A 72,089-nucleotide genomic window follows, 5' to 3' on the forward strand; every position below is an offset into this window, starting at 1 on the left:
CCAGCACGTGCTCTTCCGGCGCAACCACATGTAGTAACGCCAGGCATTAATCCTGCGACTGTACATTCAAACATGGGTAAGGTACCCGCCAAACAAGAAGAGATTCTGTTTTTGTTAGCTCTAAAGATAAATGCACTGAAAGCACTGTTTCCCCATACGGGACCTCAGTATAAGCATAGGATATTAACTATGTGATTGCCATTTGGGATGGTTCCCACAATAGATAACTGCAATAATTGGGGCACGGTAGTTGCCACGCACTATACTACCACACATGGTACACCAACACTTGCCAATTTACCAAAGTGTTGAAACAAATTCAAGATGAATACGGGGCTGCACCGGCCCTGAACTTGGGGATGCAACTAATGGGCAATTTCGCCACAGTATCCTCAATTTTATTAAGTAAACTTAAAGGGGAATAAGTTGCACTAGCATGCAGCTCTGGGAAGTTCCTCAAAAAGATGAAGAACTTGAGCTGCCAAAGATTATCGCGGAGTCCTACTCTAGTATTGGTTGAGATAGTCTGGGAGCCAGACCCACAAAACCACAGTTAAAGGGTAAATCTAACAAAGATTCTACCAAGCAATCTCCTGAGGGTGCTAAGAAATGCTGCAATAAAAAACAACAAACACCTAACAGAGAAAGGGAACAATCTCCGCATCCAGAGACCCCACAGAATAGATATAATCTCAGAATTAGAGATAATACAAAAACGCCTGACAGATATCAATATACTGATACATGTCAATCTTGTTTTTTTCAGGTCTCACAGGAAAAATGCAGTGAGAGAGGTGGGTGTGGAGAGCTGAGTACGTGAAACTGAGACACGAATCACAACGCTCAACAGAAGTTTCTGTAAAAAAAGAAGAGAATCTTCCCAAACAAAAATCCCAATTCAAAAAGAAAAAGGTGGCAGCAGTTGCAGTCCGACATGCCACACAAGAAGAGGGCTCTATTGAAGAACAAGAAGTGGGCATTAGCGCTATTAAACAGCTCAGCAGAGGTTACAATAGTTTGCTGTAATCTTCGTGAGCATCTGGAGGTGAAAGCAACTGATGACTTCCTACTCCACACACTCCTGACGACCTATGGTGGGTGATTTTGGAGGCACCTAGAGTTCGACTTAATGACCCAGGGTCCTTATTTAGGACTGAACAAAAATGGGTCTTTAAATTAGGGACCAGTGTACTGGGTTTGAACGATGAGATACCTTGGACCTTACTTTCATCATAAGATCATCACCAGATTGTAAACTGGGTACCCTTTCATCTATCACCCACTGGTGTCATGATAATCATTTTTTGACCTTCCACTTACAAGGAATTAATATATATGAATCAACTACACCAATCTTTTATATTTACTACACCTGTTTGGTTAATTATGTATTATTTTGTACGATTAGGAGGAATTCCCTGACTTTTATTTCAATCATGACTTTTTGTCCCCTTCAGCGTGACTTGGGACTTTGTTGTCCTTGCCCCGTGAGTTCACACTGCTCTTCACTTTAAATGTTCAGTGCTGTGCTCCTCTTTTTATTTCTATTCCTTGGGCCGTTACGATGGGCTCTGTAGTTGTTTTTTCAGATTGAGTCCCTTTTCTATTTTTAGGACCACCGCTACATGCAAGCCGGAAGACATTCTACTTCCATGTCTCGCGGCGTATATTTTGAAACTCCAACAGGGCCCGCCTGTCATTTTACGGGGACGCTGACCGGAGGGTAGGTCCATTATAAAGGACCTTCGGCACAATTGTGAGTACATATTGTGCCCTGCATGCCGAATTTATAGCGTACTTTGTTTTTGACGGAGGGCTCATTAATCTCTTTCTTTACGGCAAAATTTGTTCTGCTAAATCTTCTGCATGTCTGTTACTCAGGTCGTATCTTTTATAATTTGAAATCTTTTGACAAATACAGACGGAGTTAATTATCACAGGGGAATACTACTTCTATGTTTGACCATATCTCAGGGTCTTGGTCTATATTATCAATATATTACTGTTTAACCATTCATCGGATGATTATTGATTTGTTTACAATGTGATTTTGTGATAACATCTTACTTGTTTTATTATCATTATGAACAGTGCCTTCTTTAGTCCTTGGCATGCGCTTCCCATGGAGCTACATCTCATAGCTGGGGATGGTATGCATATCTTCCAACAAGGCTTTTTTATGATCACTTACTGCACACTTGTTTCACTAGTGCACTTTTATCTCCACTCATTATTGGTGCAATTTACATTATCTATGTTTTCTAGGGCGACCTTTTCTTGACAATACCAGTTGACTTAACGTAAGTGACTGTTTTTTCAATTTGATTTGAGTTTGTTGTTTGGAGAAGCTACAAACTTTTCTTTGGTCCTGAAGAAGCGTCAACGGATCGGGTTGGACCACTAGACACGAAACATGTTGACCCTGTATTAGAGGTACTATAATAGTTGTAGTCCTCTTATTGTGTTTTGACTTTGAAAGTTATTGAGCATTGTAACTCAATTTTTCACTTTCATTTTTTGTTTTTAATCTTGGTCTTCATCTATTACGCACTGATTAAACTTATGATGAATAACCAATTTTACATTTCCTTTTGCTCTCCTACTTGTACTAGTGCCTGGATTTAGGTATCTCTCCTTTTATAGTTTGAACCCACCAGTCACTATAAGAGTAGCATGGCCTAGAGCCCCCATTCGGGGAGCCCGTCAGGCATTGCAGGGCCAGCCTGGCGAGGAGCATTTCCCGATGATGATGCCAGTCGTCCATTGCAATGCTTGAGGGCTCTTGCTCCTGTAGCACTAGGTCCCCTGGATCTTTTTGTTAAACTTGGAACAGTGTACCCTTGCTTTTTCTGTTGCTACAAGTAGAAACTGCGGACATAGGTGTCTCCACACCTGATAAGGTGTACAAAGTAACATTACAGTTAGAAGGAGACATTGAGCGCATGATCAACGCAATCTTTTGGGACCGCATCGTAGACATATATGATATTCTACTGGCCAAAAGGGATTGGCCACCTGAATTTGTCTGTACTTGCCCACATGGGGAAGATGTTATCAAACCTTCTTTCCCGCCTCTTGTTCCCGATGAGCTCGCAGAATCCTACGCCATCGATTGGGCATTGGCGCAGGCACCCGCATTATATCGCAACCACGTAGGATGCGATAAAAATTCCCCCTATCATGTAATCCCTATTAAAAATCAACCCCAATATCCAATAAAACACGATGCAGAAGCACCTGTGAGGGAAATCCTCACACAACTGGAGTACCAGGGCTTAATCGAACCCTATGTCTCACCAATGAATAATCCCATATTCCCAGTAGCTAAACCAGACCATTCGTACAGAATAGTCTTAGACTACAGACATTTAAACAGTCATACATGCACATATGCTATACAAAACTCGCATAGCACAGCACTCATGAAAAACATAGTGTGTAAAAAATACAAAATAACACTGGACATTTCCAATGATATTTTATTCCAAAATATAGCGCCTGAGAGTAGAGGCCTAACAAGTTTCAGTGCACTAGGCTCCCAGAAAAAAATCTGTAGTTTACCTCAGGGATACAAGAACAGTCCAGGACTGTTCGCGGCTCGTTTGATTTTATGCAATATTGCACGACATGGACCCTGAAGCATTTGTCCTATGTAGATATCTACCTCACGGATAATGAATTACTGCGACATCTAAGATGGGTAGCCCACATTGTTGTGAGATTTGCCGAGTTCTGCTACAAATTTAATTTAAAAAAAAAGCAAAAATAGCCTTCCTTAGCGTCCTGTTTCTGGGATATGACCTATCAAGTGAAGGAAAGAGCCTAAAGCCACAATTCTTGGAAAATGCGCACAGTTACGACCTCGAAATACTATTAAAAAACTCCAATCCCTATTGGGTTTCCTAAATTTTGGCAGAACTTACGTTCCTGATTACGGATTGCGCATAAATCCTTTATATGAGTTAATATGTCCTGACTTTTCCAATAAATTTTGAACAGTCGAACACACACATTCTCAGAGCTTTGCAAACAGACATGCTTGCAGCACAACACTTACACACAAGGTACAACAAAAAACATCTGGTCATCAGAGTAATTGCTGGTGCCATTGGTTTCACCTATGTAACGTTCAATAAGGGTGATAAAGTCACAATTGCATATAAATCAGATTTGTATTCAGCAGCAGAACACTTTGCTCCCACTGAGAAAATTCTCACTACTGTTCAGATGGCCGTCATTAAAGAAAGACCACTAGCCCAGGAGAAACGCATTATTGTCGTCGCTCCAATTCCAGCCCTTGAGGCTGTTACCAAAGTGAGCATTCCAAACGCTAAAGCATTACATCCTTGTTGGATTTAATGGGCAACAGCTTTGACAGCCACTGATGTTGACTACATTTTTGACCCAAAATTACAAACTCAAAAATGTTTGCAATATGAACTAGAATATCCAGTTCCAGAAAATACACTGCCTATTGATCAATATCAAAGAGTCAGGTACACCGATGGCTCAACACAACCTGCAATTGGCACAAAGCATCAATACTCCGCTGCTTGCGCAGTTGTAAGTGGCTACATGGAGGAAAACAAATGTTGTCCCCAACATACATACACGCAAACCTTTGGGGATTGCACAGCACAACTAGCAGAGCTAAAGGCTCTGTTAATGCCACTGGAACATACGGATTCTGCACAGCTAACACTGATTGCTTGTTATTCGTATTATTGTGTCCAGTCTTTCAAAGAATACATGCATTACTGGTGCCAGAATGGGTTCAGAGATTCTAAAGGCAACACCATCAAACACAGACTTCTGTGGGGGAAGTAGCAGATCTGAAGGAAATGCTACCAAACATCCATATTGTGCATACAATTGAACACCAGCACTTTTGAATACATGTTGTTGGAAATACAATGGCTGATGAAGCAGCCAAATCAGCAATAGGTACGGCTGCTGTTGCTACAGTAACCCGTTCTGGAACGAAACTGGATGATGACATGGCTGAAGGCATGCCCTATCCAAAAACATTTCCTGCTAAATATTCCTACCGAATAGGAGGCTGCCTTGAAGCCTAAGTAAAGATACCAGACGTAGGAGTTTGAGTAATTCCCGACAAAAATAGAAGATCAGAGTTGATTAAAGAAGCGCATAAGTGGGTAGCATCTGCCCATGCTGGTGTAGCGGCTACAATAGCATTATTGTAAGCACCTTATTTGTGGCCAGGTTTATACAAACAGACCAAGTAGTATGTCCTTTGTTGTGACATCTGCCAACAAATAAAGAGCTCCACCGTCAAACGCCCACAACAGACACCCCTCCTAGTTTCCAACAAACCTTTACAATGTGTGTACTTGGATCATTGTGGTCCCCTAATACCGGACAGTGCAGAAAAATACATTTTAGTCGCTGTTGGCTCTTGCTCCAGATTTCTATGGGTGTGGCCACACCGCCTAGCTGACGCTCGGACTGTTATTTAAGATTTGCAAGTCTTTATCGGCACATATGCAGCTGTGGCTTTCCAATCGGACCAAGGCCCTGCTTTCGCCTCAAAGGCATTCAGGGACTCCCTGGCTTCGTTAGGGGTCCAACTCCATTACTCGTCTCCATTTTATTCCCAGGAGCGACAAAACCGTGATTAAAAGTAGTCCTTAACAGCCAGAGTCTTAGGTATGGGTCGTAGTTGGCCTAATCACCAGGTGGAGTCCAGAGAGCACTTAACAATCTGCCTAGAAGGCCCCCGGGGGGGTCATACTTCATACAAGTGCCTGTTTGAAACTCAAATGTATGTTTCAGATATTGATGGTCATGGCTTGGAGGCGGCAAAAACACCTTTTGACATAAATGACGTGTCACTGTCTTGCAGGAATAACACCAGTTTTATAACTACAACACGTCTGCTAGTGCTGCCTCCACAGGAATTAAGTATGTACCAATAACACCCAGTGGCTGGATTCCTAAAGTTGGGGATCTAGTAAGTGTAAAAGTTGCAGTGAAAAAGGACTTTGGTCCTTCTTATCGTGCACCGGTCCCAGTCTTGTGAATACACGGTACCAGAACTGTCATTCTACCACCGTCTGGTGCTAAAGAAAATCATTTCGTATCTATCGACAATGTCAAGTTAAACCATGTGGCCGATCCCGCACAGCAGACCAAGAGGAGCAGCCAGTAGTTCCTGAATCCCTCTCATTTCTGGTCAAGATGTCCCTCTACAAGTTTTGAGCAGCAACACTGACACCTCTCCGAGCGTGGGGAGGGTGGAAATGATCTTGCATTAGTTCCACTAACATCTGTTACAACGAACAATACAGAAATAACTGATCAATTTGACATGACCTCAACACAGATGAATAGCGTCGTTTACTATGAACCACAGCGGGAGACCCTCACTAGTTCTCCTCCTACATAAACGGCTCCAGTTTTTGCACAAACTGCTTCTGGATACTTTGCCGACATCAGCGACACTTTCTCAGACTCTTTTGCCTCTTCTAGATCTGAACTGCCAAAACATGCAAGCTGATAAACTGGCTTAAAACAAATTAATTTATTTTCCCATGGAACTATCTGTGGCTTTCCGTGACTGTACTAGCTTTCCTCCTTTGGGTAGGCTTTGTCATAACATTCTTTCTATTAACACATGGTCATTTTCTTCCAGAAATATCAACAGTTGAACTAGTGGATGAGGTCCTAAATCCTAATTTTTCTTCTCACAAGGTCTGCAGAGACTTGTCTTTCGTGAACATTTCTGCTATACCAATGCCTGATGGGATTGTTTGGGATAAAGTCACATTTGATGTATACGGCCCCACTGAGGTCATTCAAGTACCATATGTGTTTAAACTTTCAATGAACAATGTAATAATACCCAGAGTTGTTTCTGATGACTGGGATGTGAAAACAGTTGATTCTATGATGACTGAGTTATAGTATTTTACTGCATTTGAACGTGGAAATGTTTATCAATCTAAAGAGAATTATGGCGATATGTTTTGCTATGATTATTATGGCCACCATTTCATTCACAGAGCAAGTACCCCAAAGACTATTTTTAATTACACACAATGGGAACATTGTCCAACTCCACCACAAGGGAATTCTAAAACATATTCTGAAAAGTCTGCATATTTTTCTGGGCCCAATGTTAAAAATGCTGAGTCATATTATTTTAAATTGCCATTAATGGAAAATTTGTATATATATTTTGACAGATACGAAATTTGTTTATTCAAATTCCTTTGTTGGCTATAGAAGGCTATGAATATTGGTGGAATTCAACAGACTTAAAAAGTGTGTGGGGAACAAGAAATTGGCAAATAAGAAGGAAGGAAGCTTTGTTTAGAGAATGCCTGATACCTGTTCAAATGATATTTTTAAATGACACTGTACAACAGACACGTTGTTTGGGCTTAGCAAAAATTAAGGATTTAAATGCACCCAGTATTCCTGCCCCTGCAAAATTTTACAAATGGCAAAAGTATATAAATGCAACTGAAGATCAGCTCGATGAAAGGGTCCAGAATGGCACATTTAATGCTTCACTGTCACGTCCTGGCAGGTGGTTATTGTGGCCTATAGATACCAACGGGTGTCATAAACGTTTTATAAACTCCAGGGGGGTTTTAGAACAGGTAGGCTGGGCCCTCGTATGTGTCATCCGAACATGCAGGTATAGTAACAACATACAGTGTAGGGAAACTATGCTTGCAATGGTTGAAGAGTTCCTCACTAGATTCTGTTAAAGAACACCACAGTCTCCTGTCTAATAACACTGATTTACAGGACTTCCTGCTAGGCCCCAGAGAACAACACAGAAAGCTCTTCTTATACGCAGTATATAATTAAATTTGGAAGCTTTCCCAACAAGAAACGGCTGCCAAGGTAAGGCAAATAGACCAGAAAAACTTACAGAAGGCATTAGCTATTGTAGATAATGGGATTAATACCTGATCCGACCGGATATACACCTTAAACAACATTGTTTCTTCTGCAACAGACATAATACAAAGTGATATGTCTTCTTTACACCATGGACAGAGTCAACTAAAGTCCATAATGCAGTTGGGTTGGACACTCCAAACATTGAAGGCAGGACGCGTTCCCTGGCAAGACATTAGCGCAAGGGACATATTTTCCACATTTAATTAAACATGACAACAACAACTAATGGCTAAGAAAGAAGCGACTCATGTCATGTTAAATATTGAAAAGTTAGAAAAGTTGCCCTTTACAGTGGCTGAAATACCATCTGCTGAGTGGTTAATAAATGGGGTCATTAATCTGCCTATTTCGACACTTCAATTCACGTCCTGCTTAAAACACATTCCAGTAGGCAGGTATGAAAGGCTGGGAGATAGTTACATCGATGAGGTGTGGGAGCTGCCCTTCTCATACAAATGTCTCAGTGGCATGAAAGAGGTCTTTCTTAGCAGTAGTGAATGCAAGACTTCTGTCAGCCATTCAGTGGTTTGTAAACAGCTGTCCTTGCATGGGTTGTGTAACACTTCGGCAGTGTACTTGGCTTTTTATCTGAAGGGAGTTCCAGTCCCCTTAATTAGACCTGCATTCCAGGTGCTCTCAAATGGCAGCTATGTCCTCCTCCATAGTGAAAACTGTTGTGGGATGAAAGCCAGAATAGTTTATGTTGTTTTGGTATCTAAGATTGTTACATGCTGAGGGAATGTACTTTTTCCTCCCACAAGACAGAGGGAAGTAGCTGAGATTTGGCCCCATTTTGCTACTTCTAATATGAATTTTGACAAGTTAAGCAGACTCAAGGCTTTATTGTTCCAAAAACATGTGGCACTTACACCTGCACGCAAGACCTACGTGCTTCAGGTGGCTAGGTCGTCAGCAGAGATACAGTCCCTTTTAACTACTAACTTTCCGAGACACTTTGGTGAACTCATGGGACGAATATTTAATGCATCCAGTACTACTGGAATCTCAAATTTCTTTAAGGCTGTTGCCTCTGGTCTCATTCATACCTTCTCCTCTATATTCGGTTTAATACCATCAGCCATTCACTCAATATTCTCCAGTATTTTGGGGGATTTTTGATAACCTTGGCAATAGTAGGTAACATCTTGCTATTGCTACTTTTTCTGCGCAATGGCTGTCCCGCTGCAACAAGGAGGACAGAAAGCTCTCCCACTAGCGCAGCTAAGTCGTGAATGCATGATGCAGTACTTTGGAGCAACACTTCTGGAGCAATTGGAGTGTGACTGGTCGCTGTCATTCAGACCGGTTTTGCATTGTATGCAGTCCGTGTCTTGGTGCCTCTGGTGCTCGTTCGAACATGCACTGAAAGTTTGCCTTTCTATGCAGTGCTTGCTTTCATTGGACGTTGATCTATTGATGTTCTCGCTGAGGGCCCATTACCAGACATGAGAGGGTGCGCATGCTACAGGAAGCTGCTTATGAGTTGCCCTTCATGGAGGATGCAGGTCTAAACTAATTGTTGGGCACACCATGAAATGCTGCTGCCTTAGCTGGAGCTCCAGCTTTGGAACATGAATGCTCCTTGATTTTCCTTGGTGACGAACTTCCTACTTTACTACCTGCCGTAGTCGAAGATTACCCGTCTTCAATTATCCCAGATTCGATTGGCAACTTCCAAAATTACTCTGACTCTTGAATTTCAGCCTTTTTTATGCCACAAGTTAACATTTTGAATTGTCCTTTTACATATGCTCAAGTGTCTTTTTAACTTGTCATGATTGACATTTTTATATATGCTTTATGTTAGATTTTAATAGTTTTTATATATTATTAGGCTTTGAATCACCTTTGAACCGGCAAGGGGAGGGTGTTGTGTAGCCATTTTAGTTACAGCGTCATGCACGTTATTTTAGCAAACTAGGCCTGCAGCTGTGCACTTTAACCATGATATGTTTTATTCAGCTTCGTTAACAGTAGTCACATTTGTGGTCTTGTTTTATTTCTCTATAGCTGTTCTTTGCCTAGGTCAGCACTGCATTCTTAAACAGGACATTTCTTTCACTCTATCCTTTTTTCAAGGCTGCGGTAAAATAGGTTGCCAGTAAACGTGGGAACGGTTTGTCTCTGGTATTCATAGAAACATACACATCATTCTGTAGGGACATTTTCTCAGAAGAAACAGTACATGCTTTATTATCTAAGATGTAGTTGCTTCATTAAAACCTTATTGAAAGATATACTGCCTCTGATTGCCCTTGTATGTGTGAGACTAATGTAAATGAGAGAAACGGATGTGATCTGAGTGACCACGATTTCCCTGGGGAGTCAATTGTGTCATGCGCTCTGCTGCCCAATCATTCCTGCTCTTGTGTGGAGATGAGACACTGCTAGTTCGCCGGAGCAAAACCCAGATTAGTCCGACAGGTGTCACGTGTAGTGGGTTAGACCCAGTCCCCCACACCGCAGGCTATTCTGCCACTCAAATCCAGTAGTCACATTAGAATAATGAGAGCCTACGCGACAAGCCGTCTGCACCAGAGTCAAATCACTGCACAGCAAAGTACACCCCTGGAAACTCATCACCTGACAAAAAGAAGTCTGCCTCATCTTGTTCACAAATGGCCTTTAACGCCACCGGTGACCTCAGTCGATATGTGTGATCAAAGTAGCAGGATCCCAAGTCAAGATCCTTGGAGACACCGGTGCCTCAGTCAACAAGATGGGCGTGCAGCAGTACCAACGTCTATAGCCATTCCTGATCCTAGTACCCTCCAACAAAAAAATCTTCACATATGGAAGACTTACGCCCTTGCTGTTGAAAGGGCGCTTGACTGTCAGTGTCAAGTCTGAAGACAACTAGATCCAGACCACGTTCCACATTGTTGACAAGGAAGCGGACACTCTTCTCAGCAGCCACTCAGGGGAGGACTTAAGACTTGTATCATTCACCAAAAATGTGAAAATGTGCCAAATTGAAGAACTACTGAGCCAATTCCTTGAACTGTTTGTTGGTCTAGGGTGCCGGAAGGCATGGCCGATCAAATTGCTCATTGACAACTCAATAAAACCTACCACCCTACGACAATGGCGAATCACTTCCACTTCAGTCTCCTGGTTGAACAAGAACTAGACAAACTGGAGAGCCAGGGGGGTGATAGAAAAGGTGTCAGGGCCAACCCAGTGGGTCCCCTCCATGGTGATTGCAAAGAAGCTGAAACATCCAGGAAAGACAAGCCTGTGCATTGACATGTGATAAATAGAAAGAGAGACACATAACACCTAATATTGATGACAAAATCACTAACCTAAATGTATCCCGCAGGTTTCGAAGTCAGACCTAAAGGATGGATACCAGATACATAACTAAAGCAGTGTCAACACCAGGACAGTGCGCGCTCTACGGGCATCTAGAATGCAAAAACCCAACACTCGCAAGATAATGTAATTTATGCATTGTGATGATATGTTATTGTTTAACCTTTTGCATTGCAGAATTCCATCCAAAAGATTCATTTTTAAGGTGCTTATAAATACTGTACATTTGCAATGTATTGCTGCAGATATTCAGAGTGTGTTAGGGTGTGGTCCCTTTCCAGGGCCTTCTAGAGACTTTCCCTGCAACATGCCTGGGCGTGGTTCTATGCTGGGCCAAGACTCTATAAAAGAGAGTCAGCCCAACTTCCAGTGCTCACTATTCAGAGGTCCCGGTGCAGAGCAGCAGTTTCTTCCTGAGCTCCTGTCCCAGCGGCCTATTTGGATTTTCCAGTCTTCTGCGCTCATCTCTCATTGGTGATCACTGTTTCCAGGTGGTAAGACGGTGTTTGGACATTTCCCAACACCGTAATTGAGAATTTTCATATTCTTGATTTTAATTCTTAAATGAATAACAGATTACTTGTGTGCTGCCATTTTTTGACATTTGTATGGTGGTTTGCAAATAGGGAGGACGCGCAATTTATTCCATAAAGATTTGACTTCATTATTACATTGTTGTTCATTGCGCGCTGATATTTCTTGACACTTACATGATGTTTTACGAGTTGGCAAGATGATCAACTCGTTTCATGAGCATTTAACTTTGCTGTTCATTGCACGCTACCATTTTCTGGCATTTACATGGTGGCATTCGAATCGGCAACATGCGCGATTCTTTCCTTGAGTGTTTTTTCATGACATTCATCGTGCGCTACCATTTCTTGGCATTTGCATGGTGGCATTTGAATCGGCAAGACGCGCAATTCTTTCCCTGAGTGCTTTTCATGTTGTTCATTGTGCGCTACCATTTCCTGGCATTTGTATGGTGGCATTTGAATCGGCAAGACACGCAATTCTTTCCTCATGTATAAATAATGTAAATTACTGTGCGCTAATATTCTAAGACATTATCTTGGTAGCATTTCAAGTTGACACGTTGGATGATTTATTCCTTGAATCTACATTGTGTGATTTCATGGTGCACAATCCTTTATGGTGTTTAATACTCATATAAAAATCTGCAATGTGCGCAATTCACTTCCCAATGTTTTTTTCTGAGATGAACACAACAATACCAGAGTTCTAGATGTAATGCTGTGTGTTCCTGATCTTTATATATTCTTAAAAGGAGATTCATATGGTTCTTTAGAAATTGCTCAGAGTGTTTCCTGATTCTCATGCTAAAGAAAGTACTCGAATCTGAAAGTCCTATTAAACTTTTCCTGTATCCTCCTCAGGCATTCGGTCATCTAAAGCCTAGTCAGTTTTAGGACTATTCTGGGGTTGTTCATGTTTTTTCGGAAAAGACGAAGCTTAGAGTTGTAGCATGGTACTGATTTCATGAGATGTAATTTTGATGTTGTGTTTTAACCTTTTGCTTCCTACAGGTCTCCTTCCCAGCTGTTCCCGTCCTAATCCCCTTTTCCCCACTTGGACTCTGTGATAAATCTAATCAGAGTATTGGAGCTGTCTTGTGGTGGAAGTGTTGGGAACCTGCACAGACCCCGAGGATCTGGTGACTCTGACAAGCAGATACATGACCACCTTCTCTACACTCCTAAGATAAAGGCGATACAAGCATTTAAACTTCAGCATCTCCTCTGCAGCTGAGGTATTCCAAGATGCCAGAGAGATACTGTCAGGACACTAGGCGTCATGAATGTGAATGACCTCATCCTTATCCACTCAACCACTGAGGAGGAGCACCACCAACACCTGAGAGCCACCCTCAAGAATCTGTCAGAACATGGCCTAACGCTCCATAAAGAAAGTAGTAATGTTTCCATAAATCCATTGAATTCTTCTGATAATTCTTCTGCCAAGAAGGCATGCAAGTCTGTAGTAGTTTGTAAAGTAGGCATGTTCTAAACAGTTCATAGTGAATGTTATATTTATCCACGTTTGTTTTATTTCTTAACAGTTCATAGTGAATTTTATATTTATCCACGTTTGTTTAATTTCCTTTTGTTTTATTTCCTCGTGCGTGCGTCTGTGCACAAGAGCATTCCTTTGTATTCTATTTGGAATGCATTCTTTGATTTACGAGTCAGTTGCTTCTCCATGCTTGCTCCTGTCAACCAGCCTCTCCGTTGCTGGGAACTTTACTAAGAATAAACAAAACCTTTTACCACCTTGCTTTTGGAACTTCATTACAACATTTTGACGACGAGCGTTCCCAGCAGTGCCAGTCACATCAGAGGAAAATTACGAGTTGATTGAATTAACTACTATTTTTTTTTACTACAACTACGGGACTTTGGCTTCTCTTCGGTCAGTCGGTAGGAAATGGATGTTTGTTATCTTCAGCTATCTCCCTGATTTATTGACTTGCTCAGCGTGGGTCAGCAATTAAGGCTGTTCTCAGCTTGTAGCTTTCCTTCTAAGCTACTGTTTACATTTCAAATTCGGAGCCCTGGCAGCACCTATTTAACAGCCAGTCTTCAGCTGGAACTTAACTTATGTGACCCCATTTTGTTTTCTTTTCATTGTATTCTTCAAATTAGTCACACATAACCTGACTTGAGTTTCATTTTGCTCAAGATGTCAGCAACCTAATTTCATTATTAATCTGTCAAAAACTGAGTACCAGCTCCTATGTTTTTTTTTTGTTTTGTTTCTGATTTGATTATTTAAATATATATATATATATATATATATATATATATATATATTTATATACATTTATTTGTATTTAACAATGCAACAGTGTTGTAATCCACCTCTGCCACTACAACAAAATCCAGGGGATGTACCCATGAAGTGGAGCAAATGGCATGGTTTATTTAATAATTTTATGATTGCCATTGATGGAAATTCTTTTTCTGCGACTAGAAAAAAAGGGCTTCTATTAAACGTTATTGGCACAGAAGCTCAGGAAATATTTGATCATTTACCTCCACATAAACCACCTGAAGGAACTGATATAAATGATTATGATGTTTTTTTCTGAAGCTTTGGACAAATTACAATTACATTTCACAGTTGAACCAAATGTAGTTACAGAACGTTTTAACTTTTATTCATGGCACCAATTTTCCACAGAACCTGTTGAAGGATATGTGGCTGCTCTTCGCATTTTGGCTTCAACTTGTGATTTTGGTGTCATTACTGATCAATATATTCGGGATCAAGTTATTATGCACTGTTATAACAAAAAAATTCAAGAACAACTTCTGAGACACAAAAATCCATCACTCAAAGAAGTAATAGAAGTTGTTAAAGGTATTGAAAGGTCAATACGATTGTGTAAGACATTAAGGGGGTCATTCCAACCCTGGCGGTCGGTGTTAAAGCGGCGGCCAACCCGCAAACAGGCAGGCGGCCAAAAAAATGGACCCTAGCGGGAACCGCCAACACAGACCGCCACTTTAACACTCCGACCGCCACGGCGGGACAAACAAACAGTGCGGCGGTCACCGCCAACAGACAGGCGGGAGACAATGTACCGCCCACCCTATCACGACCCACCAATCCGCCACCTTTTCCGGGGCGGGAGCCCCGCCGATGAAAACACGGCGGAAACAGACATTTCAAACGGAAAACGCTCACCTCTAAACACTCCACGAGGAATCTGGACAGCATGGAACCCGAACTACACATCCTACCAGCTATTGTCTTCCTGCTCCTCTACCAAGAGCACGAACGCCGGCGCAGAAGACACCCGGTGAGTACTGCACCTACGACACAGGGGAGGGGGGAGGCAAAAAATTACGGGGACAGACATACACGACACACCCACCCTCACCCTCACCCACAACTACATACACATCAATGCAGAGCAACAACTCAGACTGACACCCCCCGAAGCCCCCCGAAGAATGCAAAGACAAAATAAAATGACCATGAAAAATGAAGTATATTGTACGTCTAAGTAAAAAAATATATATAACATCTTTAACAATATATACATATGTAAATTGTCCTGTCCAAATTGGCTATCAGCCATTGTTTGTGGGCCAATGGGCCTAAACACATGGGCAAAGCCCACACAGGAGACCCGAATCCATAGGAGAGAACACTGCAGGGGCATCAGATAGCAAAACTACAGGCACCTCAGGGGGAAGGGAAGGGGGGGCACCTCAGCCAGATGAGTCCACGACGCCAGATCCACGAGGGGCCTCCATGGCCACTGTACCATCCTGGGGAGTGCAAAGCCACAGTCTCACAAGTCTCTACAGTGGGTGGATTGCCCACTGTACCATCCTGGGGAGTGCAAAGCCACAGTCTCACAAGTCTCTACAGTGGGTGGATTGCCCACTGTACCATCCTGGGGAGTGCAAAGCCACAGTCTATCAAGTGGATTACAGACTCCACTGGTCCTGGAGGAGGCATGGTGCCCAGAGCGATTCGTGCAACCCTGCCCGACACAGATCCGGGCCTGCCCCTTCTGCCAATGGGCCAGCGGTGTAGAGACGGCGGTGCCCAGCGGAGCGGTGCAGAGACGGCGGTGCCCAGCGGAGCGTTGCTTGAGATGAAGGGCCCAGCGGAGCGGTGCTTGAGATGAAGGGCCCAGCGGAGCGGTGCTTGAGATGAAGGGCCCAGTGGAGCGGTGCTTGAGATGAAGGGCCCAGCGGAGCGGTGCAGAGACGGCGGTGCCCAGCGGAGCGGTGCAGAGACGGCGGGGCCCAGCGGAGCGGTGCTTGAGATGAAGGGCCCAGCGGAGCGGTGCTTGAGATGAAGGGCCCAGCGGAGCGGTGCAGAGACGGCGGTGCCCTGTTCAGCGGTGCTTGACTTGAAGGGCCCTGTTCAGCGGCCCTTGAGACGGCAGGGCCCTGTTTAGCGGTGCTTGACTTGAAGGGCCCTGTTCAGCGGTTCTTGAGACGGCGCTGCCCTGTTCAGCGGTCCTTGAGACGGCGGGCCCTGTTCAGCGGTCCTTGAGACGGCGGGGCCCTGTTCAGCGGTGCTTGACTTGAAGGGCCCTGATCAGCAGTTCTTGAGACGGCGGTGCCCTGTTCAGCGGTCCTTGAGACGGCGGGCCCCTGTTCAGCGGTGCTTGACTTGAAGGGCCCTGTTCAGCGGTTCTTGAGACGGCGGTGCCCTGTTCAGCGGTGCTTGAGACGGCGGGGCCCTGTTCAGCGGTGCTTGACTTGAAGGGCCCTGTTCAGCGGTTCTTGAGACGGCGGGGCCCTGTTCAGCGGTGCTTGACATGTGTCTCCAGGGCACCAGATCCGGCCATGATATGGATTTCACTCGCCAGCCGACATGTGGCTGCCGGGCCCTTCTTGCACATCAGTCTACTTGCTTGCGGTGCCCTCCTGTGCTGGCGTCCCGGGCCCGTCGGTGTCCTCTTCAACCCTGGAATGGGGCTGGTGGGGCCCTCCTGGGCAGCTCACCTGCTGCCGGACTTGTCGGGCGTGGTGCCCTTGCCACCCTTCACTGCTCCTCTGTGGCCCTTTCCTCCTTTTGGCGGTGTGCCAGGTGGCACGCCACTTTCTGACGGTGCCAGAGTAGTACCTATGGAGGCTGCTGTCTCTGCCTTATCGCGCCGGGTCTTGACTTTTTTTTATTTCTTCGCAGGGGGTGGGCTGGCTGTCCCTTTACTGCTAGCCGAAGTAGCTGCCATTGATGGTGGTGGACTCCAAAATCTTTGGACTATTGTCCTGGTAGGTCCAGGGTGTGTGGTGGCTGAGGTGCTGATTGCACTCTTATGAGATGGAGGGGGTGGGTCAGGTGATGGAAAGAGGTTAATTTTGGACAGGAAAAGCTTTTTAGGAGCAGTGGGAAGGGTAGGTGCAGTGGGTATGGGAGTGGAGGAAGAGGATGTGGTTGTAGGAGAGTGAACTCTGGTGTCTTTGGGTGCAGGTGCTTGTGCTGGAGGCTGTCGTGAGGTGGATGGCTGTTGGGTGGGTTGCTGCCTGCGTTTGTGTGGTGTGGAAGAGGGGGTGACAAACACACTGGGAGAGGATACAGGGGACGTGTACATGGTAGTGGGGGTGGTGACTGCACGTGTGCGGACTGTTCTGGTGGGTGTGCTGGTGATGGACGTAGTGGCTGGTGATGTTGTGCATGCAAGTGTGAGTGTAGACGTCACAGGCCGGGAGGAGGGAGACGAGGAGGAGGGGGACACAGAGGAGGCAGTGGCTGTTGGCATGTCTGCATGTGTCTGTTGCTTGTGTGAATGCTTGTGTGATCTGTGGTGCTTATGTCTGGATGAGCTTCCCTTGGGTGTTGAGGTGTGTGCAGGTTGGTCTGTAGGTGTGTCTGGGATAGGCAGAGGTACAGGGCTTTGGGTCTGGGTGGAGGAAGTTGGAGGGGGGAGGCTAGAGACAGGGACAACGGCTGACGTCAGTGCTGAGGCCGGAGCGTTGAACGATCGCTGATGGGCAGCCTGACCCGAATGAATGCCCTCCAGGTATGCATTACTCCGGTGCACCTCCCTTTCTACACCCTGGATGGCATTCAAAAGGGTAGACTGCCAAACAATGAGCGTCCTGAGGAGGTCAATGACCTCCTCACTGAGGGCAGCAGGGGTAACTGGGGCAGGGCCTGAGGTGACTGGGGCGAAGGAGATGCCTGCCTTCCTGGCTGAGCTGGCACGTGGCAAACGCTGAGGGGCTGCTGGGAGGGCGGAGCTGGTGTGCTGGGTGGTGGCTGTACCTGTTGTTGCGGTGGGCACGGACGTGTCTGTGTCGCTGGTGTCACCACGTGTCCCCGCTGTGGAGCTCCCCTCGCCCTCCGTCTCACTGGTGAACTCCGAGTCGGTTGCATGGCCCTCCAGGGCCATGTGAGATGCAGCTCCCTCGTGCTCCGATGCCACTTCTCCTCCGCCTGATGATGCTAATGCACACATGAACAGGTAGACCAACAAAAAAGGGGGGGGGAGAAAAAAAGACATGTTGAGTGCATGCATTGGCGGCACAGTTGGCGGAGAGGACAGACACAGAAGCCCCCTGCACTACGCCACGCACTTGGGGTACACTACTCAATCCGTGGGACATGGCCTACAAGCCTATGGACGACAAATCCACACATAGGTGACACAGGGCCATTATTAGCTGTACTAGGCAACCTACAGAGGTGGGGGCGGGGGCACAGGGCCATGCCTAACGGAGCTGCCTAGCCTACGGAAATCGCCCTGGCCTAGGGATACCCACAGCCCTCCTCCCCCACCCAGACACCTCCAATGTGCTCAAAATCACCAGAATGTGCTTGTACTCACCCACTTGTGTTTGCTGTGATGTCCTCACGCGCCCATCCAAATCGGGGTAGGCCACCGCCAGGATCCGGGACATCAAGGGGGTCAATTGACGAGTGGCACCCCTCCTACGTTGGGAAGCCATCCCCAGCAGAGCCTCCACGGTCTTCCTGCTCCCGTGGCGGATGTCCTCCCACCTCTTGCGGCAGTGGGTGCCCCGTCTGTTGTGGACCCCCAGGATCCGGACGTCCTTGGCGATGGCACGCCAAATGTCGATCTTCTGATGGGCGCTGACCTATGTGACATGTACAGGGGAGAAAATAAAATATCATCATTCTCTGCATGCTCGATGTGAGTGGCCCCCCATCCCCACCCTTGCCATGTGGCACATGCTCTCATCTGTCGTTTGATGCATGCCTCAATCGCTCCCCTCCCCACCATCTTTCGTCCACCCCACTCAACACAGGCATAGCCCACAAAGCATGCTCCCAGTGGACTTACCTGTTGGTCTGGAGGACCGTAGAGTAGCGCATACTGGGGGAGGACCCCATCCACGAGTTTCTCCAATTCTTCAGAAGTGAAGGCAGGGGCCCTTTCCCCAGTCGCAGCAGCCATTGTCTCTTCCAGACCGAGGTCACAGCAGCACTTGCAGTATAGGTCCTCTCCTGTGGATGATCAGGTATCGAGTGATTAAGCAGATAGAAAATGGCGGTCACGCCCGCGGCGGTGCGTACCATGGCGGTGCGTACCGCGACCGCCGGCGCACTTCGTCATTGGCTCCTGAAACCCATAGGGTTCAATGTTAACCAATGCGGCTTTGCGCCGCGGTCTTCGACCGCCTACCGCCACGCCAGCGCATTGACCTCACATCCCACTGTCGCACTTCACAGGTCAGGCAGCCGCCATTTCAAGGGCCCACATGGCTTATTTTCTACTGCGTCACACATACCTAGGCCTTGTATCAACACTCATACAAGCCATTCAATGCATTGAGAATCGTGTACTGTGCAAGCTGTGGGAACGTACCTGTGGGTTGATTGACTCTTTGCTCCATGTTGTCCTTCCTAGGCACCGTCCGCTGGGACTTGCGAGGAGATGGAGAAATCTTCCCGTGTACAGACCGCTGGTGGACCTGTCGACAATGGAAGAAAGACATGTCATACTGATATACATTCTTGACCGAGCCACTATACAGGAACTGTGTGCCCAGCTGGAGCCAGACCTGATGTCACCCATCCGCCAACCCACAGGGATCCCCCCTCTAGTGCAGGTTCTGTCAGTAGTCCATTTTTTGGCAAGTGGGTCATTTCAAACAACAGTGGCCATTTCATCTGGGATGTTTCAGCCTATGTTTTCAAAGGTGTTGTCCAGAGTGTTGTCTGCCCTGATGAAATACATGCGTAGCTACATTGTTTTCCCTGAGGTGGGGGATTTGGCTACAGTGAAGGGTGATTTCTATGCCCTTGGACATATTCCAAACATCATAGGTGCCATTGATGGGACCCATGTGGCTTTGGTACCCCCCAGCATGAGTGAACAGGTGTACAGGAACAGAAGAAGTTATCATTCGATGAATGTCCAGGTGGTCTGTTTGGCTGACCAGTACATCTCCCATGTAAATGCCAAGTTCCCTGGGTCAGTGCATGACGCGTACATCATGCGAAATAGCAGCATCCCTTACGTGATGGAACTACTTCAGAGACACCGTGTGTGGCTAATTGGTGACTCTGGTTACCCCAACCTGCCGTGGCTACTGACCCCAGTGAGGAATCCCATGACAAGGGCAGAGGAACGGTACAATGAGGCCCATGGGCGTACTAGGAGGGTGATTGAGCGGTCCTTCGGCCTCCTGAAGGCCAGGTTTAGGTGCCTGCATATGACAGGTGGATCCCTAATGTACTCACCAAAGATGGTGTGTCATATCATCGTGGCCTGCTGTATGCTTCACAACCTGGCTTTGCGACGCCAGGTGCCTTTCCTGCAGGAGAATGGTCCAGATGGTGGTGTTGTGGCAGCTGTGGAGCCTGCGAAGAGTGAAGAGGAGGAAGACGAAGAGGACGACACAGACAACAGGGACACAGTAATACAGCAGTATTTTCAATAACACACAGGTAAGAATCAACACCGGCATATTACATTTACTTAAAGACTACTGCCTCTCTACTGTCTGACCTTTCCCCCCAGTGTATGGTAACTGAGTTTGACTTTCACTTCCAATTTCAGAGATGTGGGCCCCACAGCGTGACCTCTGCTTTGTTTCCCCATGGACTACAGCTGTGTGACAGTGGTATGTAGTCATCACAATGTAACTGGACATTTTGGAACGAATATGTCTAATACTTTTGTTTAAAAATACAGGCAGACTCCAGATGAAATTTGTGCAATAAGTGTGTTTATTAAAGTGCTCAATTTTGGGAAATGGTAGAAAATCTGTGATGGGTGATGGTGGAGGAATGTCCATGGCAGAGTCCAGAATCTCAGTCTCACAGGTGCATTGTCCATATGACTGTGGAAGGTGGAGCAGGGGCAGTTTAAGGTTGGACAGGGTGACAATGTGGGACAGTGGGATGACATCAGGGGGTATCTTTTCCTGGCAGGGTTCTTGGCATCCTACTCTGTCTTCTTACGAGATCTCAGGCCCCGCTTGCGGGGTGGTTCTCCTTCTGCAGGGGGTGGGGTTCGTGTGGCCCGTTGTTCTTGTGTCGGGCCTCCTGTCCACTAGCGCCGGCGGAGGTGGTAGCCTGTTCTTGGTCCATGCTAGTGACAGGGGCCCTTTGTGGTGCCACATGGTCCCGCAATGTGGTGACAATCAGGTTGAGTGCCACAACGATGGTGCCCATTGCGGAACTAATGTTTCTGAGTTCTTCCCTGAACCCCATGTACTGTTCCTCCTGCAGAACCTGGATCTCCTGGAACCTGGCCAGGACCGTCCCCATCGTCTCCTGGGAGTGGTGGTATGCTCCCATGATGGAGGATAGGGCCTCGTGGAGAGTGGGTTCCCTGGGCCTGTCCCCCCCCTGTCGCACAACAGCCCTCCCAGTTCCCCTGTTTCCCTGGGCCTCTGTCCCCTGGACCGTGTGCCCACTACCACTGCCCCCAGGTCCCTGTTGTTGTTGGGGTGGTGGGTTAACCTGGGTTCCCTGTAGTGGTGGACACACCGCTGATTGACGTGTCCTGGAGACAGAGGCATGGGCCCGCTGGGTGGGTGCTGTGCTGGTGTTCCCGGATGGGGGTAGGTCTGCTGTGGCCTGTGGCTGTGTGAGGGGAACTGACTGTCCCGAGGTCCCCGATGGGCTGGGCTGGTCATCTGAGTCCAGGGAGACAGAGCTGCTGTCACTCTGGGGGCCTCTTCTGGGGGTGGGATGGACATTTCTGGACCCTCCTGGGTGGTGTGGTGGCGTTCGGGTCCTGCAGGGGTATAAGAGTATGGTTATTTTATCTGTGTGTGCCATGGCGTGCAATGGGTGGGTGCCCGTGTACCCCAGTGCTGGCATTCCCTTGTGGGGGCTGTTGTGACGGTGGTTTGTGGGGGGGATGGGTATGTGCAGTGGGCATGCTTAGGTGATGGGTGTCCATGGTTTGTGGTGGCATGCAGGGCTTGGTGTTGGGATGGGTGGGTTGTGCTGGTGAGACATTAGCAAGGAGTAGGTGTGATGGGGGTTGGGGGGGAGGGTGGGGGTATGAGTTGGCATGCTGGTGGGTGGGGGGGATGAAGTAGTTGAGATTAGACTTACCAGAGTCCATTCCTCCGCTTACTCCTGCGAGGCCCTCAGGATGCAGGATCGCCAAGACCTGTTCCTCCCATGCTGTAAATTCTGTGGGTTGAGGTGGGGGTCCGCCGCCAGTCTTCTGCACTGCGATGTTGTGTCGGGATACCATGGAACGCACCTTCCCCCGTAGGTCGTTCCACCGCTTCCTGATGTCGTCTCGATTTCGTGGATGCTGTCCCACAGCGTTGACCCTGTCCACTATTCTTTGCCATAGCTCCATCTTCCTGGCAATGGTGGTGTGCTGCACCTGTGTCCCGAAGAGCTGGGGCTCTACCCGAAGTATTTCCTCCACCATGACCCTGAGTTCATCGTCTGAAAACCTGGGGTGTCTTTGGGGTGCCATGGGGTGGTGTGGATGAGGTGTGGGGTGGTGTTTGCGGTGATGAGTGTGGTGAGTGTGGTGGTGTGTGGTGTTTTGTGAGTGGATGTTGTGTAGATGATGGTGTAGTGTGCCTCTGTGTTCTCTATTCTATGCTGTCTCTCTCTGTCCTTCGTCTCTGATTTGTGGTCGTAGGGGTTTGTGGGTGATGTGGGTGTGTGTTTTATATTGTATTGGGTGTGTGGGAGTGGTGTGTGTATGTGTATCAGGTGTGTGTTTTACAAATTGTCCAATGTGGCTGTGTTTTGGAGCTGTGTGTGTATTTTGAGCGCGGCGGTGTGTACCGCCAATGGAATACCGCGTTTGAATGACCGCTGCGTGGATTAGTGGGTCGGAATGGCATGGGCGTATTTCTGTTGGCGTGACGGTGGAGGTTTGGTCATCGCCAGTTTATCGCTGACCGTTGGTGTGGCGGACTTCTGTGGATGTCGGGTTTTTGGCGGTTTTCCTGTTGCGGGTCAGAATGACCGTGGCGGTTTACCACGACCGCGGCGGTGTTATGGCGGTCTTCTGACCGGCGGTAGGTGCCTTTTACCTCCGAGGTCAGAATGACCCCCTAAATGATGACAAAGATAATCATCTTGAAGTAGCTGCCATACGCAATGTCAACAAAAATAAGTACAGCAAAGGGTACAACAAAAATAGTCTAAACAAATTAAAATGTATGCGATGTGGATCAAATTTGCATACCAACAAATCAACCTGTCCTGCCTTATTTAAAGAGTGTTTCAAATGTGGTAAAACTGGACATTTTTCGACAGTTTGTAGATCTCAAAGGAAGGTTAATTTGATTGTTGGAAAACAATTGGAGACTGAACATTGTATCCAAGATGTTGAAAGTGTAGTCTTGATGATTACAGAAGATAAGCCTAAGCAACATAATATTTTTAACACTGATATTGACAACCAGATATATCTTCCTCCAAAGTGTGAAGTTATCATTGATGAATTCTCAACTATAATGCTAGTGGATTCTGGATCACCTTTTTCTATCATATCTGAGGCATTTTTCAACAAAAACTGGTCTGGACGGAAGTGGGAGAGCAATGACATTAAAGCTTGTGGTTACAGTCAGACAATAATTAATATTTTAGATTACTTTGTAGCTTCTATTTCTTGTCATGATCACAATATTTTAGGTAAAATGTATGTAGTTGGCAAAGGACAGCATGTTTTGGGATGGAGACATCAAGGTAATCTTGGAATGGTTTTGGATCCATCTGCTGATGTTCCAGTGTATTGCATGACCATACAGCAAGGTATTGAAGTGATTAATTCAGAGTACAAGAATGTCTTTAGAAAAGAATTGGGTACTGTTAAAGGATTCACACATAACATTAAATTGAAAGTGGGAGCATTACCAGTCAGACACAAGTTGAGAGATGTTCCACTTAGTGTCAGGAAAGAACTTAGTATTTTGCTTGATCAATTACTTAAGGATGGTGTCATTGGACCAGTAGACTCCTCTGAATGGGTTTCTCCCATAGTTTTAGTTAAAAAAAAGAGTGGGTCTTTGAAATTATGTGCAGATTTGAGATCATTAAATAAACAAATTATTATTGATTGCCATCCCCTACCAAAGATTCAAGAACTTTTTGCACTTTTGGGTGGAGCAAAATTCTTTACATCTCTTGATCTCAAATCAGCATATCATCAGATTACTCTTGATGAGGAATGCAGACATTTAACTACATTTATAACTCCAGAAGGGGCTTTCAGATATACCCGCATGCCGTTTGGGTTGGCATCCGCTGCATCCGTATTCCAAAAGCTTATGCATAGGCTGTTTACAAACATGGATGGAGTTATGGCTTTTCAAGACGACATCCTAATTTTTGCTGATACCATTGATTCTCATAATATGAGATTGTCAAAAGTACTGTCAGTTTTACAAGAAAAAGGGATGACACTACAAATGGAAAAATGAAAATTTTTAACACAGGAGGTAGAGTATTTAGGACACACCATATCTTCGAAGGGTATAGCTCCTAAAGCTTGTTTGTTACAAGATATAAAAGAGATGGGCATACCCTCTGATAAAGATCAATTAAGATCTTACCTGGGCTTGTGTGAATTTTACTCTAGGTTTGTGTTTCATTTTTCCCAAATAGCGTTACCTTTAAGAAATTTACTTAAGAAAGGAGTAAAATTTACATGGTTGAGTGAACATCAGGAGGCGTATGATAAACTTAAAAAAAGCATTATTGAGGCGGCACCATTGTCTCAGTTCAATCAAAATTTATGTTGTGCTGTTTACGTTGATGCTAGCTCTGAAGGGTCAGGGGCAATACTTACTCAGAAAAATCATGTCACAGAAAATACGGTGGCTTTCGCTTCAAGACCTCTTTCAGTTTCTGAATCTAAATATTCAACTATTGAGAGAGAAGCTTTAGCATGCACATGGGCAGTGGAACATTTTAAAACTTATTTGTGGGGCAGGGAATTTACCATTAAAACAGATCACAAACCCTTATTAGTGTTGCTAAACAGTAACGGTTTTCCATCTTCTCGTCTAGTCAGGATTTTATCAAAAATATATGAGTATAATTTCAAAGCAGTACATATTCAAGGAATTCTCAATTGTGTGGCTGACTGTCTATCCAGATTACCTGACAATTCTGTTAAATTGTTTCCTGAGACATTAGAAGAATGTGTGGTTGCTACTATAGATGATATTTTACCCCTATGTAAGGATGAGTTTTCCAAGGATGTCTGGTGTAAGAGTTGTAGTGAGGATGAAGAATTACAAAACATTAAAAAAATTTATAACACAGAATGGCCTCGTGAAAGGGTATTGTCACCATCTATGCAGATATGTGAGAAGGTCAGAAATTCAATTTCAGTATCAGGGGATTTAATCTTTAAAGATGATTGTGTGATTCCCCCTAAGGCGCTTCGCCCCAATATTATTAAGTTAGCTCACGCAGTACACTTAAGGGGAAACCTTAAATAAAAATAAAATAAGAGAAATGTTTTGGTAGCCTTATATGGACAGGCAAATTTCAGGATTTGTCAAACAATGTGTCATTTGCTCTAATTCTGATAAGTCTCTTGTCACCAGTAAATGTGTACCTGTTAAATCTGAGTTTCCATCAAGACCATGGAACAAAGTAGCATTGGATATTTTGGGACCATATGATAATCTAGCTAGGTGCAAGATGTACATCATTGTACTTATTGATTACTTTTCTAAATGGGCAGAGGTCAAGTGGATTGCCCAACCCACCACTGACAGTGTTATAAGATTTTTAAAATAATGTTTTTTTAAGGAGGGGTTACCATCTAGCATTGTCACCGACAATGGTAAACAGTTCACATCCTTTAAGTTTCAGGAATTCATGAAAGTCAATAATATTTTGCACTTAAAAACTTTGCTTTATGCTCCAAATATGAATGGCCTTGTGGAAAGATTTAATAGGGTTATTGTGGAGGCTGTACAATCGGCCATAATCAATAGATTTAATGTCAAAGAATTTGTTGAAGAAAAGATTTGGGCATACCATTCATCCCCCAATTTGACAACTGGGTTTTCACCATTTTCCATGCTCAAAGGGCGTGTTCCACGCACCACTTTATCCCCTTCTTGGTTGAGAAAAGAATTGCCCATTATTGACCTTAGAAAAATGTATTTTGAGGCTAAAACAAAAGTTGACAAGAAAAATAAGGGAGAATTAGACAAAAATAATATTGATAATACTAAGGTGAAAATTGGAGATTTTGTCAGGATCAAACTTCCTTATCGAGTGAGAAAGGGTGAGTCAAAGTTTTCAAAAGCATTCAAGGTTGTATGTGTGGGAAAAACCTCAGTCAAGTTGAATAATGGTTCATGGTGGAGTCTAAGCAGAGTTGCTAAAGTCACTAATAGTACTGAAAAACATGATTCTAATTCATATATGGATTTGTCCTCAGGGGTGATGAAGAACATTTGTATGGATAAATCGTAATACTTTTCTCTTTCAGATTTTGAACGTGACAGTAACACCGAAAGATCTCAGTTGACACCTGGTATTGTGGGTAATGAGGAGACTCCTATTGATTGCAATGAGGATTTTGAGATTATTGATTCCACTTTTGTGCCTATTGTGCCAAATGTCAATCAGCAGGATAATGTACAAGTCAAAGATTATGTCCATGAAAGAGTCAACAATGATAGTGTAGATCTTCCTAAAAGAGTATCTGTACTACCCAAAAAATATGCTGATTTTGTTTTGTGCTAAGTTATTTATTTATTTATTATTTTTATTATAATATTGAAGAGAGGAGATATGTAGTAGTTTGTAAAGTAGGCATGTTCTAAACAGTTCATAGTGAATGTTCTATTTATCCACGTTTGTTTTATTTCTTAACAGTTCATAGTGAATGTTATATTTATCCACGTTTGTTTCATTTCCTTTTGTTTTATTTCCTCGTGCGTGCGTCTGTGCACGAGAGCATTCCTTTGTATTCTATTTGGAATGCATTGTTTGATTTACGAGTCAGTTGCTTCTCTATGCTTGCTCCTGTCAACCAGCCTCTCCGTTGCTGGGAACTTTACTAAGAATAAACAAAACCTTTTTCCACCTTGCTTTTGGAACTTCATTACAACAAAGTCGACCCGTGGAAGTCCCAGCCAATAAAGCAGGCCCTAGCACCAAAGACTGTAACCGAAGAGCGAAGCTTCCTAGGAATGACCACCTACTGCGGGCAATTCATACCCAATCTAGTCACACTGGCCGAGCCGTTCTGAGCTCTCACCAAAGCTAATGCACCATGTTTGTGGGGTCACTAAGAAAAAGAGGCCTTCCAAGCCCTAAAACAAGCACTGCTAAATAAGACAACAATGGTGTCCTTTGACCCCAAAAAGAAGACAAAGCTCATCGTAGATGCCTTCCAGGTAGGCCTAGGAGCTGTACTGACACAAGAAATGGACCCTGGCAAGTGGACACCACTTGCTTTTGCAAACAAAGAGCTAATGCAGGTGGATAAACAAACTGAGCGCAAGGACCTAGCAATAAAATGGGCCAGTCGGCATTTTCACCTCTATCTATGTGGGAGATCTTTCACAGTGGCTATCGACCACCAACCACTTGTTCTGTTGTTCAGGAGCACTACTCTGCATCCTCCACCATGGATAGAACGCTGTGTCATCCAACTCCAACACTTCCACATTGACGTCGCCTACCATCCCAGTGCCAGAAACCCAGAGGATTTTTGATCCCAACACCCACCACAACCTACTGATGAAAGTACAGTTGTTGATGAAGCAGTTGAAGAATATGTGCAAGTGGTAGTCCAAGGTGCCTGCCTCCAAACACTTAGCCTCAAAAAGATCTAGGACGCCTTCACTGATGATGTTGTGTTGGCAAAAGTGAGTCATGCACTAACTCAGGGTTCAGGCATGACTTCCTCAAAGGTGCCAATGATTGGGAGAGGTTGGATAGAGAAAGACTGATGAAATCCTGGAGAGTCCAAAATGCATAATGCATGGTGGTTCGATTCTGTGGGGGCACTGGTTGGTGATCCCCAACAGTCTCCTACCACGGGTGATAGCTCTGGCCCACAGAAAACATCAAGGCACTGCGAAGATAAAAGCGTGAATGTGCAGAAAAGTATGGTTCCCTGGCCTTGAACTCACTGTGGATGATTTTCTGAGACAGTGTCCAGCCAGTCATGACGGATGAACCATACACCCAACCCCGGTACAAACTCAGTCTTCATTTTGGAGCTTTTCAGATGTGAGAACCTTAGTCCTGATAGATGGATACGCCAAGAATCCATTTGTCAAAGTAAATGATTCTACTGCTTTCTCGAATATCATTCTCATCTTAGAAAAGGTCTTTGCAATGTTTGGACTCCCAGGAGAGTTTAAACTGACAATGGGCCGCCCTTCCAAGGGAAAAGAGTTCCATGATGAATCACCCCATGGTGACCTCAGGCGAATGGTGAAGTTGAGCGCTTCATGCGCACACTGAATAAGACCCTCTGGATTGCCACGCTACAGGCAGCTAATCCAGAATTTAGGGCCTCATTTACGAGGCCTGTGAAACAGGCTGGCACAGCGAGTGCCTTTCTGCACTGCCCTGCCCCAAGGGGAAAGGGCAGAAATGTGCTGTATCTACAAGATACAATCGATTTCTGTCCTCTCTCCCTGCGCTGGTTTCAAATTGCTGCCTAGCGCCAATGCGGGCACCCTTGCACCATTCATTAGCACATATGGAAAGAGGAAAAACAGGGAGAAATAAATATAATGATCCCCATTGCGTCATTCATGCGCCACCCCTGAGGTGGCAAAGGAATCTGATGCATTCCCAGACTTGTAAATCTGGAAATGTATCAGATTCCTTCCAGTTCCATAGGTGTTGCATGGGACACCCCAAGCAACTCCCAGGGAATGCCCCTTTCATGCAGTGTTATGCCTGAAAGGGGCCATATTTATAAGGCCATGAAAAGCCAAGCAAGGTGGCTTTGTGTGGCCTTGTAAATATGGGCTGGCACACTGTGCCACTGGAGCACACCGGTGGCGCAGTGCGCCACTAGGGCCTAGTAAATGAGGCCCTTAGTCTCTAGCATTTTCTAAGGGACTACCGTGGAACCCCATACTGCACCACACAACAAGCCCCATGGTCGCTCACGTTGACTGGAGTTAGATGTGATACCCTTCTGACCTACCCAGGGTGGTGGCTGCCCCCATACTGCCATGACAAGGCCCAAGCAAAGAGGAGAGAAACAAACACTCAAACTAGCAAGTAGAGAAGGGTGAGCAGGTGATCATCAAGGACAGGAGACTTGGGTGGAAGTTCCGAACACCTTTTGAGCCCAGACTATAGACAGTCATCAATGTGCATGGTACAATGATCACTGCAGCAAAAGGAGTCAAATAAGTGACAAGGAATATTTTATGGCTCTGCCAGGCAACTTTCAAAGAGCCTCCCCAAAGACACTTTGGATCTTGATAGCAGCACTTGAGAACCGCCATAGGAAGAACCTGACCTGTGAGATCCAACACCCCGTAACCCCTCTCCTAGACAAGACACACAAGGACACCAGTCTGACAGCCATTCTGAGGCCTAAGACGATGTCAGACGCTTTCATCACCAACCGGTATGACCTCTGGCCCAATCCGCCACCAAGCCAGAGACTCAGAGACTTTGTGTGTCACACGACTGATTGAACTTTAATGCCAAGTTGGGGAGGGATGTGATAAACTATGCATCTCTTGGAAGCGTAACCTGTTGTTCATTTCTTGTCCCCGGATATGCACTTTCTACATCCTCTGGCCAGCGTGGCCAGGGGCTATAAATAAATGGCAGTGTCGGGGTACGTCGTGGATCAGTCTGGGGCGGCGTTCTGGATGTCTTGCAATTTCTGGGTGAATTTTGTGTTGATTCCGGCGCAGAGTGCTTTGCCGTAGTCCAGTCTGCTGGTGATGAGGGTAGGTGTGACGGTCTTTCTATGTTCGAGGGGGATCCATTTAAAAGTCTTGCGTAGGAGACGAAGGGTGCGGAAGCAGGTGGAGGTGAGTGATTTGATGGTTAATGCTGAGGTCGGGTTCCAGGATGATTCTGAGGTTGCTGGCTTGGCTGTCGGGGGTGGGCGGGCGGGTTTCCAAAGGTGGGTGGCCACCAGGAGACACTCCATGCATTGGGCTGAGGGCCCATGATGAGTACTTCTGTCTTGTTTGTGTTGAGCTGAAGGCAGCTGTTTCACATCCAGTTGGTGACTGCTTCCATGCCTTCGTGGAAGTTGTGTCTGGCCTTGTTGGGTTCGTTGGAGAGGGTTAGGGAGTGGCATCACTGCACCTGCTACACACTTCCTATCCATGTTGCTCTTTAAAACAAGAAAATGTCAGCTTGAAAATATATAGTCCTGTCAGCTGGTGAGTTTTTAAAACTGTTAGCATCCAAAACTGATGACTCTCATTTAGTTATGACGTTTCAGCCTCTACGATTGTACTTACGGCAGACACCTGAATGGAGAATGTGTGCCCCAACTTACAAAGTATGCTAATGTCTGAGAACTGCCACAATTCCCGATGTGTGCTGCAAATTGGACTCTTGGCTGCAGTGAAAGCTCTGCTCTCTGGAAGCTGACAGTGAAGACAAAACGTTTGGGGGGGGAAGACCACACCAAGGATGTCAGAGCTAAAACATTTGTTACAGAGGCATGCATGAATACCTACAAAACATGAGGATAATAATAAGGTATTGTACTTGTGCATAAATCAAGAGTAATTAGTCCCATAATGGCTGTGCCACTTGTGTACATGATTGCTGTACTTCTGGTCTATGATAGTTTTGCACCAGGAATAGCATTTTTGGTTTTGTCAGTAGTTGTGTCACATCCTCCGATGCAATTAAGGTCCAAAGTGATGAGATGTTGCTTTTTTAACCCCTTCGCTGCCAGGCCTTTTCCCCCTCCTCTGCCGAGCCTTTTTTTGGCTATTTGGGGCAGTTCGCGCTTAGGCCCTCATAACTTTTTGTTCACATAAGCTACCCACGACAAATATGCGTCCTTTTTTTCCAACATCCTAGGCATTCTAAAGGTACCCAGACTTTGTGGGTTCCCCTGAAGGAGACCAAGAAATTAGCCAAAATACAGTGAAATGTTTGTTTTTTTCAAAAAAATGGGAAAAAAGGGCTGCAGAAGGCAGCTCGTGTTTTTTTCCCTGTAAATGGTATCAACAAAGGGTTTGCAGTGGCAAGATCACCATCTTCACAGATTTCAGGAACAGGCAGACTTGAATTGGAAAACCCAATTTTTCAATACAATTTTGACATTTTACTGGGACATACCCCATTTTTTCTATTTTTTGTGCTTTCAGCCTCCTTCCAGTTAGTGACCAAAATGGGTGAGAAACCAATGCTGGATCCCAGAAAGCTAAACATTTCTGAAAAGTAGACAAAATTCTGAATTCAGCAAGGGGTCATTTGTGTACATCCTACAAGTGTTTCCTACAGACAATAACAGCCGAAATAAAAACAATATGGAAATTGAGGTGAAAGAAACAGCCATTTTTCTCCACGTTTTACTTTGTAACTATTTCCTGTGATGTAAGATTTTTGAAAGCAATATACCGTTACGCTAGCTGGACTCTTCTGGTTGCTTGGATATATAGGGCTTGTAGGTTCATCAAAAACTCTAGGTTTACAGAGCCGTTAAATGAGCTGCACCTTGCAATGGGTTTTTATCCCATACCGGGTATACAGCAATTCATTTGCTGAAATATAAAAAGTGAAAAATAGGTATCAAGAAAACCTTTGTATTTCCAAAATGGCCAGAAGATAAGGTATTGAGAAGCAGTGGTTATTTGCACATCTCTGAATTCCGGGGTGCCCATACTAGCATGTGAATTACAGGGCATTTCTCAAATAGACGTCTTTTTTACACACTGCCTTACATTTGGAAGGAAAAAATGTAGAGAAAGACAAGGGACAATAACACTTGTTTTGCTATTCTGTGTTCCCCCAAGTCTCCCGATAAAAATGGTACCTCACTTGTGTGGGTAGGCCTAGCGCCCACAAAAAGAAATGGCTCAAAACACAACGTGGACACATCACATTTTTTCATAGAAAACAGGAGTGCCTACCTGTGGATTTTGGCCTCTGGCTCAGTCGGCACCTGGGGAAACCTAGCAAACCAGCGCATTTTTTAAAACTAGACACCTAGGGGAATCTAAGATGGGGTGACTTGTGGGGCTCTGACCAGGTTCTGTTACCCAGAATCCTTTGCAAACCTCACAATTTGACCCAAAAAACTAATTTTCCTCTCATTTCGGTGACAGAAAGTTCTGGAATCTGAGAAGAGCCACAAATTTCCTTCCACCCAGCGTTCCCCCAAGTCTCCTGATAAAACTGGTACCTCACTGGTGTGGGTAGGCCTAGCTCCCACGAAAGGAAATGGCCCAAAACACAACGTGGACACATCACATTTTTCACAGAAAACAGAGGTGTTTTTTTCAAAGTGCCTGCTTGTGGATTTTGGCCTCTAGCTCAGCCGGCACCTGGGGAAACCTAGCAAACCAGCGCATTTTTGAAAACTATACACCTAGGGGAATCCAAGATGGGGTGACTTGTGGTGCTCTGACCAGGTTCTGTTACCCAGAATCCTTTGCAAACCTCACAATTTGACCAAAAAAACACATTTTCCTCTCATTTCGGTGACAGAAAGTTCTGGAATCTGAGAAGAGCCACAAATTTCCTTCCACCCAGCGTTCCCCCAAGTCTCCTGATAAAACTGGTACCTCACTGGTGTGGGTAGGCCTAGCTCCCACGAAAGGAAATGGCCCAAAACACAACGTGGACACATCACATTTTTCACAGAAAACAGAGGTGTTTTTTGCAAAGTGCCTGCTTGTGGATTTTGGCCTCTAGCTCAGCCGGCACCTGGGGAAACCTAGCAAACCAGTGCATTTTTGAAAACTATACACCTAGGGGAATCCAAGATGGGGTGACTTGTGGTGCTCTGACCAGGTTCTCTTACCCAGAATCCTTTGCAAACCTCAAAATTTGACCAAAAAACACTTTTTCCTCTGATTTCGGTGACAGAAAGTTCTGGAATCTGAGAGGAGCCACAAATTTCCTTCCACCCAGCGTTCCCCCGAGTCTCCCGATAAAAACAGTACCTCACTGGTGTGGGTAGGCCTAGCGCCCATGAAAGGAAATGGCCCAAAACACACCGTGAACACATTACATTTTTTCACAGAAAACAGAGCTGTTTTTTACAAAGTGCCTACCTGTGGATTTTGGCCTCTAGCTCAGCTGGCCCCAGGGGAGGCAGAAATGGCCTAAAATAAATTTGCCACCCAACCCCCCGGGGAGAGACCCTTGCCTACGGGGTCGCTTCCCCTGCATGACATTGGCGCAGAAAAAAAAGATCCCCGGTGCCTAGTTGTTTCTGCCCCCCTTGGAGTCAGATTGACCTTAAATCGGCCGATCTGCCCCAAGGGGGGCAGAAATGGTCTAACTACAATTTGCCCCCCAGGGGAGCGACCCTTGTCTAATGGGTCACTCCCCATCTCTAAAAAACAAACAAAAAAAAACCACACAAAAAAAATTTGCCCTGGCGCCTAGAGTTTTCTGCCCCCCCGGGGGCTTATCAGCCTAATAACAATAGGGGCGAAAATAAATTTACCCCTCCCACCCCCCCCGAGGAGCGACACTTGTCTAGGGGGCCGCTCCCCATCTGTAAAACAACAACAACAACAAAAAATCCCTGGTGCCTAGTGGTTTCTGCCCCCCTTCGGGGCAGATCAGCCTAATTAAAATAGGCTGATCTGCCCCCCAAGGGGGCAGAAATGGCCTAAAATAAATTTGCCCCCCAGGGGAACGACCCTTGCCTAAGGGGTCACTCCCATTGCGTGAAATTCACGAAAAAAAACTCCCTGGTGTCTAGTGGTTTCTGTCCCCCTTGGGGGCAGATTGGCATCATAAAAATAGGCCAATCTGCCCCCAAGGGGGACAGAAATGGCCTAAATATAATTTGCCCCCTAGGAGAGTGACCCTTGCCTAAGGGGTCGCTCCCCACCTCTAAAAAAAAAATAAAAAATAAAAATGATCCCTGGTGCCTAGAGGATTCCTTTCCTTCCCTTTGAAGCCTCTCCGGCCTCCTCTACGTGATCGGAAGAGAATTGCTTTGCATTTCTCTTCCGATCGCATGGGAGGAGGCCTCTGTGATTGTCAGCAGGTGATCGCGCACTGACATCATGGGGGGTAGGGGATGGAAGGGGAAGGGCTTCCCCTTCCATCCCTGCCTTGGGGGGGTGGGGGTGAACCCAACAGAGGGAGCGCTAGCGCTCCTTCTGGGCTCTGTGCCCAGGACGTAATGGTTACGTCCTGGGCACACGAGCACTGTGCCTCAGGACGTAACCATTACGTCCTGGGCACAGAAGGGTTAAGGTCATTGTGTCAACAGTCATGTCCCGTGAGGTGCATATTGGTATACTTCACCAGTTTACCGTCATAGTAGCATGTTTGTGTATTTTTGTAAAGGAAACTGAAATAGAATACATATTTGTAGACACATTTTTTCAAGGCACTTTCTAAAATAAGTTGTAGCAAGTATTCCAACATTAAAAGAAAGAACTGTAAAATAAGGAGAGAGAGAATGAGAATGTGTCGATATCTATGTAAATACATTTTATACAACAGTTCCTGTATGGACAAGCCAACAGCATTTTCTTGATGTCAAAAGAATATATGATGGAACAATGAATCCTAGAACCACACATTCCTAAACAACACAGTCAGAACAACAACATCGTTATTACCTCAAATGCCTTTATCATGCATGCTTTAACAACGATTTTTCGTTGTAAAGGCATGCCCAGTAAAGGCATGTGTGGGGCGGCATGCATGGTTCCAGCATGCGACCCTCCCACCTGCCCTAACACCCCGAAGTACCCCATCCCTAATACTAAAACTACCCCGACCCCCTACCCCTGCCATCCCTGCCCCTAAAAACTAAAACAACCCCTCCCCCACCACAGACCCAAAAACTAAAACAACACTGACCCCCCACCCCTAAAAACAAAACTACCCTGACCCCCCACCCCTGCCCCTAAAAACAAAACTACCCCAACCCCCAACCCCACACCTACAACTAAAGCTACCCCGACCTCTCACCCCAATACTAAAACAACCCCCACCCCGCCCGTAAAAACTAAAACTACCCTGACCCCCACCCCGCCCAATACTAAAACTACCACACCCCGTGCCCCCACCCCTAAAAACTAAAACCACCCCAACCACCCACCCCTAAAACTAAAACAACCCCAACCCCCACCCCGCCCCTAAAACTAAAATCACCCCGCCCCTCACCTTGCCCCTAAAACTAAAACAACCCTGACCCCAACCTCTGCTCCTAAAACTAAAGCTACCCCGTCCCCCGCCCCTAACACTAAAACTACCCTGACCTCCCCATCCCGCCCCTAAAACTAAAACAACCCCATCCCACCCCTAAAACTACCCCAACCCACACCCCTGAAACTACCCTGACACCTCCTAAAACTAAATCTACCCCGCCCCTAAAACTAAACCTACCCTGACCCCCCATCCACCCCTAAAAACAAAACTACCCCATCCCTAAAAACTACCCCCAACCCTGCCCCAGACCCACTTACCTGACCGCGTCCTCTCCCAATGCTGACTCCCTTTTTCTGTCCCTTAACCACTCATGTGCATTGTTCAGCACGTGCGTGGTTAAGGCACAGAATAACGAAGTCGTTGTTCATGCAAGCGTTGTTCTGCTTGTGTTGTTCACAACTTCGTTGTTCCAGAGTCGTGGTTCTGGATGTTTCCCTCTCCTGATGCAGCTCTCCAGTTCTTAGACGTTTTAACCTGCTAGTTCTCAGAAATACTTTTTAATATTATAAGGAAGAAAGATCGAATGAAGTTCATGAAAACTCATGATAGAGACTGTTGTTAATTCTTGGAACATTTGTATCCCCATGGAATCATAGGAGAACACTATTTGAGGCTGTAAAATTGATGAATTGTTAAGATGCAAAATTACATTTTAGTTGCCTATTATGTTGTTAAACAGTTTGTCAAATAGTTTGTAAGAAAGCTAGTAATAAATACAGTCTTACATGTGACTCTAACTCAAATAGAGAAGACATAGGGCTCATTTCGATGTTGGGTGTCCCTATTTGCCAAAGTGTGGGGCATCTGCCAGCCCAGAAGTTACCTTTAGCATTGGCATGAGCCGCAGTTACAGTGGTTCCTGTCAATGCATTGTAAGTTTGACAAATGGCTCAGTCAACGTGACAGAGCTGCATGACAAGCTTGCAAAGTTTGTTTTTAATTATTTTCCTAATAGTACCCCAAAGTGGAATTTTGATTAGGAAAATTAAATAATTCCGTGTTCCTCTCGCCATGTCCGTCACCTGGTAGTAAGAGGCAGGGAAAATTGGCAGTGTGTCTGTCCATTCTAAATCAGGTGGATAGAGATAGGGCCCAACCTCTGATGGCCCCCACTCTGTCAGGATGTCGGAGGTTCATGTTGCCATAATGAAAGTCTGCCCATCTCTAAAGGAGCTTCCTCCTGCTTGGTGGAGGGGACACTCTGTCACCTTTGAGATGGGGTGCCCGTCCCCCAAACTCTAACTCGGCTCCATAGTTTCATATTCCAGAAAAAGTAGAAATATTTCAATGAACACATGAACAGGGCCTGTTTTCTTGTAATTACTTGTTGGTCCCAGACATTTCCCTTTTTTTAATTCCTGCTACAGCATAACCAATCATTCTTTTCTGAACACTCTCATCAGCTGTTACACAAAAAACAATTAACTAGTAGTGAACACCATTTATTTTTTAAATGCTGCACAGTGATGTGATGTCACATAAGCCTCGTAGGACAGAAAATCTGAAATCTACTAAATATATTGGGTTATTTATCTTTCAGTGATAGAAAACCAAAGCTAGCATATTCCTTATTGTTGGAATTGAGGACAAGGACAAGAGTGTGACTTGCTGAAGCACTGAGGAGACGGATATGTGAATTCCATCATTGGAACATGGGTTCCAGTAAACCCTGGGAAAGCTCTGTCCATATGACTCGGGTGGTCAGATAAGGCAGCTATGGTAATACTGTGATTCATTAAGGTGAGACACTGATAGAGTGAAGATGATCTCATAGAGTATAGCGCTCTACCTTTGTGGCTTCCTATGGTGGGGCTAGCCTGGGCTGCAGTACAGGAAATACCGGCCAAAGAGTGGGAATTAAAGTGGTCTGTCACAGACCAGAAGGGTCTAGATTGGACCACCATCCGTTGTAATCTATGACTAATCTTCACATAGCGCCCAGGTCCTTTAAAAACGCAGGAGCCTCAATGGAATACTACATACTTTGAGTGCTTGAATGTCTGCCTGTTAAATAGGTATCTATAGTAACAGATTCATGATTATTAGTATGGGCAGGTTGTACATTCTTATCGTTGTTACCTTCTTGTGTCGGATAAGATTAATTTTATTACACCCATGCTTTGGAAGGTTGGTTTTCACAGCTTTAAAAGCTCTATGTTCAGGCCCAAAAAACGAAAATATAATAGTTTATTTCTGGCCCTAAGGTGGATATATTTTATGGGTGAAATGAAAATCTTAAAATAAGAAATTTAGAAGCTCTAACGAGAAATTGAATCAAGGAGGCAAACATAACCTTCTTTACTGAAACAGTTGCATCCAAATTCTGAGGAAAAATCAAAGGCCCACATTAAAAGTTTGGCAGGTAGCAAGCCAGGCCAGCACATCCCCTCCCCTGGCAGAATACGAACCACTATCTTCAGAGATCCCCTCCTGACTGGCAGGGGGTCTCTGTGCTTTCAGTACATTTGCCATATATATGATTGTACTAAAGATACAGTTGACTCTCAGGTATGTGTCAATCCCCCTGGGCATTCATGTGGAAGTTTGTTTCATAAAATCAAAAACAAATTTCCCTGGCGAGTTTACTCCCTGCCTGTAGGAATCTCTGTGTGTTTTCTCTGTCTTGTGCTAGGCCATGCATAGAGGACACAGGACGGGAAACTCAGTGGCAGTAGCCTGTTGTAGGTTTTCATTGCTTGTTCATTCTGGTTTTATGTAACTTGTTTTATTGGTTTCATCTTATGCTGCGTGAGCTGTTTGCATATTTACCTGCACCTGTTGTCTCCCTCCAAGCAGAGTTGTGATCAAGAATTGTTATTGTTCGTTTCCTTTGACAGCTGGTAACCGGTGGCTCCCCTGTCGGTCACAGCTCCGCTTTTGAGGACATTTACCTACAATAAATCTGCTTACCTACCAGCTTTGTCTTCTTTTCAATACCACATAGCCCGACCCTGAAATCTCACAGAGCCAGATGAGGCTCTGTTGTCAGTCATCCAGTGATTCCCCGACCATAAACTAGGTGAGGGAAACCACACGTTGGTGAGATGAGAGCTCCACCATGATCAAACAATAAATGCAACCCTAACTGTCTGACCTATGGGTCAGCGCTAACAACAAATCCAGCGTGAATCTGGGATGTTTACCTTCTATAATCCCTCTGGCGACATACCTGCCTGATTTAGCGTGAAGCGAGCAGCAAATGTCTTGATAGCCAATATTCTTATGGTGACTCAATCAGCCCTGGAAATGCATGGAATTAACTCTTCGAGAAATTGTAGTGGTTCAGCCGTGCAATCTAATGTGGTTGCCCTCTCACTATATGGAGTTAATAATAACTAGGGTAATGAGTGCAGTCTTTCACAAAAAGGTCGCTATGTGGCCACTGCTAAAGAAATTCATTTTATATTTATGCGTGGTCCAGTGGCGTCCAACAGTTTAAAAGGAAAATGCGAAATAAATAAACGCTTATAGCATGTGGATAAACATATCAATTATTGCTTTTTATACACGTAGTGAAAACCTAGACCATATAAATTGCAGAATGTGAGCTATAGAAATGTCAGTGATATAACATTACAAGAGTGCTCCAGTTTTCTTGCACGGAATTGGCTGCTGGTGAAGAGTTGGAAACAAGAGAAAATAAAAGCTTCGTAGCAAAAGCACTTTACTGTAGGTAGTAGAGCAGACTGTGTCACTGTTACTGTGCTACATTTAGGGCCACATGTACAAACACATTTTCCCATAGACTCAGAATGGGTAAAACCCTTTGCTACATCTGGCCCTTACTGTGCTCACAGTCCTGTCGATATAGGAAAAGCATGCCTTCTCTTCTATGGCCTGTAGGAAACAGCAATTATGTCTACGTGGCACTGTGACGCTTGTAGTCCTTTACTTAATGCAAAGAAACATGTAGGTATAGTAAAACACTTTTATCTGCTGTATGGCTCATATCTTGAGAAGACAACGTTCGGAAAGGTCTTAATTGCCTTGGTAACAAGGATGCTGGTAATGCAAATATCTTTGACTTACAACTAACTTGTCTTTTTTCACATAAGTCTTCATACCACACTTTTACTATTCCTAAGCACTATAAATTTACGGTGTTACCATTCCCCAATTTATGTTAGTACATTTATGTACTGCGCAATGTGTTGCATGCTGAGTCAGCATTTCTGGGAGTCGTTCTTAAGAACTGTAGATCAGTGCATATCTCAGCTGTCAGCGTTCAACTCACAGAGCCGTTCTCTGCCAACATGCTTATAAATAACACACTTTTTGTTAGCAAACATAATTTCCTGTTGTGCATTCTGGATTCCACCAAAGCCTGTCTCTTTCCAGATTAATCTTTTCATGTGCTCTAAGGGCCTGCTTTTTATTTCTGTTTGCGAGAATGGCATCCTTTTAATAGCTGCCTGATATCAGAGTCCAATGTTCCCTCTAATTTCATTTCTCCATGATGAGTAAGAGACTAGCACTTTCCTCGGCTGAGTGCAAGACTGAAGTCCGGCGTATGTTTCTATGCCAGTCACCTATCTGTTTCTGGCTAGACTAGTGTTTCGGTTAGGAGGAAAGCAGGATTTGTCCCTCAGCCATTTTTCTTTGTGCAAAAAGAGACAATTATAAAGTAGTTTTACCTAAGCGCTTTCGAAAACACGATATTTTGTTGACAAATAACGTGACACACTGTAAAAGGGCACACGATTTCAAATCGCATCCCGTTTCAACTCGCAAACATTTTTTGTAACCCCCCCCCCACAAAAAAACGCAAATGAATGTTTTTATGGAGATCAACCACTAGCGTTTACTTCGGTATTCTTCACATCAACAAAAGGCAATAAACATGGAAAATCTAAGCCCATGCAAATAGTACTAAAATAGGTTTTGATAGTGCCGCACAGTGAACTGAATCACCTCTAGGCGCTCGAGTTTCATATCCTTCATGGAAGTGCCACAGACTCAACAAGGGGATTAGCTAAATTCTGACAGATAATTTTTATAGTGATGCTAAGATGGTGCAAGCTTTTTTGCGTGTATTATGTAACAGGTACACAGTAGTCGGGCTGGCCTGAGCATTATTGGTAAACTGTTAAGAAGTAGAGATGAGTGCAGAAGGATTGCCTAGGTGGCAGGAAAGACACTGGTTTGGATGGGACTTGTAAACTATATGGAAGGAGGGAAGAGAGAAGCAGGACAGCTCTAGTCAGTGGAAGAGAAGAATGAACCAGGACCGGCCTGGGCACGATTCACAAACTCTATTGAGCAGTATAGAAGAACAAGCATTTGCAGTGCAATGGGTCTCGCATTTGTTTGAGTTAGAGCTATTAGCTTTGTAAACTCTTAATGGGGCTTTTCTTGTCGCATACATTGAAAATGATATGTAATAAATACAGTTTCACATAAGCAGCCGATTCAAAGCGCCATGCCATGAGTACGAAGGAGACACACAAAAGAAAAAAGAAGTCAAACGTATTGTCAAAAGTGCAATTAGCCATGTTACAGGGTCGATGTCCAAGGCGTTAGCCAAACCGCCCCAAGAAGGGAAAACGTAAAACATTTACCAATGATAACAAGGGTTTTTGAAGGGCAAGCCCATGATAGAGTAAAAGTGATGGGCTTATGGTGGGCGTGGCTTAAAACCCAAATAGATAACAGCACGTGAGAAAAGCAGCGCTTGTGCACTGCTATGCTCGACATAAAAACAGGAGTGTAGTGGGTACGGCCAATAATCTCCATGGAAGATGTTTTTTATTTATTTAGTTAGGATTGAAGAATTCTCTAAATCGAAGGAGAAAAGAGAAGCAGGACTGCCCCCTTTTCTCCTTCTCTCCATTCTGTCCCTAGCTCCTCTTCCCTACTCTATTTATCATTGTTTACTATAACAAGATTTTGTTTTGTATAGCACTGCATACTGTATAGTATGAAGTTTCTAGACACTGTGAACAACAGATGTTGTTTCTTAGTTTATGTTATTCATATTGCCTTCGAGGGACTGCTCCCTTTATGATGGTGCAACGCGTCAAATTTTATTAATGCCCCTAGGGGCACTATTTTGTGTGTATCTATAACCCTTCCGCTGAGTATGTCACAGGGGTCTGTAAGGAAAGTGACAAGGAGCATTATTTTTTGATGTAATAAATAGACTGACTAGCCCCAAAAGGCAACACATATTCTTTACCCCTTTTAAAAAGAGACCCCGAAGTGCAAGACCAAAGCACTACTACACCCAATGTAAAGATATCAAAATAAAAGTTCCATTCTTACTGTCCTTCCTGTACCTCACCTTCCATCAAGAACTTTCTTCCCTTTCTGACTCAGTTCCCTACCCTGTCCCCTTCACTCCCTCTTTCTCCGTGCTTTAAGCCTGCAACTTTACTGCCTCTGTAGCTTAATTGCTCAGCTTACTTTATCTCTGTGGTGGTCCTAGGGATGTGTGAAATTTGTATACTCTTGCATAATTATGTGGTACTGCAACAAAATTACATGTAAATATGTGAAATACAAATCTCTGGGCACTTTCCACCGTAAACTTTTACAGCAAGTAATTATGTGTAGTGGTGTAATTGTGGAAATTTCAAGTAACAAGCGTAACGTGAATTTTCCAAAATTACGCCGGTGTAATTTGAAGTTCACTGAGGTCTGGGTTGCGCCCCGTAGTACCACTGCATGCAACACAAACAGGGCATCCTCAGTAGATGATAGTGTTGTGACTCAGCTTGTGAATGTTCATTCATATTGAGGGCTCCTTGACACACTTCTGAACGTTCGTGCTGCTGTCACACTCTGTCTCCCTGCCAAAAACTAGAAGGACTGGTAAAAAGGAGGAAACTATTTCCTCTGCATTTCTCCTCCCAGTAACAGCAAATATATGTTTGTATTGTGTGTGCAAGAGCCCTGGAATGAGCGCATTGTTTATCAGAGCAGAAAAGGCAAAAGCATTATTTTAAATACAAATTTTGTTTGGAGTAGATAATTAGAGTTTCTTTACTTTGCCCCTCCATAATGTTTGGTAGAGGGAGGTGGGACTGCATTAACCCCTTCGCTGCAAGGCATTTTCCCCCTCAGGTGCCAGGCCTTTTTTTGGCTATTTGGGGCAGTTCGCGCTTAGGCCCTCTTAACTTTCTGTCCACATAAGCTACCCATGTTAAATTTGTGTCCTTTTTTCCAACATCCTAAGGATTCTAGAGGCACCCAGAGTTTGAGTGTTCCCCTGAAGGAGACAAAAAAGTTAGCCAAAATACAGTGAATAATTAGTTTAAAAAAAGAAATGGGAAAAAAGGGCTGCAGAAGAAGGCTTGTGGTTTCAGGGTTCAGGAACAGGCAGACTTGAATCAGAAAACCCAATTTTTAAACACAATTTTGGCATTTTACTGGGACATACCCCTTTTTTTTAGTATTTTTTGTGCTTTCAGCCTGCTTCCAATTAGTGACGGAAATGGGTGAGAAACCAATGCTGGATCCCAGACAGCTAAATATTTATGAAAAATAGATACAATTCTGAACTCAGCAAGGGGTAATTTGTGTAGATCCTACAAGGTTTTCCTACAGAAAATAACAGCTGAAATAAAAAAAATGAAATTGAGGTGAAAAAAACAGCCATATTTCTCCACATTTTACTCTGTTACTTCCGCTCCCCTTATGCATGAACATAGTGTCTAGTAAAGACATCAAAGGAAAGGAAAGGCCTTTCCTTTCCTTTGATGCCTCTCTCGGCCCCTCCACGGAGGAGAAATGCTTTAGCATTTCTCCTCCAATCCATGCTGGAATCTGAGCTTCCAGAGCGGAGGGGTAGGCCTCCGATGAAGTCAGCGTGAGATCGCGTGCTGACGGCTTCAGATACCACGGAGGGGGAGTGAGGGGGGAGCAGGGGTGTAAGGTGAAGCGATTCATCCATCCCTGCCCTGGGGGTGGTGAGGTGAGGCTCATGGGGGAGCGCTAGCCGGTCCAAGGACGTAACGGTTACGTCCTTGGTGTTTGAACGCCGCAGCCAAGGGCGTAACCATTAATCCTTGGCTGCCAAAGGTTTAACTCCCACTTATAGGGGAAAACAACATAAACACTGCCCCATAAACGCTAAAGAGAACTAGAAATGTATAAATGCTCTCGGAATTTAACTGCATGGTAAGGAGGTGCTGTGGTGTGAAAGTGATAATAGTGGGTACCTCCCTGCCTTACACTACGTTGGAGTGGAGCTCTGCTGTGTTATTTGTATTGTGAATAATTGTTAGTGATCTCACATCTTGTTTACCCTCTATATTTCAGCTCTGTAATAGTTTATAATAGAGAAGCCCAACCATAGTGATCAATAGTCTCCAATACCAAACAGGGATATTTTCATAATAAAATAGTATGATTTTGGTGGGATCATCCCACTGTAATTGGATTTCTGCAGACCATGGTCTGCAACATCAAGTGTAATAGCTTCCTCAGAATATTCTTGGATGACTTAGACAGGACAAAATCCACGCAATGTTCAACAATTTCTGTGATGAATCATTTTTGTTTTGTCATCCGGTTCTTAAGCAGTATGTGTATAAATCACATTCAATCAATCAATCAATCAATCAACCCTTTCCTGAAGTAGGCCAGCGAGGGAGCAGTGCAGAGGTGGAAGGGGAGGGAGTTCAGGCTTTGGTGGTGAGATGGGAGAATAAGCATCCTACAGAGCAGCGGCAGCATGTGTGAGAAATCCGTGCGAGGGCATGATGTGCGGATCAGAGGTTCCTGGGAGACTGGTGGAAGTGCAGGCGGGGGTTCAGTACGCCAGTCCTTGATCATGGAGGGCTTTGTGAGCATGGATCAGGAGTTTGAACTGGCATCTCTTCTGGATCAGGGAGCTAGTGCAGGTCCTTTAGTTGCTGGGTGATGCCTGCAAAGAGTGTGTTGCTGTAGTCCAGTCGGTTGGTGATGAGTGCCTGAGTCACAGTTTTTCTGGTGTTGAGGGCAGCCACTTGAAGACCTTGCATAGGGTGTGGAAGCATGCTGAGGAGACAGCATTGATCTGATGTTTCGTGGAGAGTTTGCTGTTGAAATATATTCAGAACATGCCACAGTGTCACTAGACAAAAAAAGAAGTGAAAAACACATTTCCCATCTTGCCAAAGATCTTGGTTACCAACCTTACTTGATGTTCCTGGTTGGCTTGTGGGAGGACCATTGGCTAGAATCAGAGTAGTTAGGAGTTAGTCACCTAATTCAGCATTAGTGTGACAGAAAATCCACCTTCTCTTGGTTATAGCTGTATCCTTCTTAACTCTTCTTTGACTGTGTTCACTTTTGTGATATGTTGTTCACCAGAAAAATCACCAAAAAGGAAACCTAAACGCTTCAGTTGTTTAGGAGCTCTAGACATCTATTTGTGACTGGCTGTTTTGCCTGCTTCTGTGTATTCTTATCGAGTGCATAAGCACAATTTCCCATTTTCCTCTGCATTCTATTATTGCACAAATTGCTTCTTCCATGGCCAAAGTCATTCTTCTAGTACATTTTTTGTATCAACCTACCTTTTCAATATGCTGTAGAGATTTGTTGCATGCTATGTGTTTGTTCACAAGTAAGCAAATGTGTCATCAAAAAAGATACATCTCAAGGTCTTTCTCTTTGTCTTTCTTGCAGGTTATCCCCTTCTGGAGAACCATTTCAGCTGTTTGTCATGGCAACAGTGCTGAGTGTAGCTATTCGTAAGTAAATTGATCCTCTCTGAATGCACAGTACTTCCTCTCTGTATCACATCACAATTCGAAAGTTAAAAGCCCTCATCTGGGCTTGGTATAAATGCACTACATTGTAAAATGACTGCCCTTGTCGTATGAGCTTGTGAAGCCTGATTCTTCTCTCACAAAGTCACAAACTGTCAGATTGCCTTTGTACTTCGTTTTAGTGCACTTTACTGTTCTGTTCAAGAATGACTGTTAAAGTACTGGATGAATCAACCAAATGGTTAAGGAAGTCAATGTGCATGTTAACGTGTGCCCCCTCTCTTGACACCTGGCTGTGTCCCATATCCATACTTATCTATCAGTATTCTTGTTTACAGTCTCTTACTTAACTTTCCAGCACAGGAGGCACTATTTGTTCCGGTAGTGCAGACCATATTCATCTTGCCCGAGAGGATCAGGTCACATCCTGCCCTGTCTTGCCAAGTATTAATGAATGGATGGTCACTCTGTAGTTCTTTTCCTTATAGAGACTTCAATAAATTGCATTAATCAATTAGTTCTTTTTCAGCTGTCCTGCTTCCTTCGTCATTACAGTGATCCACTTTATGAGGCTTATAACTGTTTTGTGATATCAGATATCGACCACTCCTCTGACCACATAGGTTGCCAGATCTCTTACCCCTAAATGAAAAACCCAAATCTTTCAATTTAGAGGTTAGCATATACTTTTTTTGTTTTGAAGGGGTAGCTTTCCTACATATTGTACAGGTAATCGTTGTGTAGATGGACAAGTTATGTTTCTTTAGGCAAAGCATAGTACTATGCAATAAATGATCCCAAGCTCTTACCCTCCTATTCCTGCTCAAGGTGGGGGAAGGGGGGAGACCTTGGGACTCCCATGTCATATCCCTAATCCACTTATGCTATGCTCTCCTTCTGGTGTTTTCCTCCATGTGGAACTGTGCCCTGTAAAGGCCCCCTAAATGTAACCTGTTAGCTTAATCCTCCATCCAGGTAAAGGTCTTCAAATGCTCTGTGAAAAATCTATTATTCCCTTCAAGCAATATCTTGAATTTTACAAGGCTGCATCCTCCTCTCTTCTCAGGTTCATCTCCTTTATCTCTTTGTTTGTGTTAGGGCCAGTTGTAGACTTTCTATTCCTCTTTTGTGTTTTTGTCCAGGGAGTTAATACCTTTCCTTGCTTGAATTTGTTTTGGGGGGCATGAACAGAATTTATCTCTTCCCGTCCTCCTGGGTCTGTTCCACAGCCTCTTTCCTCACCAGCCTGCATGGAAGGTGCTTTCTGTTTAAGAATGTAAGATGGTAGAATAAATTCCTAAATCTTTGGCAGTCTGAATAGCACTCCATTCTTTTCTTCTTTAATTCCAAAGTAACTTAGATAAAGCTGTGTACAGAGCAGGTTTCACCTGTTCATCCAGAAAACCTGCACAAAGTGTGCCACAAAGATTTAGTTTCTTTTGTTGATATACCAACATATCAGCTGGTTCCAGAAAATGTTTGATGGGTCTAATTTCTGCAGGACCTGGGACATGGACAGGAATTCCTTTTAATCATTGTCATCTAAGGAAAGTATGCTGAGATATAAACGTTTGGAATTCATGTTGAAGGACAGCTTTGCTGTGTTCTTTGGATTGTGAATGACTGGCATGCTGTGATGAATATACAAATAGTAGGCAACCATAGTACATGGGTGTCTTGCTTTCTAAATGATTCCTACTTTATTCTGCAGGCCCAGTGTGCATCAATAGGTGCTGAAATTCTACTTCATGAGCTTTCAAGAGCCACAGTCGTTCAAGCTATTTGAACAGGTATTCCACTTCTCTGGCTCTATCTTCACTCTGATCTCCACAGTGATCTTCACATAAGTCTACTTCACAAGAATCACCTGCAGTTGTGCTTGCAAACATTCATTCATTATGAAATGTAGGGATATGCCCCAATACATCTTGTCATGTAATAGCAGGAAAGAAGAATGCCAAGAGGGCATCCTGTCTCCCTAGAATAGGATGTCAACTTGATGTCAAGACTATCACTAAGCTTCTCTACAGAACCTTGCCTTCTTCTCATCATTACATATATATTTTGAATGGTTCTTATATTTACGCCTTTTTCCTGCCACACTCATAACTGCTCTGCTGTTGTTCCCTCAGTTTCTCAATAACCTTTTAATATTACCACTGGTCACCATATCCTTTGAGCCAGGCTCAATAACGTAAAGCAGACCATTGATTTGGTCAATTTTCAGATCCATGCCCTGAAGTTGATACCCCGTGCTTGCTGTTCGTTAACCTCTTGTCATCAAAGTTTAATATTGAAGCCACTCCATAATCTTTTTGCTCATTAAGGACATTTGTAGTCCCTGATGCTTTCAGCAAAAACCATTCATTTATGACTATTCTAGGAATGGTTCTTTGAGTTTCATGGCAATATCCATTGCCACACTTCTAGTTTCTATGTTCATGGGACCAACATAGAGCATGCTCATTCACAACAACACTCAAATCTGAATGCTCTGTACTCTTCCTCCTGGAAGGCAGAAGTGCTCCTCTGTTTCTGGTCCTCACCTCTGTCCTGGGACATGAGGAGAAAAGTTATTTCCTGCACTGAAAGATATTCTCAACAATTCTTGCCTTGTTGTAAGCTCACCAGCCTAATGAATCCAACAATGGGGACAATATCATGGGGCTTTCAGGAGACCAACTTCTATTTGCTGGCCCTAACATTTATGACAGACTGGTCCTTTCACAAGTAATGGGACACCTTTCAGTTTGCAAATCAGTTACTACTTTCTTTGAGGTGTCAGTGACTGATCACTTGCAGTTGCAAGCCACTGAAATATGCCATTTTGCAAATCACAGGATTTGTGATCACACAACAGCTTAGTACATCTGGCCCACACATTTGTGTCAGCTAAATCTGAACAACTTTAGCTGACTTCTAGAACTAAACATTGCTATTGCAGGCTAAAGCTAAATACCACCCTTTCCAAATTGTCAAGCACCTTTATAGAACCTTTAACAGAACTTGTCTTTAGTAACTAGGAAAACACTTCCCCATCAACTCAATCTAAGAGATACTTCTTAATGCAAAAAAAATCCTCACTTTAAAAGCTGTGTTTTCTCGCCGAAGTATACTTTAAAGGACATTAAATGACATAAACAAGCAGAATAAGGTAGCACCACCAACAACAGAAATCATATCAGTGGGGATTACTTTCTCCTCACAGTTATCTAATAGTAGACCGAAGTGCACCAGAAAAGTGATGTAAGGCATAACAGTGTTTGTTGTGCTGGTGAGGGAACACTGCACATAGGTAGCACCAAATTAACAAATAGCAAAACCATAACCTCTTGTGCATGTACTAGGACATTTTCAAGGGTTGTATGACAGCCATCCTAAATGTAGATTGTCAGAACAAAGAATTAAGTGGTCCAACGTTTGCCCTCCCAGAATCAGGTGTTCAAGCTGTGTGACTGTAGATAGGGAGAGAGGATCTTTTTACCATCCATGAGCATCATGTCTTACCAAAGCAACCTTATTGAAGAGATGCAGGATGTCCAAACACCACAATAGGTGGAGAGAGGCTGGAGCAACCTTATATTTGCCAAGAATAATGGAATCTGCAGCAGACTGAGACAAAATGTTGGTAGCTCACGATGCCTACCTTTTGTGTATTCATGCAAATTGACACACCTACCATTGCATATTGAGGCAAATTGTCACTTTACCAATTCTCATGTCGTAATTTATTAATTAAGCCAAACAGTTTATCCTTGTTGGGATTGTTGTCTGCTATTTGACATGGGACCCAGGTTTTGTAATGTTTGATGAACAGTGTGCCATCTAACAATATTTCGTATTCATCCCTATGCCATTACAAAGGAAACAAGTGCTATGCTATGAGGCAGTGCTATTACAGATGTTGTTGGGTTAGCCTGATACAGCATATGCCTTACGCTTTTGAGGTATGTGGATAGAGAACAGCCACCCTTTTCAGGTAAGAGAACGAAGAATAGTCGCTATTCTGGAAAGATATTCTGGGAGCATCATGATTATAGAGCTACTAGCTTGATTATTGGCATTCTTGAAGATGATCCTTTGTGATATTAACACTCCAAGTCACTTTGAAATTACGTGCTTACAGGGGACAGCGTCAAAGGAAACATATTTTGCAATCTAAGCAACTATGCAGAACACTATATGCACTGCAGCCATTTGTGACGATTGTAGGAAGAACAAATTGCATCAACAAGAAAGCCCATACAGGTGAAAAGAACATGCCCCACTGCTATTCCACATGTATCCTCGCATATATGAAATCTTAGAACTATACATTAGGTTGGAAGTTCTCATTTGACTGACTTAAAACATGAAAACACCCTAACTATGGCTCATGTGTCGATATTTACAAATGTATAAAGAAATTGCCGTTAAAGACATTTTGCAACAATTATATAGACGTTACCTGTCAAGTCGTTAAAAGTACTATCTGAAGCCATATGCTACAAAATAACAACCTTTCATAGAGCAAAATAACATACAATAGAGGAAACAGACAGAGATCTGCACATCAGTTCGTGTTAGAAAATTAAGGAAGGGTCTAATGATAAATCCGGATTCACCCCTTCCCCCTTCAGGTGACCTGATTGATTTATTTCATATATGAAGAAGGAAACATATCTTGAAACACTAACAGAAAAATACAAGAAGAAATGGTGCTTATGAGTTCATTGTAATAGATTTATATGCTGCTTATCATCAGATACAGTTTAATGTTGAATCCAGGCACTTGACTTAATTTGTCACACTATTAGCTGCATATAGATTTCTTTGCATACCTTTTGGGTTTGTGTCTAAACCAAAAGAGTGGTAGCCCATATGACCCTAACAGAACCAGGGTATACATTATAGCACAAAGGAGGGTGCACTCAGTTGTGTTAAATGTAAAATGGAAATTGTAGGCAACAGTACTATTACTGTATTATATTTCCAAAGGATAGTGCAAACAATTATTCACAAACAACCCTCAATACAATATTAGGTATATATGAAACTGTTCATTACTTTCGAAACCAAAGGAATTCTTTATTAATTCCACCAAAACATTATTTCACTTGTAAAAGTCCATAGGGCACTTTTCTCCTTGTTGTTTAATCATGTTACAGGTCATATGGCGTCTTTTTCTTTTTTAGGGTTTGGTTCAACCTGGTCTGGCCAGTGAGGGATGAGTTATCAGTAGATGGCGAGATGGTGTGCAGGGATTAGAGGGTGGTACTACCTGAAGGTTTCCAAAACAAGATAATTATTTAAGGTCATGAAGGGCATCTGGGAAGGAACAAAATGAAAGCCTGGAGACTTATTGGTTGCCACTGATGGATCACATTGTGGAAACAGTAGTAAAGGATTGCGCTTTATGTGCACACTGTGACATAAGTAAGATGACAAGGAAACCTCCTTTGTTGCCATCAGAAGTCTCTAGTATACTTGGTGTAAACTAGAGTTATGTACTGTTGATCCTTTCAATGTGTTGAGGCCTTCAGAGAAGTTTGTTACTGTGCTGTTGGATTACACATCCAAGTGGATTTTAGCAAACATGGTCACCACCCAGACAGTGATACATTTCTTAAAAGGTCATTCATATCTGATATGATGCAGGAAATTCTAAAGGATTTTTGTGTGAATCATATCAGAACTCCAATTTATTTCCCAGAGGCTGATGGAGTAGTGTAGAGTATAAATCATATGGTAAATGTTTGTGGGCCTAGTTAATATGGGTTTGGGGTCATATGTGCAAAACCTTTTTTGAGGACACAAGTGGCCCAATTAATAGAAACAGGCTATTTGCAACTCCAAAAAAGGATTTTTAAAAGTAGAAAAGGCAAATTAACATTTGGTAGCCTGTTATCGAACCACAATTTGGGTTTGCAGTTTGATATTTAGAAGGGGCACATGTAGTATATCCCTTAAAAAAATATCAATTCACAGTGATATTTATGAATGTTTTGTGACGACCAAATTACGGTTGCAAAATATTCATTAGAGTAGGTGGTAATCATTTGCTAATGGGTCCCAAGGGACTGCCTATTCTGAACAATTAAACTTAAACATTTCATTTTATTTTTTAATATATTTTACTTGGAGAAGTCTCGACTTGTCACTAGGGTTTGGAGGTGTAACATAGCAAATAATAACTGCATAATATTTACCAGAAAAATACATAAATATTGCAAAACATTGCCTTGTGAAGTGATAACCTCAGGATTGGGCTAAATGGCAGAAATGGTTTCAGACCACTTGAATACACAGCATGAAAACGTAATTTGTTGTGAACTCTTCCTTCATATGTATGAAACTTCACGGGCATGATAAATTGATGGGACTAAATATTATAGCAAGAAGACCATTTGTTGACAGAAGGTTATGTAAAGCTATCTACACCTGTGTAATGCATGATCGTGTTCTCATTAAAACAGGATCAATTTTACAAAGAAGGTACTCTTTGCTGGCAAGGTGTTCTATAGAGCATGGTGTCCCCAAGCATCTGCCCATGGATTGTGGCACATTCCCAGATTTACCATTACTGGTAGACCTGGGAAAGCATCAAAATGCTATGCCTCCCCAGATGAGGTGTAATAAGGAGAAATATTTTTATTTCTCATGGTTATTTCCTCTTTCTATGTGTGCTGCATTTTGCAGCACACACAGAGGAAAACGCCTCAGATGATTGTTTCTGTGCAAGAAGGTGTACCTTACTGCACAAAACCAATGCAGACACCCTTGCACCATGGTGCAGAGGTGCCTGCAATGGTGTTATGCAGCACATTGTGCGCCAGCACAGGTAAAAGACAGGGACGCACATATTATGTTGAATATGGCACATTCCTGCCCTCTTCCTATCACACAGCTCAATGCAGCAAGGTGACTTGCTGCACTGTCTGAGTATTTCATAAATATGATCCTTTATCTTTATCTACTGCACTTTCTTTGCATTTCTTGATTTTCAGAAAGGCTATATCACATTCACTGAAACCACCGAATTGTGCACCCTTCATTCCTCACTTGCATTGGTTCTGAAAAATGATCATCAAACTTATTGTAATGCTCCAAGAGCCCTATCACAGATTTCCACTCTTTCTTCGCATCGGTGCTCGTGTGTTTCTGGTGGCTCCCGGCAGTCCAATGTACAGAGCACTGGAAATCCCTCTGGTGCAGGCACCAGAGGGATTTCCTACAAAAGGAAACAGCCTCAGGAGGTGGGAGAAAGCTACAGCCCAAAATCCACAGCCAGGCATTTTTAAAAAAACATGTCAGTTTTCAGTGGAAAAATTGTGGTGTGTCTATGGTGCATTTTGGGCCGTTCCCCGTTGTGGGCACTAGGCCTACCTACACAAGTGAGGTACCATTTGTGGTGGGTGGGTGTGATGGAGAGGTAGGTAGTGGCTGTAGAGGTAGTGCTTGCAGGTGTGAGTGTAGACGAGACTGGGAGGGAGGAGGGAGACGAGGAGGAGGGGGACATAGTGGAGGCAGTGGATGTTGGTGTGTCTGCATGTGTGTGATGCTTGCGTAAGTGCCTGTGGGATGTGTGGTGCTTATGTTTGCCTGGGCTTCTCTTGGGTGTTGACGTGTGTGCATGTTGGTCTGTAGGTGTGCTTGGGATAGGCTGAGGTACAGGGGATTGGGTCGGGTGAAGGAAGTTGGAGGGGGGAGGCTAGAGACGGGGACAATGGCTGCCATCAGTGCTGAGGCCAGAGTCTAAAAAGCTCGCTGAAGGGCCGTCTGACCAGAATGAATGCCCTCCAGGAATGCATTGGTTTGTTGCAACTGCCTCTCTACACCCTGGATGGCATTCAAAATGGTAGACTGCCCAACAGTGAGGGACCTGAGGAGGTCAATGGCCTCCTCACTGAGGGCAGCAGGGGTTACTGCAGCAGGGCCTGAGGTGCCTGGGGCGAAGGTGATGCCCACCCTCCTGAGTGAGCGGGCACGGGGCAAAGGCTGAGGGGCTGCTGGGAGGGCGGTGCTGGTGGGGGGGTGGCGGCTGTAACTGTAGATGCGGGGGCACAGATGTTGCCGCCACCACAAGGGGGCTCCCATCAGAGGACGAGTCCGTGTTGCTGGTGTCAGCTCCTGTCCCTGCCGTGGAGCTCCCCTCGCCCTCCATCCCACTGGTGAATTCAGACTCCGTAGTGTCGCCCTCCAGGGCCATGTGGGATGCAGCTGCCTCGTACTCCGGTGCCACTGCTCCTCCGCCTGATGATGCTAATGCACACAAGAACAGGGAGACTACAAAAAGGGGGGGGGAGACAGAAGAAAGACATGTTGAGTGCATGCATTACCGCTACCGTTGGCGGACACAACAGACAAAGAAGCCCCCTGCACTACGCCACACTCTTGGGCCCCACTATTCAATTCCTGGGAAATGGCCTAGAAGGCTCTGGACAACATCTGCACACATAGATGACACAGGGGCATGACTAGGTGTACTTGGCACTCTACAGAGGTGGGGTGGGGTGCCACATGGCCTGCCTTACAGAGGGGCCTTGCCTACGGAACTCGCACTGGCCTAGGGAAACCCACAGCCCACCTCCCCCACCCAGACACCTCCACTGCGTGCAAATTCAGCTGAATGAGAGTGTACTCACCCCCTTGTGGCTGCTGTGATGCCCTCAAGCGCCAATCCAACTCTGGGTAGGCCACCGCCAGGATCCTGAACATCAGGGGGGTCATGGTGCGACGGGCACCCCTCCCACGTTGGGAGGCCATCCCCAGCTGAGCCTCCGCCATCTTCTTGCTCAAGCGGCAAATGTCCTCCCATCTTTTACGGCAGTGGGTGCTCTGTGTGTGGTAGACCCGCAGGGTCCGGACGTCCTTGGCGATGGCACACCAAATATCTTTTTTCTGGTGGGCGCTGACCTACATGTAATGTACAGGGGAAAAAGAGGAGTTATTACCAACTGCACTGTCAAAGTGATTGGCCCCCATCCCTACCCTTGCCATGTGGCACATGCATTCACTTTCTTTCATGCACGCAGCACTCGCCCCACTTCCTTCTTACATCCAGCCCTCTCCACACAGGCATAGCCCATACAACATGCTCCCTGTGTACTTACCTGTTTGTCTGGAGGACCGTAGAGTAGCGTGTACTGGGGGAGGACCCCATCCACAAGCTTCTCCAACTCCTCCGATGTGAAGGCAGGGGCCCTTTTCCCAGACACTCGAGCCATTGTCTCTTCCAGACCGAGGTCACAGCAGCACTTGCAGTGTAGGTCCTCTCCTGTCACAGTTCAGGTATCGAGTGATTGAACAGATAGAAAATGGCATTCACGTCTGCGGCGGTGCGTACCGTCACCGCCGGCGTACATCGTCATTGGCTCCTGGGACCCATAGGGTCCAATGTTAACCAATGCAGCATTGCGCTGCGGTCTTCGACCGCCTACCGCGACGGTGTACAACGCCAGCACAGTTACCTCACATCCCATTGTCCCACTTTAGAGGTCAGGCAGCTGCCATTTCAGGGGCCCACATGGCTTCATTTCCAACTGCGTCACACATACCTAGGACTAGACTCAACACACATACAGGCCACCTTTTGTGTATGATTGGTGTTCTGGGTAAACTGTGGGTACGTACCTCTGAGTTGTTTGACTCTGTGCTCGCTGTTGTCCTTAATAGGCACCGTCCACTGGGACATGTGAGGAGATGGCGGCATCCTCCGGTGTACTGACCGTTGGTGGACCTGTCGACAATGGAGGAGCGACATGTGATTATCACATACAGGCTTGACCATGCCACAATCCAGGAACTGTGTACCCAGTTGGAGCCAGACCTGATGTCAGCAATCCGCCATCCCACAGGAATCCCCCCTAAAGTGCAGATGCTGCCAGTGCTCCATTTCCTTGCAAGTGGGTATTTTCAAACAACAGTGGCCATAGCATCAAGGATGTCCCAGCCTATGTTTTCCAACGTATTGTCCAGAGTGTTTTGCATGCCCTTCTGAAACACATGCAGAACTACATTGTTTTCCCTCAGGTGGAGGATTTACCTACAGTAAAGGTGATTTCTATGCCCTGGGACACATCTCCAACATCATAGGTGCCGTTGATGGGACCCATGTGTCTTTGGTCCCCCCCCACAGGAGTGAACAGGTGTACAGAAACCGGAACATTATCATCCTATGAATGTACAGATGGTATGTTTGGCAGACCAGTACATCTCCCATCGGAATGCCAAGTTCCCTGGCTCAGTGCATGACGCCTACATCCTGCGGAATAGCAGCATCCCTTATGTGATGGGTCAACTCCAGAGGTACCATGTGTGGCTATTAGGTCAGCACCTGGAGGCAAGACAGTGGGAATGGTTGTCTGGGTATGGGGATATCCCTCCAGGTTAGTGCATGTCTAACAGTTGTCCCTCACCTTTTGCAGGTGTCTCTGGTTACCCCAACCTGTCATGGCTACTGACCCCAGTGAGGAATCCCAGGACAAGGGCAGAGGAACGCTACAATGAGGCCCATGGGTGAACTAGGAGGGTGATCGAGAGGACCTTCGGCCTCCTGAAGGCCAGGTTAAGGTGCCTCCATATGAAAGGTGGATCCCTATTCTACTCACCAAAGAAGGTGTGCCAGATCATTGTGGCCTGCTGTATGCTTCATAACTTGGCTTTGCGACGACAGGTGCCTTTTCTGCAGGAGGATGGTCCAGATGGTGGTGTTATTGCAGCCGTGGAGCCTGTGAACAGTGTAGACGAGGAAGCAGAGAAAGAAGACATGAACAACAGGGACTCAGTGATCCAGCAATATTTCCAGTGAGACACAGGTAAGAGTACAGACCTGCCTACTGCATGTACTTTAACACTACTATCTCTCTACTGTGTGTCGTTTTCACCCAGTGTATGGTCACTGAGTTGTCACTTTAGATGTGGGTCCCACTGTGTGACATCTGCTTAGATTCCTCATGGACTTAAGCTGTGTGACATAGGTATGTTGACATTACAATTGAAAGAGCATTTTGTCACTGTAATTGCTAATGCACTATTTCAAAATCACAGACAGACTCCAGATTGTTTTGTGCTTTAAGTGTGTTTATTTAAGTGCTCAGTATTGGAGGGGGTAGTGAAATGGTGAGGGGTGATGGCGGAGGAATGTCCATGGCAGAGTCCAGTCTATTAGTCTCACAGGTGCATTGCCCAAATGGGCATTGGAAGTGGAGCTGGGGCAGTTTAACTATGGACAGGGTGACGAAGAGGGACAGTAGGATGACAGTCAGGGTGGTCTCATTTCTTGGCGGGGGTCTTGGCATCGTGCTATGTCTTTGTCCTGGATCTCAGGGACCGTTTGCGGGGTGGTTCTCCCTCTGCAGGGGGTGGGGTGCTGGTGTGGTGGTCCTGTGGCGGGGCGTCCTGTCCACTAGCTCCAGTAGAGGTGGTGGGCAGTTCATCGTCCATGCTAGTGTCAGGGTGCTGGGTCTCCTGAAACTTGGTCAGTACCGTTGCCATCATCTCCTGGGAGTGGTGGTAGGCTCCCATGATGGAGGAGAGGGCCTCGTGGAGAGTGGGTTCCCGTGGCTGTCCGCCCCCTGTCGCACAGCAGCCCTCCCAGTCCCCCTGTGTTCCTGGGCCTCCGTCCCCTGGACCGTGTGCCCACTACCACTGCCCCAGGTCCCTGTTGTTGTTGGGGTGGTGGGTTATCCTGGGTTCCCTGTAGTGGTGGACACACGGCTGATTGACGTGTCCTGGGGACGGAGGTATGGGCCCGCTGGGTGTGTGCTGAACTGGTGTTTCCAGAGGGGGGGAGGTCTGTGGTGGCCTGTGACTGGGTGAGGGGAACCGACTTTCCCGAGGTCCCAGATGGGCCGGGCTGGTCATCTAGATCCAGTTGGACAGAGCTGCTGTCATCACTGTGGGCCTCTTCTGTTGGTGGTGTGGACATGTGTGGACCCTCCTGTCCAGTGACATTGGTAGGGGTCCTGCAGGGGTATAAAAGGATGGTTAATACATCTGCGTTTGTCATGGTGTGCAATGGGTGGGTGACCGTGTACCCCAGTGCTTGCATTCCTGTGTGGGACCTTGTGTGATGATGGTTAAGGGGGTTGTATGGGTATGTGCGGTGATAAGTGTGCTGATATGCAGTGGTGTGTTGTGTGAGGTGCGTGGAAATTCTGTGGGTGATGGTGTTGTGTGCCTGTGGATGCTGTTGTTCTTGCTGGTGCTGTCTCTCTCTGGCCTTCTTTCTGTATTTTTGGTTGTGGGGGTTTGTGGGTGATCGGGGTGTGTGTTTTATATTGTAATGGGTGTGTGGGAGTGGTGTGTGTATGTGAATTAGGTATGTGTATTTCGAATTGTCCAATGTGGTAGTGTTTTGTATGTGTGTCTGTATTTTGAGCACAGCGGTGTGTACCGCCAATGGAATACCGCAGTTGAAAGACTGCAGCGCGGATTCGTGTGTCGTGATAGTGTGGGCGTGTTCCTGTTGGTGTGACGGTGGAGGTTTTGTTTTCTCCAGTTTATCACTGACCTTTGGTGTGGCGGACTTGTGTGGGTGTCTGAATTTTGGCGGATTCCGAAATGTGGGTCATAATAGCTGTGGCTACTTCTAGGCCCACATGTTTTAACCCTACAAACCTACAAAGACTACTCTGCAATGCATTAAAACACAGGCAGTGTGCCTTACTGAACCATCACACTTTAGAACTAGTCATAGAATATTGGATAATGATATTTATAACCTCGAGACTGAAGTGATACATAATTCAATCTTTCAGGCTGAGGATTAAAATGCTTAAGCATCTTTATATCAGCTATGGTAAAGTTAAGAGAATAAATTAAAGATATGCAAGTCAGGCAAATTTAGTTTGCATAGGATGGACTTGATGAAGTAATTGGGAATTTGAATTTATGAGACGTTCTTCAAAGGAAATGGCAAAATGAGTCAAAAGAACAAAACATTCAATGTGGAAAGCTCAATTCAAAATTAAAAAGTGATTGTATGCCACAGCAGCAAGGTCACCAATATTGACTTCCAAAAATATTGGCTACATCGGCTACTCATACATCATCAAGGTTTAAGTCTTTATTTGCTCTCCTTATCTCCACATCTACTTACTACTTAATCATGTAGTGGTACTTGATGGAGAGGATTCGATCTAACACATACAGGCCTCCATCAAAGAAGTACATGCAATGTAAAAGAGACACAACATTGCAAATTAAAATTGTGCACTAAATGAATACCAGAAACTCCTTTGAGAACTGAAATGGGTCCCACCACGTGGTGCAGTGGCCATGCCCAAGGGACCCTTGTCCCCTGCGCTGGCCATTGGGGTGGTGGGCATGACTCCGGTCTTTTCTAAGACAGAAGTCTTCTGGTATGGATGGTTTTGTGTCAGGAAATGACACCAGGCTGGTTAGAGGCACTTTTTTGTCTCTAACCAGCCTAATGTCATTTTTTGGTGCAAAACCCCCTTCTCCCATACCGCCCCCCCCAACCCGGGAAATGTAATTTTTATTGACGCTAGCCCACCCTTTGCACCAGATTGCACCATTTCATACATTTGCCACCCTGCTGTCGTCCTGGAATGGCGCAAGCCGGCACTATACTTTTTGACGCAAAACTGTGCAAATGCAGTTTTGCATCAAAAAATATAAATATGAGCCTTAGTACTTCTACCAATAGGTTTGCAATTGGACGCCTGCGCTCTTCTTGTCTTGCTTCCTTGCACAGTGTTGTAATCTCAAACATCACTCATCTCATCACCTCACCTTTCCATCAATTCTGTAGTGGGTCATCAGGTGAGCGCCAGTACATTGCACTGGCTCTCCGACCTAATACTTGTGAAATGACTAAGAATTTATTCCTGACTTTTTTTGGCTGCTGACTGGGTATAAAGGCCCAGTAAACACTCTTCTAAGCTATTAAGATTGGTCCTATATAGGTTGTGACCCCTACCTAGAACTGAGCTATAGTAGGACAACTTCAAAACATGTGGTGATCTACAAATTCCCATCTACATATTTTCATCCATCCCTGCAATGGTTTTCAGGTTGTGAGATGTCAGGTAGGTAGTGGGTAAAGAATTAAATTGCGTGTATCGTTATTTAGTGTTGTGTAGAAATGTTATGAGAGTATTTTAAGAGTTTTCTCCATTCCTTATTTCTTACATGCCTGCCTATCTTATCTTCCTAATTTGTTTTAAGGCTCACCAGGCTACATTTATTCATTGACAGAAGACTTTAGTAAAGCCAGGAATTCAACCTGTGTCCCTTCCCAAGTGTTAGTAGAACCTGCAACACCCAAGAGCTTATGGTTCTCTCCCAGAAGCATTCTGATTTGATTGCACTACTGCTCGATATGTCAGGAACTGGGTCTCTGGCACCCCTTCTTCCATTCTGAAGGTAGCAAGGCTCTTAATTACAATGTCCTCATAGCAGTCACCTATAGTAAGCATCCTTGTTTCTCTTAATTCGCTCATTTTCCATGGGCCGTATGATACCCCATAACAGTTGGGAAATCAGTCAGTGGTAGAGGTGGATCGTATGCTAACTCAACAAGGTTTTCTTAACAACTCCACTCCATCTCCATGATGCCATATGGATGAGCTGAGTTTACTTTGCCGACCATTTAAGGACCCACACAACATCACGACCAGTGTTCTTTCTTGCTGTGTCTCTCCTATTGCTCCTATTTCTTCCAGCTGGACATTATCAACCTATTGAACCATCCAATGCAGTTGTACTGCCAGCAGCTGTAGAGATTGTAGTCAGGGGCTCCCAAGCATCCTTCCCTAGAAGGGCATTGCAGATGGTCTCTGCCTGCCTCCAATCCATATTAATTCCCTAAGTTACATGTTCAGTGCTTTGAATCAAATCTGTGGGACCAAGATCAGGAAGTTAGCAAAGTAATACAATAGTCTCTGTAGTATTTTCGTACAGCGAAATCAAGGGCAGACCTCTCAGAGCGAATGCTGTTGTCATGCCCCTCCATCCACATGATAGTGACACAAGGTTTGACAGCTAATGCAAATAATGAGGATGAGAACAGGTGCCCCTATCTAGTGCCCCTGTCGATTTGATAGATTTTGGAGATGCAATAGCCATTCACGCTCTCACTGGGGAGTTCCCATATGACAGCACTAAGAGAGTAAAGATGGCATGCTAGAATCTTACTGAGAATTTTATAGCCCTAGTTTAATATAGAAAGCTATAAGAAGCCACTTCCAAATTGTCCCTATTTTCTTTCAGGGTAGACACTAAGGGGGTCATAACGAACTCGGCGGGAAAACCCTCCGAGTTCGGTACTGACAGTCAACAGAAGACCACCAGCGCGCAGAACCGCCGCTGGCCACATAAAGAACATCCACTGGGCCACAGGACCAAATTAATTATTGCCTCATTGCTCTTTTGGATTCTGACGAAAAACTCTTCAAAAAAATCCATATGTGATAACCTGTTGCGTAGGGCTCTAATTTCAACTTAACCCCAATGGAGCAATATGGATTCAGGCAGAGATGCTCAACTATTGATAATATTATTGCACTAAAAACGTTAGCAAATAAAACCCTGAAAAGGAATTTCAGTTCTTATGTATGGTATGCTGACTATTTGTTGGCATTCAACAAAGTCAATCGGAAAAGTCTCTGGAAGAAATTGTCTAAATATGGGATTAATCACAGCATTCTACATTTCTTAATATCCCTGCATGATAATACCTGGCTTCAATTTAAGTTGACGAAAAATAACCTGCTGCCAAAAATACTGACAGCTAAGGGACGTAATCAGGGCTGTATTTTATTGCTGCTCCTTTTCTCACTCTACATCAGGGAGTGGTCAACATTTTCATACCTCCTAGCATTGACACCAAAGCTAGAAGGTAAACCAATAAGGGCCTGATTTAGAGTTTGGCAGATGGGGTTACTCTGGCACAAATGTGACGGATATCTCATCCACGATATTATGATTTTATTATATCCTATGTAAATGGTAATATGGCAGACAGGATATCCGTCACATTTGTGACAGAGCAACCCATCCGACAAACTCTAAATCAGGCTCTAAGTTATTTGGCATATTCTGACAATATTAATCTTTTCTTATTGACCCCATTAGGACCGGATCACAGTTACACAACCTATAAACATTCAATTTGGAATACGACCTAAACTTCGACTCTTTGAAAAGGTATGCTCTTTGGCAAATTTCATAACCATGTTAAACTACAGACTGATGATAATGCCCTGGGAGTAGTCTCAATGTACAACTATCTGGGCCTTGCGATTGACAATAAATTAGGATGGCCAAGTCATCACTCCAGTCTGAAAACCAAGGCTCATACTGTATTGCAATCAGTTAAAAGATTTATGAAAGTTCATGGAGGGCAGCAATTCAGCATGATGAATTAAACTAAACTAGTTCCTAACTTACTGTATGGAGCAAGAGGTCTCCCTGAAAAATCTATTAATGATTTGGGTAAAATCTATATAAAATACCTTTTATCTCTAACAAATCGTCTCGTCGTTCATGAATTCCACATTGTAAACTGAGCCTGGAACTATCTCTGATTTCATTAACCACAAGATGTTTTTCAGCAATGTTAAATTATTATTTTGTCTGTGGGAATGTAAACAATGACACATTGAGGTTTCTGATTTATAATGAGGTAACAAATCATTGTGAGCTGACACTTGGGTAGAATTCAGCATCCGTTGCCAAAGTAATTATGGAAAATAATTTACCGTCATCATTAGAATTTATACAATTATCTTGCCAGAAGCACAATAGGCCGATAAAACAAAATCTATGGAGTAATGCTAGGGTACTGACCTCTCAACATTATAAAAATACAGGCATGCTCACTGTGTAATGGAGTCACATTCTAATGTAAAACAAGAATACTTAGATTATCACCTCGATCCAGGATTTGAACTAAAATATTTGAGATTTCATTTAATGCTGATGTTGAAATGTCAATTTCAGAGGGTCCTGTAACACAAACTGCTCACCCCCAAAGGTTTGCAGCGTATGGGGGTCATTTAGGGTTTGGAGAACTTAGGACCGGCATGTTGGCAGTGGCGGTTGTACCGCCAAAAGGCTGGCGAAGGAGACCTCCAAATTATGACCATAGCGATATTCACAACAGAATACAGCCAAACCACTGCCGGCACTGCCAGTGCGGTCAAGCCGCCACGGTCGATGGTAGCCACGTGCCGGTCGGCGGAGACCATGTGCCCGTTGAACATTTTACGAGGCTGCACACCTCCAAGTTTCTGCCGGGGTCACACCACCACTGAAACCCTGACAGTAACCAACAGTATAACAAGAGACACACACCATCAGTAAGCCATACTAATTGGGAGCCACCGTGGAACCAGAACTACATGTCTTCCCACTGCTCCTGCTTGCCCAATGATTTTGGAACCAGCGATGATGACAGCAACTGCGAGTACACACACTTTCCTGTCGCTGCTGTAAAATGTGAAAGTACCTACGCAGACACAACATACCAATCGGGTAGGGGTGGCGAGGGCAACACATACATGTAACCCCACACCAACACACACACTCACACACAGCCACATACCAACACCCACATACATAGTACTCACACTACAGCCAACACACACACACACCTGGCTGAAACACACAGTAATCCCCAGATACACAGCACCGGCACAGTCACACACAACAACACACAACACCACCACAAAACACAACTACATCACAACCGCAACACTACCAAAGCATCGTCAAGCACCCAAAATACACTACCACTTAACAAATCATACATACAACACAATACACCAACACCACTGAATGAAAACACACAATCACACATCCAAACAACGCAGCATGCATCATATCCCGCAAACACATGGATCTGACATACCAATCTCCACACACACCCACGTACACAGTACAACCACACAAAGGCACACAACACTGCAAATACCACATGTCAACACAAACACCACACAATACCAACACAACAACATGTCCACAGCATACACATGCCCATCACATAATACACACCCATCACTGGGGGATGAATGCATTGCACCTAACCACACATGTTGCCCATGCACAACTGGTAGCACAATCACCACTCACACAAAACTTGCTCACACACAAACAAAATCAGCCAACCCGAAAAATGCCCTAAAATCATAAAAGCAGGACAAAGATGAAACCTTTGGACCAACAAAAGGCTGACCCTGATATATTAGATTGCAAAAATATATATAGAAATATGCACATAAAAAGATGAAGGCCATAGGCCAGTCCAACATAGATAAGTGCAACATGCACATAATGCACATGTATGTGCCCCTAACATGACTCCTGACTGTCATGTAACCTCCATAGGTAGGAGCATCAATGGGGCGGCAGGCACCTCAGGGAATGGGGGGGCAGAGGGGGAAGCTTGGGCTTCAGCTTGGGAGGGAGATCTTTAGGTTTGGGTTTGGAGGGGCTTATGGGAGGATTGAGAACTCTTGGGAGGGGTAGTCTTCCTGGCTGGGGGAGGGGCATAGTTACTTGCAGGAGGGCAGGGAAGGTGGTAGAGGTGGAAGGGCTGGACTTAGGGAGGGACACAGAGCACTTTGGAGTTTCACAGGGTGGGAGAGGAGTAGGGAAAAGTTTAAACTTGGAGAGGAAAGTTTTCTTAGACACATGGGGACAGTCATGGCAAAAGGGTTTGGGTCTGGAGGGAGAGGGAGAGGTTGTCTGAGGTGTTTTGGTGGATGTCTTGAGTGCATGGGTGTGCAAGTTATGCTTGTGGGTGCTGGGTGTCTGTTGGGTGGGTGAGTGTAGGCATTTATGTGTCTTGGGAGGAGGGGATGGAGGTGCTGGGAGATGCCGTGGTGGATGGGTGACTGTCTGTTGGTGTGGTGACTGCAGGCATGTAGGCATTTCTGTGGTTGTGGTGTCTGTAGATGTAGTGACTGAGGTGGATGTCTGAGGGTCTGCTATTTGCTGATTGTGGGTAACATAGGTGTTGTGGCTGGATCAGTGAATGTTGGTGTGGTGACTGCAAGTGTTGTGTATGTGATGCTGGGGATGGTGGCGGTGTCAGAGCAGGTAATGACTGTTGGTTTGTCTGCAGGTGGATGTTGCTTGGGTGCATGCCTGTGGTGGGTGTTCTGGTGCTTGTGTTTGTCAGTGCTACCCTTGGATGTTGAGGTGGATGCCTGCTTGTCTGTTTGTTTGCTGTGGTTGGGTTGGAAAATATGGGTTTGGGATTGGGAAGAGAAGGGTGGATGGGGGACAGAAGACAAAGGGTGGCCGGCTGCTGTCAGGGTGGAGGCCAGAGCCTGAAAGGATCTCTGTAGGCCAGCCAGTGCACTGTGAATGGCCTCCAGGAACGCATTACTCTGCTGGACCTGAGTTGCCAGTCCCTGGATGACATTCATGATGGTTGGCTGACTCACAGAGATTGGCCTCAGGATGTCAATAGCCTCCTCGCTGAGGGTAGCAAGGTTGACAGGGGCAGGGGTGCCTGCAGCAAACAAGATGCCCACCCTCTTGGGTGAGCGGGCGTGGCCAACTGGGTGGGGAGTTACAGGAAGGGCAGTTGGTAGAAAGGGGATGGCAGACAAAGATGGTGCTGTAGTGAACCCAGATGGGTCCGCCACTGCCAGGGAAGGTCCACTGGAGGAGGATTCTGAAGATGATGTGCTGGATCCAGTCTCCCCCGTGGCACTCCCTTCCCCCTCTGGGCCAGTGGGGTCCTCGCTGTCGGTAGTATCAGCATTCTGGGTCCCGTGGCCGGCAACATCCTCAAATGCCCGTGCCTTGTTTCCTTCACCTGCCGATGCTGATGCACACAAACAAAGAGAGAGGTAGGGAGAGATAGAGAGGGAGGGTCATCACATTCTTTACATACACACAGTACAACCCGCACAACTGTAGGTATATATCTCCTGGCAAGGTAATCCCATATTGAAACCCACAGATCCTACATCATGTCAAAACATGTTGCTTCTATCTATCCCATTTCTCATCTCTTTCACTGACATCATAATCCATGTAAGGGAGCACATCCCATCAAATCACCTTTAAATCTAAGGCAGCATGCTCATCATGCGCTGCCTAAATCTGATATGTCTTCCTAATCGAGGTCATACCTTTCTATAATCGTATCACTTAATGGAAATGCAGTTGACTGACATCACCATATCTTGTCTATTGCGAATCTACACCTGACCAGTCCTTGACCATAAGTCATGTTTCATGCGAGTAAAGAGAACTCTCTTCACAAACGGCATAGCACCTGCCATTCCAATCACATGCCTAGCTGATCCCTCTGTTCATATATAACACAATGGCAACAATCTCTGATGAAGACACAACATGTGGCTGTCCCATACAGTTGCCATCACATTTTTACATTCCATGTCTGGAGATCAGCTTTGTCACTACATGTACCAATTCTTACAGGAATAACTGCAGTCACTATCCACAGATATTGCATATGACACCATAAACGCATATACAGCTACAGTGGCCTACCTAGCACACATGAAACATCCACTGACAATCACAGAGAGCATTGTTACAACTACTAAACAAAGGACAACCTACTGATTGCTAGGAGGGCACATTACATTCCACCTGACGTCCAGATACAGAGCCACAACATTACAACATCAGTACACCAACATCACTCACACCATTTCTGACGTGATTTTCAGTAGCTAATTCCAGGCAACACACATATCCCACTGAAAAGACATGTACACCTGATGTGTACATAGATCTACACGACTGCCATTGCACTGACAACATATCTCAGAACAACACCTGTATGAGAAATAGTAACACAGCTAAACCATGACATCTTGAAATATGAGGTGAGCAAATACCAATTTCTGTCCAAACTGCCCATATCAGATAGGCTAAGAGTAGCAATGATTATCCCACTCTACAAGACCTGCCCCAAAGTAACCACTGAGACCTGACTTAGGCAACTGATACCATATGTTGCACTCTTATTGGTAGGGCATTAACATGGACATTGCACATTATCAAAGGCTAGGACAGCCTAGCCACTTATCTCTTCTACAACAAAGGCATTTGTATAAAAGTGATTTGCCCACATGTCAATGGCATGGAAATGCATAATAAGGGCAAATAGACAAAATCAGACACCCATCGCTGGATGTCCTTCTGTTAAAACCTTCACATACCCCATAGTATGAATATGAAGGGACAACAGGGGACCGCCACAAACCCATATGAACAGTCTAATACTGGCCATACATATTGACTGAATGAGATGCCAGACTCACATGGAGTCAATACCTGTACCTGGACACAAGGCAACTAGGCCCAGTGCCAAATATGACAGACCCTATACAGCACATACAGCTTAGGTCATTAGGGTGGTCAGGGTCCGACGGACACCCCTTCCTCATTGGGAGGACATCCCTAGCTGGGCCTCAGCGGTCTTCCGGGCCCAGCGTCTCAGGCCCCCTTACTGCTTTCTGCAATAGGTGCTCCACTGGCTGTGGACCCTCAGGGTCTGCACTTGCTTGGCGATGGCACGCCAAATCCCCTTCTTCTGATGGGCGTAGACCTGCATGAATGACACAGACAAAAGGAGAAAATCATGTACACATGCGCCATACCAATAGGCGTGGTCAGTACACATCAGTCACAGCAAGTAGGCACACATACCCATCGTCTCTGCACACACACATTCACATTATGCCATCTGCATTCATCTACACCCACACATGTTTACATACCCAGTGCAACGTCACACAGGCCACCTATCTTAGCTAGGACATTGAACTCACAGATCCTCTCGTGCCCCATTTAGCTGTTCATACAGGGGTAGGACCTCCTCCACTAGCCTCTCAAGTTCTTCCAGGGTGAAGGCCAGTCACCTGCAGGACATGGTATGATGGCTCCCAGAGGCAGTACACAGAAGCTCACGTTGTGGAGGTGTTGCTGGCAACAGTGTTAGGAGTCAAGTGAGCAATAGTGCTGTAGGTGGCGGTCATGACTGCCATGTACATGAACGTCACCCCAGCAGACATCACCATTGACCCAAGTCCACCAAAGGCAACAATGTTTTCCAATGGCAAGTTACATGGCGGTTGCGATGGCTTACCGCCATTATGACTTCTGCCACCAGAGTTAGGTCACTTCTACCTGTCCAGTCCAGTAGGTCAGACGTCTGCCATTTTGGGCACATTTCATGGATGGAAGTGTTTACTAATCTGTGTCATTCACTTACTCCCCTAAAGTGCTGTATATCTCTATGTAGTGCCATCATGTTTTCATAATATATTGTGCAAATGTAAAGTAAAAGCTGTGTTGAGTGAGTAAATATGGTGATAACTATGTACAGCTATTTAGAGGATCTTAGTCAACAGAAAGATATAGATCGATTCCAAAACATATGTGTGATTAGTGCAGGACAGCTAAATCTTACACACATATACTCTAACAGTAGTATCATATGTACAATCCCATTATCATAGTTGCCAATGTGCACCAAGGAAGGTGAAATCGGTGCATATCTTTATTGTATGTGTCTGATGTGCTAGGTGCCCTCTACAGATGTTAGATGAGAGGTAATAAACAAAATGTGCGTGATGTGTGCATGCTGCATAACTCATAGTATTTTCAATTGTCTTCATATAGTTATCCTGCCAGGAGGAGTGTGAGACAACCACCAGTGTACCATCCACTAGTAGACCTGGACACTATGTAGGAAAGGCATGTCATCCAGACATATTGGGGGTTATTACAACTTTGGAGGAGGTGTTATTCCATCCCAAAAGTGACGGTAAAGTGACGGATATACCACCAGCCGTATTACGAGTCCATTATATCCTATGGAACTCGTAATACGGCTGGTGGTATATCCGTCACATATGGGACGGATTAACACCTCCTCCAAAGTTGTAACAACCCCCATTGTCTTAATCGTCATACCATTATGGATCGTTGTACTCAGGTGGAGCCAGAGATGATGCCTGCCATTCACAATCTCTATGGCATAGCTCCCATCGTTTAAGTCTTGTCAGTGCTACACTTCCTGGCCACAGGCTCCTTTCAGAATACAGTGGCTTTAACAGCAGGGATGTCTCAGCCCATGTTCAGTCTGGTTTTGAAGGATGTACTGTGTGCATTGTTGAGACACCTGGACAGCTACATCAGGTTTCGCCACAGAGCGGATTTGGACTATGTGAAGGCAGTCATTTATGAGATGGGACACATTCCTCATGTGGTAGGACCCATTGATGCCACCCATGTAGCCCTAAGCCCTCCCAGTGCCAATGAACAGGTGTATAGGAACAGGAAGAACTATCACTCAATCAATGTTCAGGTAGTGTGCCTGGTAGACAAGTACATCTCACAAGTCACAGCCAAATATCCAGGATCTGTGCATGATTCCTACATCATGCGGAACAGCAATGTCCCACAGCTAATGGCAATACTCCACACAGAGAGGGCTTGGCTGGTTGGTAAGTTTCCTTTGTAGTGTGTGTTTGTGAGTTATGTCTCCTGTCATCACAGTATAGCAAGTCGCACATACATTTTTGTATTGTTCAACCATTGTGCTCACCGATAAATCAGGCTATCCAAACTGTCCTTGGCTGATGACACTAGTGATGTGCCTAACCACACCAGGGGAACTCTGTTACAATGGCGCCCACGGAAGGACAAGGCGTTTAATAGAGTGAACATTTGGGCTCCTGAAGGCATGATTTAGGTGCTAGACCTATCTGGAGGAGCCCTCCTCTACGCGCCCCACAAAGTATGCCAAATTATTATTGCCTGTTGCATGTTCCACAATCTAGCCCTGAGACGTCAGATACCATTGATAGCAGATGAGGGGGAGGCAGCTGGACCAGTGGCTGGAAATTATGATATAGAAAGTAATGAAGAGCCATAGGAAGAAGGAGCAGGTGACTCTATGGCATATCTCATCAATCAGTACTTCAACTGACATACAGGTATGTGAAGTGGACCTTTTGTTGTGATGAATGTGTACAACCTAGAGTGGATGGCTGCCATTACACCTCCTTTCTTGCTTCATCAGTGGGGGTGTAAGGAACTCCAATGCCTATGTGTGAGTTGTGGCTGCAGAATGATAGACTGTAATGTGTACAGGACAGAATGTTCTGCTTTTTCATGTATTGTTACAGCAGATGCTAACATACACTTCTGGTAAAGACTTCTCAGATTTGAGGTATGTTTCATTCAATCTCCTATCCTCTTTTCCTTCCACTCACTGATTTAGCTAGATCCAGTTTGGCTCTGCAACCTAGGCTTGCGGTATTCTGTGTCAGTAGCCAATGATAATTGCTGACAGGCATGAGAGGTGTGACTGACAGATACCTGGTAGAGGACCTATCTGTGTGCCCTTGCTTTGTAGATAGATTATTAAAAAACAAGCCTGACTTCTATAAGCTGTGTTTGTGCATTGTATGACAACATGGCTTACATCCTGATGGTACTCTCTGTCATATTTGCAGATTGGAATAGTGACTATACAATTGTGTTGACCTAGATTTTAACCTCTGTGACATCTGCCCTGTGACATTCCTGTTGTAATGTGTCTCCTGCTGAGGGAGCCTCCATCTTATGACCATTACACTGGCTGTTCGATACAGGGGGGCATGACCATACCACAGGTGGCAAGCAAAACTATAGTACATGTATTATAAAGGGAACATGCACAGTAGCCGTGTTTAAGCGTGATTTATTGTGCACATCAAAATCATATCAGTTCCAATTTAAATGCATAGATGAAAATAAAAGTGATGAGACAAGTCATGGTTGATGTATTCATCAGGATAGCTGCTACACCGGTTGGTTACACAAGTCTAATATCCTTGAACCATGGGAAAATAAAGTGAGGTTTGAGAACAGTCAACAAGGTGTATCTGTGGCACACAAGGGTGACAAATCAGGAGAGATTCACTTCCTGCCAGTGGATTTGGTCTCGACATCTGCTCTAGCTGGATGTCTGGGTGGACGTCCACGTTTGTGGTGGAGTTCTTCAACTATAGAGAGAACGGTGTCTGAGACATGTCCTTCCACTGGCAGGGCCTCCATTCCACTAGCTGCCGCAGATGTAGAAGGGGCAGATGTAACATTGCTAGTGGAAGGGGCCTGATGTTGTGTGGAGAAACTAAGCAGGGTGGTATTATTGTTCGGCAGCACCCCTGCAATGGAGGCCATGTGGACATTTTATGCCTGACTTTGTGGTGGTGTTCCCTCTGAAGCCTTTGATTTTTCCCCCAGCATGGTGATGATTTAGCCCATCCTGTCTTGGGGAAATTGGTAAGCTCCCAAGACTTGGAAGATGGTTTCCTGGTCAGTTGTGTGCCTTTGAGACCCCATCCTCTGGCCCACAGCATCTCTCTCCCTCACCCTACCCCCACATGCCTGTGCCCCTGGCACAGTGAGCCCATTCCCAGTGGTTGCAGGTCCATCATTTTCAGAGGTGTCAATGTTAGATTGAGGTCCTTGTACTCTGGGGTACACAATAGATTGAACAGTCGTTGGGACGCAGGTTTGGTGAATGGTTGTATGTGATGTGGGTGCAACAGAGTTGGGAGAAGGTGATGTGGGCAGGGTGAGGCTGAAAGTCAGTGACTGACCAGGTGTCCTATATGGGCCAGGTTGTTTGATAGCATCCAGACATCCAAGCATGTTGTCTTCACTACGGCCTTCGTCCTCAGGGGGACTGACAGTTTCAAGTATCCTCTCCATGGTGGCAATGGCAAGGTTGCCTGTGGAGGGAGTGAGACAAAGAGTTCAGGTTAGAATGTGTTTTGGTTGCTTTTTTGTTAGATGCAAACAGTGGCTTAACATGATTCCCTGCAATGACATTGTCAAATGCTGCACAGCATACCTTAGTTCTACAACTCTGTGGCTTGTTTCCTTACTCCATGTTGAGAGTTGTCATACTAATTGGGTATAGAATTTAGTGCAGATGCAACCTGATTATGTCTGATAGATGACATGACTGTTCTGTTACCTAGTGAATAGTCAGGCTTGCTAGATGTCACATATTAAAGCTGCACAATGCACCATGGTGTCCTAGGGTGAACACAGTATGTTGGTATGCAGGGGAAAGTGTCCTCTAACTAGATGTTGTGCATGTCCATCAACTATGCCATCTTACTTTCCAATCCAGGTCTGTCTATTTCTGGTTTGGGATCTGCGATCTGTGGCCATTGGGAATGGTCACTCAGCTGTAGCTGTGTTTGCCTTTCATTGCTATTGTGAGTGTGCCATTGCATTGTTGTCACTGCCATGTACGGGTCCACATTGGAACAATCTAGATGGAGTAGCACTTTAGTTATACATGCGTATCATGTGATGTGATGTGCACAATCCAGGTTTTCACAATGATGGGTTAGTGCATTCTAGGAGTCATAGTGATCTGATCACCCTGTAGCTAACATGCCATTTCCAAGGGCTGTGAGGGATGTGAGGGCAGTTGGGCTGAGTGGAGAGGTGAAATGCCAGAGAGGGGCTTTCAGCGATTAGGTAAGAGGTGTTGTGGCAACATAGTGTCCTAGGATGAACACAGTATGTGAGTATGCAGGGGAAAGTGTCCTGTAACTAGATGTTGTGCATGTCCATCGACTATGACATCTTACTTTCCAATCCACGTCTGTCTATTTCTGGTTTGGGATCTGTGATCTGTGGCCATTGGGAATGGCCACTCAGCTGTAGCTGTGTTTTGCTTTGATTGCTATTGTGAGTGTGCCATTGCACTGCTGTCATTGCCATGTACTGGTCCACATTAGAACAATCTAGATGGTGTAGCACTTTAGTTATACATGCTTATCATGTGATGGAATGTGCACAATCCAGGTTTTCACAATGATGGGTTAGTGCAGGGTTCCGCAAAGCCGGCCC

This window comes from Pleurodeles waltl, chromosome 1_1 (genome assembly GCF_031143425.1).
Source record: "Pleurodeles waltl isolate 20211129_DDA chromosome 1_1, aPleWal1.hap1.20221129, whole genome shotgun sequence".
Classification (NCBI taxonomy): Eukaryota; Metazoa; Chordata; class Amphibia; order Caudata; family Salamandridae; genus Pleurodeles; species Pleurodeles waltl.